The 68,689-nt window shown below is 46.3% G+C and overlaps 2 protein-coding genes across 5 annotated transcripts; both read right to left on the bottom strand.

The window, feature by feature from the left end:
- Positions 1-5,174: 5,174 nt before the first annotated feature.
- Positions 5,175-38,571, bottom strand: LLGL2 (LLGL scribble cell polarity complex component 2). 2 transcript variants are annotated; one of them, XM_068413067.1, is made up of 26 exons: positions 38,487-38,571; positions 30,940-31,047; positions 24,419-24,516; positions 23,351-23,432; positions 21,973-22,088; positions 21,206-21,364; positions 20,248-20,410; positions 19,940-20,072; positions 19,086-19,140; positions 18,738-18,892; positions 15,254-15,471; positions 14,688-14,755; positions 13,556-13,709; positions 13,343-13,447; positions 12,756-13,048; positions 12,364-12,517; positions 11,876-12,026; positions 11,066-11,182; positions 10,376-10,542; positions 9,339-9,603; positions 8,496-8,646; positions 7,843-7,880; positions 7,313-7,360; positions 6,731-6,773; positions 5,942-6,003; positions 5,175-5,545 (listed from the first exon to the last, which is right to left on the bottom strand). In XM_068413067.1, exons 2-26 carry the CDS (start codon positions 31,012-31,014, stop codon positions 5,541-5,543), a joined length of 3,075 nt encoding a protein of 1,024 aa, XP_068269168.1. In that variant the 5' UTR covers positions 31,015-31,047; positions 38,487-38,571; the 3' UTR covers positions 5,175-5,540. The 2 variants fall into 2 exon arrangements, with proteins under 2 accessions (XP_068269168.1, XP_068269166.1); XM_068413065.1 differs by having other exon boundaries at positions 5,175-5,548.
- Positions 38,572-40,433: 1,862 nt separating this feature from the next.
- TSEN54 (tRNA splicing endonuclease subunit 54) lies at positions 40,434-50,948 on the bottom strand. Of its 3 annotated transcripts, XM_068413069.1 has the most exons (12): positions 50,917-50,948; positions 50,653-50,799; positions 48,893-48,956; positions 48,665-48,748; positions 46,589-46,687; positions 46,234-46,286; positions 45,778-45,876; positions 44,029-44,663; positions 43,416-43,476; positions 42,564-42,680; positions 41,326-41,499; positions 40,434-41,203 (listed from the first exon to the last, which is right to left on the bottom strand). In XM_068413069.1, the coding sequence occupies exons 1-11, from the start codon at positions 50,943-50,945 to the stop codon at positions 41,349-41,351; spliced, it is 1,539 nt and encodes a 512-aa protein (XP_068269170.1). In that variant the 5' UTR covers positions 50,946-50,948; the 3' UTR covers positions 40,434-41,203; positions 41,326-41,348. The 3 variants fall into 3 exon arrangements, with proteins under 3 accessions (XP_068269170.1, XP_068269169.1, XP_068269171.1); XM_068413068.1 differs by having other exon boundaries at positions 40,434-41,499; XM_068413070.1 differs by lacking the exon at positions 46,589-46,687 and having other exon boundaries at positions 40,434-41,499.
- Between the last annotated feature and the right edge of the window lie 17,741 nt (positions 50,949-68,689).

Genomic DNA, 68,689 nt, shown 5'->3' on the forward strand with positions numbered 1-68,689 from the left:
GCTGTCAGCATGTGTTCAGGACCACCCATTTTAGAGAGAGGCCCCTCACCAAAAAGCCTTTTTAAAATACAACTTAGCTCTAGCCACAAAAGCTACACCATGAAGAGGTGGAGAGCAGCACTCTCTACACATTTAGCTGGGGACGAGGTGTGCAGTGGTAACAGCCACACATCAAAGTACCTTTTTAGCTACTTTCCTCTCTACTGAAACAGGCCACAAGTGCAAGGAGCCTTTTAGCTCTCCTGTCTTCATTGTGTTCCCGGCAACTCTCCTCCTACCATCCCCACAGTTCAGTCAACACTTATAAAAAGCACATCTTCATGAGATACAAGGGGAAAATTATAAGTTTGTTTACACAATGGTGTTTCATTACAAGAAAATCAGTCCCTCGAGTCCCTGGCAGAACTGACTGACCTTTCAGGGTATGACTTCCCCCAGCACCAGGGCGGTCTCCTTTTCTCCTCAGAGCTGATGGTGGAAGAGGCCACTTGCTTGAATTTCTCATCTCCACCTTTGCTGCTTCCTAGCTTTCACAGTCCACTTCTAGGCAGCAAAAGCAGAGGCTGCTACAAAGGCAGTAAAAGCAACAGCATTGCTGACCCTCTGCTGAGCAGGGGATGGACACTGGGGCCCAGCTTGAGGGTAAAGTAAAGTATCAGGAAGATGAGGTATTTTATGCATTTACACTGTGCTCAGAAGGCATTCAACAATGCCAGCAATGAAGAGCATCTGGACCTCACCCAAGACACTTCAGCACGTATCTAGGGGACAAAGGTGCTTCCTGGGACTGCCATGAATTCCTGTAGCCCAAAGAGAAACTTTTTAGCGGTATATCTCTAGAGAGGCGGCAGCGGCAGGGCTCGCACGCACGGGGAAGCTGCCCTAAGGCACCGCCTGGGCCCTGCGCGGAGCCGCCTGACAGGAGCGGCCATGGCAGCGGCGCCCTCTGCCGCCTCCGCGAGACGGGCGAAGGGGCGGGAAAAAGCCCGCGCGCCGCTCTGAGGGGAGGGCGGGCCCGCCGCGGCGGGCGGCCGGGAGCGGGCGGGCGGCGCTCGAGGCGAAGTGTTTCCTCTAAGCACCGCCAGAGCCCCCTCCTCATGGCTGGTTTTAGCACCTTGAGAGAGCTGAGACCCTGGAACAGCTGTGGGAGGGCAGGTTCAGCCCTCCCGCTCTGGAACACGTGTCTGAACGTGAGGGGAAGCATAAAAAGCAGCGAACTCACCTCTCAGGAGGCTGTGGAGCACCCAGCCAAGAAGGGAAGAAACTGACCCCTCTCTGCTGACACCCAGCCACGGCCTCAGCCCTCTTTCCTGCCACATAAGCCTATGCAGTCGTGCAGCTACACACAGCCAGTCAGTGGAAGATGACCACTCGCACTGAGAAGAGCATCTACTTCAGTCATTTACTTCCCATACCATGGGGAAGACTAAAAGATAAACTAGTTGAGTGGAGAAAACAATTCTGTTTCCCTGCAACCATCTACTGTTATCATTGGAGAGCTTGCAAGTGCCACCAGAGAAAGCCAGGCCACCTCTGCCTACCCATCTCCACAGGCGCAGCACGAAGAACAGGAAGGCCCTTCCTCAATCAGAAACCACTACCCAGATGCATTTGGCAAGGGGCTCTGCTTGAGAGGGACCATTTCTACCCAAGCAACACTTGGAACAAATTAATCAACAGGAGGATGTTCTCAAGGGCCGTCCTACTGCTACAGCAGCCTTTTCATATAGGGTTTTGCTGGTCCTCTTATAAGTTGCACCTAATCTGGAAAGCTTGTCAAACACCCCATCATCATCATGTTGGAGGAAGAGGTCAATGTGCTGCGTGGAAATAATCCAAGTACTTGGAGCTTGCAGCTGTTAGTGAGTTTTCTGTGATCAAGGGCTTATGACAGCTATTGAAGGAATCTGTCTTCTCCACCTGGCTTACCTCAGGGAATCAGCTACAGTTGCAACACCACCTTTGCTTGAGAGAGATCACTAAGTCAAATAATGTGGTTAGCAAGGACTGTTGGGCTTTAGAAGAAAACTTCCAATGAAATAGAAAAGTCTGTCCCATTCTTCAGCCATGCCAATTCAACATCAGATCCCCGTGCTGCTCTTATTAAAGACATACCAATTCATGAAGCCACATACATAGGCAGTGACGTGCTTTGCAGGCTGAATTGAGGACTACAGTCCAGGCATGCATTTATTCTAGCTGCAGTAGATACAAACCATATTCTAAGGAGCAGACCAATTAAGCTGTAAAAAAATTTCATTCTCTCAGTAACCAGACATGCCTCAGGCCTTATGAAAAGTACTTTTCCTTCCAACATTATGTTCTTCTAATAGAATTGTTAGACAAATTCAGCAAATATTGAGCTGCTAAACATCTGAGGAAAGCTTGCATTACTATTATAAAAAAAAAAAAAACAACAAAAAACCCCAAACAAAAAAGAAGAGCCTCAGGCCAAGTTTTTCTAGAACTAGAGAATTTTGGCAGCAACTATACAATCCTATAAAAGAGATCATGTTACAGGAAAGCATTTGACCTAAAACTCAGGCCACTATAAAACAGCATCCCATATTAGGTACCCAGTATGTGCATTCAAACGTGGAAAATTTAGGCTGTTCTTTAGTTGTGATCCAAGACTTTCTCCTCTGCAAAGAAACAGGTCTGCAAGGGTTAGGGAACATGCTGCCAGCATAGCTATAAGAAAGGATTTTTTCAAGTACTGGCTGCCAGTGTTAACAGCAGCTCAGCTCCTGCAGCGAAGGGGCACTTTATGGTGCCAGACCCCAATGAGACTGCATAAAGCAGAACTGGGAGAGCACTGCCAAAGCCTGACTGGCAATAACGTTAATAAGGGCCAATGAGCCCTCAGAGTGCTTCCAAGCATTAAGCATTAGCCCTTGGATACAGCAAGCTTCCATCAGATCCCAGACAAGGGGAGTTCAAGTGAAAAGTAGAGGTAGGCACAAAACTCAAGGAGTTTGGCAACAGCTGAATCCTCTGATCAGAAACAGACTATTATTATTACTGTCAGCTGATGGGCAGACTAAGGGTAACAGCAAGACTCAAAAGGCAGTTCCTGAAAGGGAGAGATGCAGAGGGATTTTTTTCCCCACTACATTCAAAAGCTGCTTACAGACATTCACTGAAGACTCCATCCTTCATGAACATCTCATCCCATCACTGCTGTTACTTGCTAGCAGTTTTCTGACAGCACAAAAAGTACACCCTAGTTCTCAATGTCATGAACCTTTCCAACCTCTCCTGCTCAGCTCAGAATACATTTGAAAGCACAATACGTGAGTTCCAGCCTTCCCCTGATTTGCCCCTTCGCTATTTCTCCTGTATTTTAGGCATGGCAGCTCTAAAAGGATTCCTAATGCCTCTGCTCACAACAATAAGCCAAGCAGCTTACTCCACTGAATACTTCAGCTGCAGCTTTCAAACAAACACTGCTAGGAAAAATCTGCCATATATCAGCACACATCCTAAACTACTCAATCCCATTACTAGTCTGGCTTGTGCTTTCAGGAAAATAAGAAGCCTGGATAAAGCTTTTTTTGTTTTGTTTCTCAATCTAAATGCACTTGAAGGTGTATGAATTATTACAGCCTTTTTGTGACTTGCCTAACTCTTCCAGTAGATCTACTGGATTTTTCAAGTTATGTGGGTGAAAATGGGGAGAAGTTATGAACTGCTTCTGCCCTTTCTGAGCAGGACTGCCAAGTCACTTACCCCAAGCCTGCCAGCAAATTAAATACTCAGAAAAGGTATTAGAATCAGTCCATCTGTGAGCAGCAGGAAGAAGCAGCTGGGTGCGCCAGGATGATGCACATGCACAGGATCACACCAGCTCAGAAGCTGCTGATTAAACCATCACTTCCTGTGATTTTGCAGCACCAGTGCCTGGCACAAGAGGTGGAAAACAGCAGGCCACCTTTCTGTTAGCCTCAATCCTGCAGCAATAGAAACAAGGAAATAATGAAGCTAGTAGAAATAAGGAAATGGAAACTAGTTTGTCAGACCACGCTGAGTAGGAGAGAAGGCTCTCTAAAACCTCATTAGCAATAAATTAGGTCTCTAAGGAGATACTAATACTTCTAGAAGGAAGGGTGCCTGAAACACCACCAACAGCAACTCTGCAACCATATTCTCCTGCAGAATAGAAAAGTGCCACCCTAGTACTCTAGGAAAGAAAGGATCCCTCCGCCTTGCTCAGGAAGATAAAGACAGAGCCCAAAGCAAGAGGGCTCCCATGGAGAGGTTTCCAAAGCATGCCAAGGACAACAGCTCAGCACCCAGCATGGGAGGATTTAGCTCTTTCTCACTGACTCTCATAGTGCTACAAGCAAGTTACAGGAGAGAAACTGGAGAAGACTCTGTTCTTTTTCTTAGCTGGAAAAGAAGAAAGTGGTGTTAGGTCAGGGACAAAGGAACCAAAAAGTTTAAAGAGTAACAAACTGCCCTATGCAGAGTTTCACCAGTTTAAATTCAAGATCCGTTGGCTGACTAGCACAGCAGCATTGCCAGATCAACTGTTTCTCCCTTCAGGGCGTTATCACCCCAGCTATTTCAGGACAAGCTAGCAGATGACCTTCCAGGGACTATAATCTGAACCAGTGCCCTTTTCTGGCAACACGATGCATGGATTGCAGGACAGTGATACAATCAGTTTGCTTGCCACATGCTGCTTCTCCAAACCACCACCTTGCTTAACAAGGCCACTTAATCTCCAGGAGTGCTCTTTGCCTCTACAGCTCAGAGAGGGACAGCTCCATCTTCTTCAAGGGGTAAGTAGACATGAGCCTGTTGCCAATGTGAAAGCAGCTGCTGATGGAAAAAACAGATATGAGAGCAGACAAGGATCACAAAAGGGAATTCAGAGTTTTATTTCCAAAAAAGATCAATGTAGTGTTGAAACAAAAATCAAGTTCAATTAGTTTTCCTCTGATTTGAATGACTACAAAAATAGATTCTACCCAAATCCATAAAGCCAGTTAACAGTACCATAACAAACAAAAACCAAAATTACTCATTCAGATACCACATACAGCAGTCACAGGAATCTAGCATATATTATTTAACTTTTTTCTTAAAAAGTAAATTTCTAAAATGTTTCCGTTAAAACTGAAATACCCATACGATTTTAAAAAAATGTACAAAAAATAATTTTAAACCAGTTGGAGGTAACAGTGTGCGTTTATTAAAATCCTGCACCAAGGCAGTAACATTTATAATTTAAAACCCAGCCCAGTAGAAAAGAGAAATGTGCAAACATTTAGAACTTAGATGTACTCAGAGGCTTGTGGTGCATCAGACCTGGCGATCCACTTCTGTCCTAATGCAAGGCGGGCTCCAAGAGGAGAGGTCTCTAATGAGGCACTAAAAGGGGAGGCAGAGGCAGGCATGCATATGCATGCAAATTGCAGCTCGCTAGCCTGCGCTCCAGGGAGCAGTGGTGTCTTCTCCCCAGGGACGGTTGGTTTGCCCAATCAGTAGTGTTATGGCACTCGATCCAATGCCAGAAAGTCCGTGGTGAATTCTGGTCAATCTGCTTTGGGATAAAAGAATGCAAAAGCCATTTTAGAAAACAGAAGTTGAAAGCTAATGAGAGCTAATGAGTTGATATACTCAACAGATTACTGCTATGAGCTCTGGCTACCTCTCCAGCTTGCTTTATGGTAAGGTTAAGAGTTAGGCAGGAGCCTTCAAAGGATTTTTAGCTCTTCCTTTAAAGCCGATGCAGCATATTTACTCATGTGGCACAAGGTGCTGAACAGTGCTACTACATCACTCAGCCAGCAGATTCCTATCCTGAAAATTCAGACCAGAGTTCTGCACTATCTCAAAGCATTTAAACAAGCTGAATTTTATAAAGAAACTTCATTCTACTTTCTGCTTCCTTTGGCTACTTCGCTGGGCCTGAAATATCCTTAGCATCACCTACCTCCTCCATTACTTAGTCCACGTCCTAATGGACTTCTTGCCAAATTTCTTTCTGCATAGCTCCTGCAATGACACAAGAAGAGATTCATTATTGCAATGCAGTATCATCCCATCCACTCCCAGCTGCTGACAGAAGACCAGGATTAGGTAGTGTCCAGAGGAAGTGCGCAGAGCAGAGCGTGTCAGGCAGTCACTTATCCTTACACACCAGCAGTTACCAATCCCACCAAGCTTCCTGCATCCGTTGCAAACAGTAGTCCTTTGTCTACACTTCCTTAGCCCCTGTCACCTGAACATCAGTTTTCTAGGGAGACAAGATAAAGCCCCGCACCCATGGTGGTAGCTTAGCTCTACTGTATAGACAGAATGGGAGCAGAGATACTGAACATGTCCAAGTAACAGTGTCAAGCCAGGATTAAAACTCCAGAGTCCCATCCTCGACCAACTAAGCCCATGTGGCCTGCCCTTAGATCAGTATGGGTTGACACGAATAGAAACCTGTATGCGAATACTCAGAGTCCTGTTCCTTTGGGATGTGGGAATGTGATCTCTCCTGCTTTTCGGAGAGAAAGAGACAAAGCATTATTCATAAAAAACGTCAAGGGACAACATGTGAAAGAGAACCTGCCTCTCTCTTACTATTTCCCTTTGATAGTTTGTGGGACACATACAAGACCAGATTCCAGCTCATGGATCCCTGACATCATGATGGGCATCCCCCTGCTTTCAACTAGAAATGCCCTCCCTTGTCAGCCCCACCCATGAGGAACAGAAGTTGGTTGATACTCACCCTCTGCCCCCCTCCAGAGTACTCTGGATCTCCTTCAGGACTTCTGGAAAGCAGAGGGTTAAAGCAGTGAGCCAAACCAGTGGAGATCTGCTTTCAGGCAGCAGCCTAGCTGCATTCCACCTCCCCGCTGAACAGCCTTTAAAACCTGCCTCCCACAGCACAGAGGTCAGACCTTATATCATTGCCTCTTCAACAGTACCAGGCTTTTACTGAACAGGTTGGCATAAAGGACTGACACAGTCATTTGCCAGGGGAAATGTTGCCAGTCTGAGAGTACCAGAGTCCCAAAGGAACAGTCTGTTCCAGCTGCCATTTTACACCAGTCCTATTGGAAAGTAAAGATCCTTCTCTTATCTCAGCAGTGAATACACCTAGGCGGAACAACCCCTGCCTGAGGGCATGACTATGTGTCCAACCCCTCACTTCTACTGATTCATGAAAACCCAGTATTTCTACCAGTCTTGTGTAATTGCAGATCCCTTGGAACTCAGTACTGGAACCTACAAAATTCCCAGCAGCTTTCTTCTTTTCCCACCCAGAAGGGCACCTGCCCTGCCAGTAGCAAGACTTCATCTCACTCACTTTCGTCATTGAGTAAGGCATGTTCCATCAGCCTCCCAGACTTCCTTTCTAGAAAAAAAAAAAAAAAAGTAGGAAAAAAGCTTTTACCTAACAGTATTTTCCCCTTTCCATGAAATATGTGCAGTTGTGGAAACCCACAATAGAACTGGATTTTTTTTTTCCCCTGTTAAGTACCTTTTGACTTTACTGAACGCTTCACAACTAATCCTTAAAGCCTCTCACATACTGAACTGTATTTTCCAGCAATACTAGTTTGGCTAACAGAAGATCTCATCTGTAATTTCAGACCTTATCTTCCCACAGCCTCTGCCTTCCAGCAGAAACTAGTCTATCCTTTCAAGGCAACCTTGCCACATGTAAGTTACTTTAGAGCTAGCAACTACCGTGTCCTGGTAGGTCACAATGTTTCCCTCATGTCCCTTCTTACTTTCCCCTTTCTTAGGTAGAAAATATCAACAGTAGCAATAAGAAAGATGTTTCAGGGCTTACACGTCACCATGCTACATTTGGTATAATTACTTTTTGCTTACCATCTTCTCCATAGTCACCCAAGCTCCTTCCTGATCCCCTAGAAAAGGAAAGGAGGCAGAAAACAATCACTGACTCTGAGGCATAAGGGTGCAGAGAATTCATGTATACTCTTGGCAGCTACAAGAAGCTCCAGTGCATGTTGACTAAATGGTTTGTTGAGCAAGAATGTAGGAAGGGCTTCATCACACGTTGGTGATGCATAAGTCTGCAGGCACCAGAGAACATTTCTAAACTTTTGGAATAAAATTCCTATAGGATCTCCATGAGTGTCAGATCTACTGTTATTTACTGATGTTCCAAGAGGAGAGGAGGAACACTGGATTCCCCTTCACAGAGAACAGTTCAGCCTCGTCAGTAACACACAGCCCCTGCAGTGTGCAAGAGTAAGGTGTCAGTCAGACACATCATTAGGGAACAAGTAACGCAAGCCAGAGCTTACAGTTTATGACTCTAGCTTAGGGATAACAGTTCCAGTGCTTCACTGCTTTGTTGCATGCCATATCCATCTAGGAATGTCATTAACAAAGACTTCAAAGTCTTTTTTTTTTTTGAAATACAACATTTTGTATGAAATACGAAACTTTGTTGGAAACAGTCGAGTAGATCTCGCTACTCAGACACAGTCAGTGTGCAAGAGTTCTACAGACCTTACCTGGATTTTCTTGCAGCATTCTCCATGCCAGACTTGTGCACGTGATTGTTGCTTGTAACTTCTGGCGTGTCCACAACGCACCGGGGCTCCACTAACCATTTAGTAGAAAGGGAAAACCTCTCAAACTCCGATGGTGAGATCAGATAGAAACCTACAGATGATTGGGAATTTATAAGCAATTCTCAGGTCCAAGAATACAGTTCCAGAACTAGAGGTGATTCGAGAAAGAACAGATCTAAATCTAAGATTCATCCTATCGAAATGAGGAGGAACATTGAGGAAGCTATTACCCCAGTTTCCCAAGGATTGGTTAGCCTACAGATTGGGGCATTTAAGATTATGCTGAGAGATAATTGTATTGTCCTGTGCTGACACTTATGAAAAGCAACATAGAAGGATGTAAAAACCGAACTGCAAAGCAGCGATACACCTTCTGCAGCCATAGGATGTTGGATCCCAGTTTTGCAATTTGAGTGTTGAGCCATAGGTGTGTAAAGGGGGCACAACACAGCCATTTCCACAGTGCCTGCTGCTTAGAGAGCCATTCTCTTGGCTCCAGACAAGAGGAGGGTGGCCAGATGTAAGCTACCTATGGGGCACATCCAACCTGTTGGCTGAAAACCACTGCATGCATGAACAATACTGGAACAAACTCACTTCTGCTTCTGCTAATTCACGTGTCAGTACCTGTTGGCAACTGGTGCTGGCCAGAAACATATAATGGACATAATTACATAATATTCACTTATATACGCAGCCAGTTCTAAACCTTAAGTCCTATAATCCCTTTTCCATTGTCTCGAACACACAACAGAGGTAGATGATTTGGGAGAAGCACCTTACCTTGGCCATATTTGGTGAAGACGCAGGATGCAATGCCGCTCACATCCTCTTTGCGGATGCAAGGGTAGCGGATCTGTAACTTGAGGAAGGGCAGTGAGATGATCTGAATGTCTCCCAGGTTAGTCAGGACAGCCAGGTCATTTTCGCTGTAATCATCAGTCTTGCAGCTGCCAAAGTTGGCAACTGTCACCTTTCGTACCCTGCAGCCTTCCAGCGCCGTCAGCTTGAGCTTCAGTTTGGAGCTAACCTTGGGTAATGTGAATACCTGTCAACAGAAACGAGACACTGACATCTCTTTTCTGCACAATGGCAGCAGCCACACCTCAGGACATCTGCTGCTCCCTCCTTTAACAATGTTTTCATTCATAGTGAAACCACACAGGTGTAACCTGAGTCAGCTGGCCCCCTGCTCATGGGACAAGTAGTAATCAGACACGGTCAGTGTTAGAATCTCTTTCTGTTCTGACATCAAGCAGTTTTACCCTTCAGGCTGCAAACTGCATTTCTCCCCTAGTTCTTTCAAAACCCCTCCATATTTGGCTAAAAATTATTACAGAAAGAGAACAGGGTTTACACTAACTGTGTGCTCTTCCGCATTAAAAAGCCAGGGCCAGCCTACATCAAGCTACTTCAAATCTTCTCTACTGACTGGTTACTGTGCAAAACAAGAAACTTTTTAGTTGCTTCGTAGAAATGCCTACCAGTTCCTGCTTCTGTCCTAACCACAGCAAAAGCTCTCTCCCAAAAGCAAGAGCGGCCTTGTTCAAAGAGTATAATGTAATATAGGAATAAAATTACTATGTTCAGTATGTGCATCACTACGCTCTACTATTTGCTGACACTATACTATATATGCTGACACTATTTGTCAGCACACACCTGATTTACAGACTGCACCAAACAGAAATGCTGTCCCAGGGGTGTTATTCAGGTAGAGAAGAATAAGCATTCCCAAGAGTTACCTTTCCACTGAGCAGTGCTCAGTGCTTTAGCAGATTTTATGTGCAGTCCATACGCACCTCCTGGGTGATACTTACCTTAAATTGCTCTTCAGACACCACCAGCAGTTGATGGCTGCCTTGCATATCAGGACTCTTAGAAAGGTCATGTGCTACTTCTAGAGGTTCTGGGAGGGGAATGCCACGTCCATCCAAGACAAGTATACCCACAACAGGAGCTCTATGCATCAGCTGAATCTCTTTGGCTAGACAAGCAAGATAAGGAGGAAAATAAACAAACAGAAAAAACAAACAGGACTCTAGTCAGAGACGCTGTGTTAGAACCTCACTCACATCCTCTCAGAGCTGGAGACCTATACAACGCAGCTATAGAAACACTGCCTAAAAAGATTTAGTAGTTAGAAGGTAGCTGGACTGAACCGGTTCATGTTAAACTAACTATTATGATATAAAGATAGCAGGTCCAGCTGTCAGAATAAGGTTCATGTGCACTGACGCTTGATGGCAAACTTCAATGACAGTTGACACAAATTTACATTTCTGAAGTCGGTGGGAAATGAGGCTAAGGCATGTCAGGCAGTGCTGAAGCTCACTCTTCAGTTGAGTTGCTGCAGCGAGCATTGCTCAGCTCAGACACTGCTACATTTAGCTCCACTCTCACTGATAACCAGCAGTAATTGAGCTATCTTGCTTTTCTGTATGTAACTCTTGGTTACACGAGTGATGGCTGAGACCCATTAGGACCTTGCTTTCACAAGGCATACTTACCCTGCTCTGCCCTGACAGGTTCATCCATCCTCCTCTCTGCTGGAGGAACACGTAAACAGAAGGCGTAGACTGTACCTCCGTTGGTGCCTGCCCACAAGGACGGGCAGTGGCGGGAGCCTGGAGCAACAAGAAGGCTCATGAGCCAGGCACCATCTGTGACATCCTTAGATAACTGCTTTCCACTAGCTATATACACCCTCCCTCTGTTTACATCCTAAATATCTTTACAGTAGGGCAGACTTGCCAGGGAAACTACAGGTTCTTAGCACTTCTTTTCCCAATACGTGTCCATCAGCAGCCCTGATAAAGGACATGGCATGTGAGTAAAGGGAACAGCACGCTGTTTCCATCAGACACCAAAATTGCTGCATCCAGTTTTCACGTATTTATATCACATATGAGCAGAGTCAACTTGTGCGTAGTATCAGTTCAGCCTCTGATGCACAGCCAGCCACCATCCACACCAAAATTAAAAGGCTCTGCTGGGAACAGGGGTGAACTTTAGAATAATGAGACAAGCAAAAGCTTATACTCAAAAGGTCAGATGTCATCCCAGCACATCTGAAAACCATACATAAAGGCTGCATCCAAAGATGAACTACTGCTTGCCTTGGATTAGCCAGCAGCCAGAATGGCTAAATAACAATTCTGCATGACAACATATGCTCTTGTTCTATATTAGTTTTTCAGCATAGCACAAAGTAGGACACAGGAGGTGCTGAATTTTCCTGGCAGTAAATCCTAATACATTCCTTGGCAGAAGGAGGAAAAACCCTGTCAGAAGAAAGGAGAGATGCTTTTTCTACTCACTGTCTCTCAAGAAGGTATCAGCAAAATACAAGGTGCGCACAAAGCCAGTGAAAGAGTCTTCTGCAGACCGGGCTTCAATCTTCCGCTGGACTGGAGCCAGTTCCATTTCCTGCAATGCGTCTTGGTCAAATTTGGCATTTGCTTCTTGCACCTGGAAGGATGAGGAGACATTTTGTCAGTCAGGCAAAGACATAGTGGGGGGAGAGAGAGAGATAGCAAGAGTGGCAGCAATAGAAAGGGAAAGCACCATCACACCCGTGAACAGGTAGATTCTGCATCATATGTTCAACTACAGACAGTACATTTTCTCTAAAAATGTGACTATTTTTCTCTAACAGGTAGCAGTAGTTGCCATATTTGCCCTTATACCCATAGCTGCTGATACCATAGCAGGACTGCAGACCACTTCGTGCTCTAGTCAGTCTAATCAGGACTCTGCATGCTCCAAGCTGTAAATAGACAGGACCCCAAAAAGGTGGACCCCTCACCTCTGAGGCATTTCCACTACCTCCTCGTCGCTTCCTACTGGACACCCGGCTTCTTCTGATCCGCCTGAATGATTGACGGAGGGACTTCTTCAAGGATTTCACCCGAGACAGTGGGCCTTCTAAGGCCAATTGGTCACTAGGATGCAGCGTGCATCTGAAAGAGGGAGACAGGAGGCACATGGTCACTTTCTGCTGGGTGACAATCACTCCCAAGAGTCCAACAGGACTTACACAAATGTCACAACATGTTTATATTCTTGAAGGTCTTCAAGGACAGAGTCCAATGAGGCACAGCTTCTTGAGAAATCTCTTATCATGACTTACCTAGCTAGCAATTCCAGGCCATCTTTAACAAGGGATTACCACAGACCTCCTGGAAAGAAAATACTTACTTGACAAAGACCAGTCGTTTCTGCTGGTGGTCAAAAAGCCCAAAACCATGACTGGTACCAAAGGCCACAAGCTTCCATTCAGAGTGAAGGGCCAATGAGGTGACCACAGCTGGTGGTTGACATTGGACGATGACAAATGGCTGGAAACCAGCTTCAAATCGAACAGGTCCATCTCGAGTCTTTAGTTTCTCATGACCTTTCCATCGATAGCCCTCTTGGTCCTGAAGAAGATCTGCTTCAGCATAGTCCACAACATGTTCTGCATCTTCATCATTCAGTTCCATCACCAGTACCTGCAAGGAATAGGACAAACTTTGCTACAGCTTTTACAATGCAATCAGTCCTCCAAACTGCAGGCCTTCTCAGCAGGTGCAAAACTACAGCATCTCCCAGGGCTGATAAATAGCATGAGATAAAGTCTAAAATACAGATCAGAGAAAGCAGAGAACAATGAAACAACATTTCCAGCAACTGGATCGATTCACCACTATAGAAATTAGTATTTCCAATTTTAACACATCTCCAAGTTGCACTGTGACAATCTGGACTAAAAGCAAGGTTTACGATGACTGTTTATATTTCAATACCTGTCCTGCTGTACCAGCTACAGTCAAGTATCCGCTGTATTTACACAGGTAGATCTTCTGGATCCCAAGCCTAGGATCATCACTGTAAGGGTCGAAGGTACCAACCTAGGCGAGAGAATACAGAGTGGCTGGTCTTCGCAGATGCATTAACTAGGACAAGACTCAAAATTCCTCAGGTTTTCAGAAAGCTTCTACAAGCAATAGCTATCTTACCTTGCGAAGTGGAGGCCATTCGTCCTCACCCAGGGTGTTCATATTGTCATTGGGATCACCATCTGTGAGAAATACTCTCACTGTGCTTAGCTTGTAAAGGAGATGTAAGCAGACACCAGATGCATCCCAAAACCGCACAGTGCCATCTTCATGCCTGTATGGGGGTGAAACACACATCATACAGGAGAACACCAAATCACTCGGATGAGGATGACAAAACAGAGGGGAAAAAACCACAACCAATGATTAAACCACACTGTTTACGAAGCCCTGAGCTGTGGCAACTTAGAGCTTCAAGAAAAAAGTTTTGGGGAGCTTTTTGTTGTTTTTTTGTGTTTTTTTTTTCTAAATCTAGTTTGTTCTTGATGCTCTGACACCAGTGTACAATTTAAGATTACTCTAAAAAGCACTGAAAAGGAAACAAGCTTAGCACATAGAAGGAACAACTCATCCTGACAAAAATGCTATTACTGGGGGTGTAAAAGGGGGAAGGGGGAGAAAGAAATCAGGCTTTAATCTTAGTTCTCCAGGTGAGAACTAGCCACATTCTTCCAACATAAGGGTAAGGACTTCTAACAACTTGTTGCATCAAGAATGAAGTCTGAAGAACAGCCCACAGAAATTCTTAAAAGTGCTTTGAAAAGAAAATAATACATTTTTATGTGATGAGACAATCTCTTGCTAGCTACTTCTACTGCTTAGCTAGATCTGTTCATTCCGATCAAAGGAGACAGGAGCCCAAGCTAACCTCCTTTTTGAGATTCAGAACAGTGTAAAGTAGGGGAAAAATGCTTCAAAACCTGCAAGATTAAGCTCCGCATTTACATTGCTCCCTTTGAACCAGTCTGGATTACTGCCTGCACTTGTACACTGATGTTTGTGGGGGCAATGGTAACACGTCGGAACTACAAATAAGCCAACTTTATAGGTTATCTGTGAACATCATGTTTGCTCAGAAGCAGCAGAATCAGTTAGCTTTACAAAACTAGCAGTCCAACTTTGAGAAGTTGTACTGTGAAGTTGCAGCCTTCTCTCAAGATGAGCAGACTGTAATCCCACGGGAAAGCCTCAGTTCAAAAGGAAGAACAGGAGCTGGAAAGGGCTTCTTGATTGTTATCAGTTAAGTACATACCCTGTTAGAAGCAAGTCCCTCTGTGGAGGATCTGGAGCTATGTTGGTGCCACCATCAATCGGCCACGGCTACAAATACATTAAGGGAAGACTGTGAATTCCTAGGCAGTGACAGTGTGAAGAGAATATGCAGTCAGCAGCAGAGCATGAACTTCAGTGCAAGTGGCAGTGAAACAGTCCATGCTGTTAGCTTTTGTTCGGATTAGATGTTCCTGTTCTGACACTAGCTGTGCTTTTTAGAAGATATTCTACACATTTCCTCAAGAAGCTGTGCCGAAAGCTTCATGCTTCTAAACGAGAAGTTTGTTACCACTGACAGCTGGGAACACTCAGCCTTTACTTCTAGCTTGTCAAAGCCTGAAAAAAATATCACATTTTAATTCCCCCTGTGAGTAACTATTGGTGGTGCTCTGGGAAAAAGCCTTTCTAGACCCTATTAAGAGGCAGGACAACGTCTGTTGGGACTCATCCCTCCACACGCAGTCAGCGGCACAGACCACCCACGTTCTCAGCAGTCATGCTGTTCTTGAATGCATGGGAACACATGTACATTGAAAGCTGCCATACCATATTCGAGTAGTGAATGTTCTGCTTGCTCCCAGCACTGATAATCCTCTCCCAGAGTTTCAGTGGGATGTTGGAGACGTGGTGCGAGCAGGTGATGGCTGAGCAATGGAGAGAAGCCAGGTATGGAGGATGGACTGCTGGCCAGCCTGCAGTTTTCAAGTCTATAACTACCAGTTCTTCTTCTGCCAGCACCACCATAGCAGAAGGGTCATCAAACTCTGCAGAAACAAGATTCATTGAGGCTGACAGAAATGACCATCCAAGGTTAATAGAAACAAGCTTCCTGTAAGGCTTATTTGAAAACTGTTATCACAGAGCTCTGCACAAACATTTTTTGTTGGCAAAACCTCTAAATGCTTCTGTGTTAACTGGGCCTATTGAGGCACTAACAGTAATAGATTCCAAGATACTAACAGATTTAACTGCAAATTCATCTCTCTTTACACCACTCCTGGGACTGTCAGAGTGACTTTTTACAGATTCCACTGCAGAATAAAAAATTTGTTAACAACATACATGGCTAAATAACACAAGTTCATGTTCACCACTGTAACAGCCAGAACTCAAAGGACTTTACCAACAGCTAATTAACAGCATGCGGTGGACAGACACGCGTACACCCCGGCAGTGACCCATTTAGTACTGTGTTAGGACCACAGTCCATCTAGGCTAAGCTGCTTAAACACAGTAATGCCTTAGGTTCTGCAGAATGCTTCTCTGCTTGAACTGACAAGTATTTACAATTCAGCTCTCTTACTTTTCATTTTCCCTCCTTCTCATATGCTGTGACACATCCTCTGGACTTTCTTTTTTAAAGAGTGTGCACATCATCTTATATTCATACATATATTAGACAAGATTACAAACAAAAGAAATCTATTAATGTAACTTCACACCTGACACAATCAAGAAGTTAAGATTTTTCATTGTAACTAGAATTAAAGCGAAAAAACATTTAGTCTACAAGGACAGTATCACAGCAACATTCACGAGACAGCCACAATAGCAACTGGTGGGGAAACCAAAACCACGGATCAGTTCACACCAATAACAACTAACACAGCTACAGGAATCTAAGTGAATACACACCTGTAATGTGTCATACGGCAGGGGGGATAAACAGCGAGGCGAAAGCAAACTAGCAGCTTTTCACTGACCTTCCCTGCTAACCTATACTTTTACTTCCCTTTTTTAGCTGTTTGATTACCTGGAACACACTTGCAAGAAGGCATGTCTATAAGCAAGTACATACCAAGGCTGTTTACTCAGCAAAATTAACTTCAAGTAATTAGTACTTGGCATCACTCTAGTTAGACACCCCAAGTTTCACCTCTGACTAGCCACAGCCATAACACACCACTAATCAGTTCAGTTTCTTCATGAAAAGGAACTTGCAGTTGCAACTTGCAGTTGCCTACAGGACTTCTGAATAGAACAAACAATATCATACCTGTACTACACTATGCAAGATCAGCCCTGCACTCTAACTGCTGCTGCCAACATTAACCAAATATACTCTCTTTTAACAATAATTTCTACCCTGCAAAGGCACACATCTGAGCTCACTGCATATGGCAAGAATCTATTTTAAGTTGCTGAAGTAGCAAGCATGCTAGAATTTGTCATGACTGCCATACACTCATCCACCTGCTAATTTGAAAAAAAGAAAACAGGAAGAGCCAGCCTTTTAAAAATTGTTTCCACAGCATATTCAGGGTAGTGGAAAGTCACCAGCTACCACCATGCCACAATGCATAAGCTTTGTGCTTATTAAATTAAGTGGCTTTGGTATACAATTAATACCCTCGTATTGCCATTGCAGGGAAGACTGCTTAAGGGCAAACAAGGCAAGCTACACAGATCCACTAAGCTTAGGCAATCAGCCACAAGGAAGCTTGTCAACCACAGAAACCTCATTTTATTGTAAAAAAACTTCCTCATCTAAGTGCAATAGCTTCAGCATCCTGTAGCAGCTCCTGTCTGTACCTACCAGAAGTCGTGTTAACTAGATAATTCAATCCTTGGGAAGTATACTTATAAAGCCCGTTAAGTTCAGTTACTTTATCCTAAAGGACTTCTAATCATATCCAGGAACTGAACTTTAAGTAGTCAAACTCTTACCTAGAAAACTCAGATTTCTTTCATCTTTTAAGACTTTTGTTCCATCATCTAGGATCTCAGCTCTGACAACTTCACAGAAAGTAAAAGGGTCTAGTTTCATTAATGATAAAAGCTAAACAGTATCTTAAGTTTAATGGCATTGTTAAGCTTGAAGGTTTAGACCTATAGGTTCTGCACATTTGGAAGATGTTTATAAAAGGCAGTGTTATGTAGGGAAAACCTATAACAACAAACATATACAGGCACTTCATCTCAGTTACTTTCTGCCTATTGCTTTACTGGTTTTTCAGTGACTTGAGAGGGTCTGTTGAGGTCCAGGGACAGAGGCAGGGGGGGAATCCAAAAGCTTTTTTATGCCTGCTTTCCCAAGACAGTCTTCCCCGGGATCTGTGGTCTGCTTTGTACAATAGGACAGAGAGTGCCAACCTGCATCCACATATTTGAATGCCCATGGCTGCACAGTGTATAACTGGGAGCTGTCACCAATACCACTGGCAGTACACAAGACAGATAGGTTTCTACTAAGCAAACCAGAAACTAGAAAGCCTGGGAAGATTCAGTAACAACTTCCAATATTGCACATTTGTGGAGCTTGAAATACCATTTTATCTCAGTTACTTCACGTTAACCAGAAGCAGGAACTACACCAGCATTATACAAACAGTTCTTGGGGAAAATCCTTCACAATTCCATGAAAAGAACGAGTATTACGGCTACTGTGGAAGTAAGGGCAACAAAGCTCTCCAACAGAAGCAAGAATCTGACAAGCTCTAAGCGAGCTGTGGAATGAGTGCTATTCAGTTTTAGAACTGTTTACATTCACGTAAATTATGTTCTCTACATACTGACCCTTGGTTCTATGTCACCTTTAGCTGATTCATTACCCAGAACCCTAGTCATAAATCCAGGTAAGTAATTAAAAGAAGCAGTGCCTCAGTGGGAGTAAATTGTGTTTTTAATTATTGCCTCCTTTGAAGTGCTATTTCCAAACAGCAATATTCAGATCCTCATTTCACGGCCTGGTTATGTCCAGTGTGCAGCTTACACAGACATGAGCCTAAGAGACCTTTTCTCATTAATGGAGTAGCTTCATTTTTTCAGGAATGCATGGCATTTGCAACCAGCCCATTCTTTATACCAGTATTTTACACTTCCCTTCTAAATGGCAAATCTCTTTTATGGTTGGACTCAATCTTGAGGGTCTTTTCCAACCTAAATGATTCTACAATTCTCTGTCAAAGTCTCAGAAAACCCTGAAACACCTGACCTCCTTATCACATTTCATATGCTATTTATACCAGGCAGATTTCCACATGCGTACACAGCCATTCTAATTCCTCAGTAATGCCCTTTCATCACATACCTGCAGTAGGCTCTGAACTGAAGATTATAAAGAAGTCTATCACCCGTGACGTGAAGTCAAAGGCTGTCTGCTGACTGCCACGGACAACAGAGATACTGTGCCGGTCACCATAGCTAGCCCGGGGCATCCCTCCTTGGAATATAATGTAAGGAAGCCTTAAGAGAAAGACAGAGTTAGGGTGGTGTACACTGAAGTGATAAGTAAGCAACATTTCAAAGGCATAAGGCAAGTCAAACTTTGACAAAAAATTCTTCTAACATTACTCTAAAGGGCTCTTATAGTATTGAGCACTGCACCCTTTAAATGCCTTTAAACAGGTGACAGCGAAGGGATACACCATGAACTTACCCATTTTTTGTTGTCTGCCAGTAGATCTTTGAGATGGCCTTGCAAGGAAAAGGACCTAAGAGAACAGTGTTATTTGCTGTAATTCAAGAAGTGCATCTTTACGTTAAGAAGTTCCTTATTTTGCTTCACGTAGGTCACCTCAGCCTCCAAGTCAAGGGGAGCCACCTGAATTAGTAGGCACAACCACTACCTCCCCAGACCAAGCCACATCAGACAAGTAGTCTTCTTGGACACACTGACCACAGCACTCCTCAGCAAAACAAGGCTTAGACTCAGGGGAAGTTTTGAACCATGTTGCTGATGGCTAACAGGGAGTGGAAGTGCTGTTGTAGAAGCTGATTAACTAGAAAGGATTGTTAAAAACACAGACATTCCTGAAACTAATATGAAGGTGATAGAGCTTTAGAAGCTTCTATATGCTTGAATGATGAGGTCATCCCCATTTGACGGGTTTCAGCAAATCAGAGGCATCATTTCATCACTGCTCAGGTCAACAAAAAATACACTTAGCTCACTATTAATTACAGAAGATCCAAGCAACTCCTGCTGAACAGGACACTTGAACTAACACAAAGAGCTGAATCACCAACACCCTTCTTCATAAGGGACACTAATTTCTTCAACACATTTGCTCTCCATGTTCAGGACAGACCTCAACATTGTAAAGGAGTTTAAAATCCAATAAAAAAAACATACTGAAATCCCTCAGTCCAGGCTCAGGACCCATTCAAAAGGCAGCTCTGCATTTTGCCATTAGGATTAAACACTGGGGAGAATGTGACAAATACCCCACACAAGTTCAAAATGAGTTTGTGTTTAGACGAATACACAACAATTAAACCTCACTTACTGACCATAAGGCACGAGGGTTTCCAGAGGCTCAGGCTGCCTGTTGTCACTGGATACTGGCCACTGGGTGTGACTTCCATCATAGTGACAACTAATGAATTTACTGCCATCCCTCTGCCAGTAGAGGTTCTCCAGTTGCTGAAGAGAAAGACACACAATGACAGCTCTCCAGAGAGCTGGTAACCCCCCCAAAACCAATGCATTCTTACTAAAAAAGCAGCTTTGTCAGGCTCTCCCTGCATGTACTTCAGAGTGCTCTGAGAGGAGAGAGCCCTTCCTCCCCTGCTCAACTGACTTTGGATTGAATTAATACCTGGCTGCCCAGGAAATGGTGTGTCACTTTGTTATTCTGCAGGTCCCAGAGGACAATCAAGCCCCTGCTGTATCCAATCAGGATGTGGTCAGGGTTCTTAGGATGCTCCCGAAGGGCTTCTACCAATTCACATGATCGCCTGTTACAGTAATCTTCTGGTACCCTACAGAAGCAGAAGAGAAAACCAAGAAAAGTGTATTCCAGGTACAACCCAATATGACTGTAATAACAGTTAAGGTATAAGAATGAGAAATAATTAAGCAACAAAAAGTTCAAACAGATGAGAATAAGTACAATCTTTTCACGAATCCTTCAAGCAGCAGAAAAGTCTTGTGTAAGACATCACACCAGGCCTGCCACATGAACATGCATCCAGTCCCATTTTCTTCAGAGAAAACCCAAGGTTTACAATGAATTCCAGGACTGGATCCCAGGAGTGTATAGACAGTCTGAATCACCCGCCCTATTCTCTTGTGACCCTTATAGAATAAAGGTAACACGGAAATGTCAGTAGGAAACAACAATGCCGTGAAGTAGGACAGTTTTCAGCAGCACTTGAATCTCCAGAGGATCAAAATCCTCATTTGGACAAAGCAGCATCAGAAGTTCTGCAATGGCCAAAAAATAAATGGGTAATTACAGCTAAGTGTAACATTTTTTTGCAAAAGTAAACACAAGGGACAGGGCACAACGTTTGCAGATTTACTCCAAGTGTCTCCTGTATAGTTCTGCACATATGCTGTACCTCCACTGTGACAGTTCGGGGTTGACCAGGACAGAAACTGTTACTTAACACATACCAGGACCCAAAGTTACTTTCACAGGAGTCATGCAGATTTGGACAATGCTTAACACAACAGTGAGGCCTCAGTACATAATCTAGGGTGACATTTTAACAAAGGATATGTCTGCTAATGGGATTCCACCCCTACACAGCAGTGCCTGTTTGCTCACTCACCGCTGCAGCACAGCCTCAGAGGTTATGGTCCTGTCCTCCAGCACTCTGAATGAGGGAAGCTCCACTACAAAGATGTTGCCACTCTCTGTGCCAAGATACAGGACTTCCCGTGAGGAATGGGGAAGGACAGCTGTTATCTGCGTGGCACTCGGTGGAGACCTGGGGATGCAAAGAGACTCTGATCAACTGCATGCAAGAAGACTATCATTACCAAACTTGAGCGAACTTAAAACTCAATAGGGATATTTACAAGTGTCATTTGTTTTATAGGCAGAGATTTTGAGCCAGGCATTATTTTTTTGAATGTGAAAAACACTAACTTTAAGACAAATTATGTCAAAAGACTTTTGACAAGCACGTGGACAAAGACCCAGATGCCTTTTTACAGAAGTCTTGCTTATTAAGTGTAGCCAACGGAGCTAACAGCTCACCCAAAACTGGCAAGATCAAGTGAAACTAAAAACATAGTAGTATTTTAAGCTATGACTTAAGGGATGCTTAGGTTTACTTAAGTTTTACAGCTCCTGTACACACAGAAGTGGATGCACAATTATTAAAAAAAGATTCACCCTTCACATTGGTACAACACTCTTAAAAGGTGGTCTCCCAGGCCCTAGCCATCTCCTGTTTGGTTTCCATGGATGCCCCTTTAATGGATTCACAGGAGTGAGAGTCTGTAAGAACAGGACAAGCTCTAGCTAGAACCATAGCAGAATTTTCTTGCTTGCTTATCCCCAAACTAGCTCAAAAGCACTCTCACGGATTACCCAGGTGGCCCTTTCAACGTGAAGCGGTGCTCCTCCCGCAGCTCAGATGCTCCACTGTGCTGCTTCAGGCTCCAGAGGTGCAAGCTGTTATCATCTAGCAATGTCACCAGCTGGCACTACAAAAACCGCACAACACGTTTTTTTCAGAATCACAATATTAAATATAACACAGTAAATCTAGCAATAAAGTTGCTGCTACATTTCTGCTAAAACAGGACTGAGAAGCCAGCCACAGTTTTTCATAGCGGTGGGTAAACACTGCAGCAATGCCGTTAGCTAACTGTGAGGGATTTCAGGGGAGACAAGAAGTAGCCCAAAGGCTGAAAACCCTCTCCCATAGGACAAAGGCCCAGCTTATCACTGAGGGGGATGACAAGGATTTAGGCTCTTGAAAAAGATCAGTTTATGCTGTAAAGCTCAGCCAGGCAGCTGCAGGCTGTGAGCTCACCACCTTCTCGCTCAGTGTGGTTTGCTGCAACACACCCCAGCTTTGGGTGGGGCTGATACAGTCTACTACACCACACTCCTTGCATTCTTCGTGTCCAACCTCATTCTGGAAGGTTGTGTCAGAGTCCTTTTATGAGCCCAGCCCTGCTGGCTCTGTGTTCAAATTGAAGCATTTTACCTGCTGAAAGCCACACCTGGTGCAACACTCCCCACGGGAGTTTCAGCTTATACCATGGGTTAAGCAAACAGACACCCAAAACTGCCTCAAGAATTAAATCCCTCTCATAAAGAGGCCACTTGTGCTACACTGGGGGCATCAGGCAACAAAACATGTGGCCAAGACACCAGTCTGCCAGTCAAGGGAAGGGAAAGTGGTTAGACAGCCACCAGATATTTGGAAAATTCTGCCTTTCTATTTTTAGTTTGTAGCAATAACTGTTCAGCAATCCCCAGGAGCAAGATTCAATACCCCAAAATACACAAAGGCAACAAGCTTAACAGCAGGCGAGGTTAGCAGGACTGTTTTGAACTCCTGAAAATAATTAAATCAGTTCAGCAGCAGCTACTGTTCTATCTGCTCTGCAGAAGAAAGACCACCCAGTCCTACTGAAAGAATAAGGGCTGCAAAATGAAAAGGAAGTTCTCACTTCTGCAGCAGATTGCCTGAACTATTCTGGCCTTATTACCATTCCTGATATGTTGCTTGAGATAAATGACTAACAGTTACGAACAATAAAGCTACTCTTAAGTTTTACCGAGCATCTCCACAGCAACAAGCACTGTTGAGAGCATAAAATACACTGGGATAAGCATTCCCGACCAAGCAGAATTTAAATATACTTGGTAATTGGAGACCAGTTGCCTGGAACAAATTCAACACTGGTTTAAGAGAGGTCTGTATAAGTTGCAGAGGTACTGAAAATACACTTACCTGATCAGGTATAAAGTGAATCTGCATTACAGTATTATTTTCTTCATGTAAACCCATGAACTCCACCCCAGGAGCACCATATCTGAAGAGTTCGTTGAGGATCTACAGTATTTAAGATGACCTACAGCTACAATTAATTGATAAGAAGCTTGCTAGCAAGTAAGATGAAAAGAGATTACTTTGAAACCACATTAGTGATCTGGACTGAAAAGAACCAATGCAAATCTACTTTGATTTTATATGCTTGTGGCAGGTTACGCACACTACAGGAGAACATGGAAGTTTACTTCATTCTTTGAGCATATGCAGAAGAGGTGCCCGGACCCTGTTTTTTCTCAGAGATGTTTAGTGGTTTCCCAGACACTACAATCCTGCTTAACTAATTTGTAACCAAGAGACAGATGGCTACCGCCAGCATGTGGAGTCCAGCCTCTGAACACAAACAACACCAGGAATGAATGATTAAGCAGGCAGAGAGAGCACCGACTTTTCCTTTCTGCACTGATATGCCTGTTTTACAGCTTGCCTAGCTGGTATCGTGCCATGGGAATCACCCCAGTGCCTCGCGTATACACAAAAATCGGACTGGACATCGTTAGGTAAAAAAAAGTCGCCACCTTCAATGTTTAGGTCTTTAATGTCTGGATGGTCAAAAACTTGGGAAGCTAAAAGCATTTCTGACTTCAGTTTTAACCTTTGAAATAGAATTGCTTTAAAAAAACAAAAAGAAAAAGGAACCCTGCTCCAAATATTTAAACAACTCTGGAATTTACAACATGAAGGATTGCTAAACTTAGGCCAGATCTAGTCTGACCTTCTGCACAGCAAGAGCAGAGTCTTGTCAGATATCTGCATCAGCTCAGCTTCTGTGTGAGCTATAGTTCAGCCCTCGGCAAGATAATCTCATTCTGATCAGACAAAAATGACTTCAAACCTAGGCAAACTGTTCCAATGTTCCAGTAACCCTTGCCTGCAAATTTATACTTAGTCTAACTTTTTACAGTGTCTTCAAAGTTGCACATTCTGATGTGGTCAGAAAAGTCCAGCCAAAGTTGTTCAAAAGGATACAGTTTGATGGCTCCCGATCGCGTTCCAATGGCCATAAGGCGGAGAAAGGGGCTGTAGCCCAGTGCACTGGGTTGATGGGGAAATCCATGTTCCACAGTCTGATAGAGAGAAAGAAAAATCATGATCAACAGCATGTTTCATGGGCATTGTTGTATACAGATAAAAACCAGAAGTTAAATATGGCATGGCAGTCTGAAATACAGCACTTAATGGCAGCTTTTTCTGTTGAAAAGTGTTCAAACACAGGTTAGATTTGCTGAACAACAGCCTAAGGATGAACCTATTCCAAGAACCCCTGGCTCCGCAGCCAGGATGTGCAGAAGTGTAACAGAAACGAAAGAAATATTCTGAAAACAGTAACCCAAGCAGCTCTTTATGTTGATTATAAATAATTCTGCATAAGCACAGCTTACCCAGTCACCACAATACACTCCATCACTCCACATCAACTTTACTTCTGTAAACCAACTGCTCAGCACAATTTCAAAGTCTGACACAATTACTGCGTATCGGAAGGTCAGCTACGTCTGCCAAATTCCACACAGGTCAGCCTTTGTGACCTCCTCTTGTTGGCTGACATCAAGAAATGGTGCAAAGCTATGAAGAACTACTGAGTGAACGTCAGTGCTCACCAAGAAAACTAAACACATTTCCTATGGGGCAGTCAGGAAAACTCATGTAACTGATACCCATTTTCCAGAGGCAGCACAGGAGCACTGGAATTTAATGAGAGCAGGAGCCTGCGAGGCCCCCTCAGACTAATTCAAAGCCATTTGGTAATAAAAAGGTGTCAGTCACTATCATGGGTATTGTCACTATCAGTCACTATCATGTGTTGCTTGGCCTTAGTGGCTTCCTTAAAGTACAATTTACACTGCACCATGAGGAAGATATAGAGCATGTTGTACACACCACACTTAGCATGGCTGATGCATTTACACACTATGGAATAATATTCTGCCATACTTACAGGATGAAACGAAGCTGCTTGTAAAATAGCTCAGTCAAGTTTTTAGAAGAGTTAATGTTCAGCTATTATCATTGTTTAGACAAAACAAGTATGCATGAGTGTTCAACAACATACAGCCATGCAAGGATACAGCCATGCAAGGAGGGATCTGTGTGCCCAAAGATTAACAGGGCTACTTCCTGGAAAACGTTATCCTTACAGTCCCAGCTTCTGGAAAATCTCTTCTTCTAAGGCAAGCTGGTCAGCTACAGAATAGGAATTTGTTACAAAACAGTCTAAGGACCACTCACACAGGAAAAAAAATTAGAAGAATAAGCAGAGAACCCTCCATCTGAAGTAAGCACTTGCACCTCACTCCCATCCTCATTTCCATCATGTCTTTGAGACAGAGCTACCACATCACTTGGCTTTATGGTTTATTCAGCCTAAAAGTAACACCTGGACTTTATTTCCTGCATAGTGATTTCCCAACTTAATCCCTTGCAGTAGAATCAAATAAAGCCAGTTTCATTTCTGTGGTCTTGCCATTAGCCTGAGGTGCTTCCAGCTGCTACAAAGTAGTTTAATGCCCTTTTACTGTTCCTGCTCACAGACACTGGCATAAGAGGATAAGGCTGACTCCATAGTCTGCCAGATTGCTTCAGTTTTAGCCATTTGATCACAATTCATAAATTGTAAAAACAGACCTCCTTCCTCTAAATCACCCCAGCCTCAGGTCCTATTAGGGAAGATGAGCCATTTTAGAAGATATACAATCAGAAATATTGGAACATTTCCCCATTTTCTGCTTGCCAACTCATAAGACTGGGCAAAGGAGTAGTTATTAATTTTTAACCTTTTATATGTAGTAAATTAAGATTAGTACTACTGGCTCCAAGACCACTGAGTTTATTTGCCTTTATGATAATCTCCAGCCTTACATATTTATATTCTAAGAAAGTCATTTAAGTGTTGTTTGTAGTATTAATAACAAATTTTGAGAAGTCAATCTTTTTCATATCACCCTTGAAGTTGTTGCTAGCCAACCTTTGCTTAGCTACACATACAAAACTTCCTAGAGGAGACTGTACGAAATTAGGAATTTATCTATGGACTCAGAATTGAAACAGGGCAGTTTTCTAACCCAGCACAGGCAAAGAGGAATTTCACTATACCATGATAGCTACTGAGACAACCTAGTTGTCAAAGTTGTGGGAGTATGAAGCTATGATGTACAATTCTGGGAAGAAGATTCAAAGGTAACATGTTATCTTAACAACAAATCAGACACTTAGTTGAATCAGGTGTAGCATGGGCAGTAGACACCATTCCACTCTCCCCCAAAACATAGTGAGGAACTTCTTAGGGAGACACCAGTGTAATTCCACTGTTAGTTTTAGTGTCAACTTGTTCACAGTCACTGCACTGTCATGTCATCAGCACAACTAGGTGCCGTTTTCAATGAAACATCAATTAGAATCTGTGTTTATTCTGCGATTTCTTCCAGCTCAGAAGATAAGGCTTTAGCCATAATTCTCATAATAGAAAACTATGACTTATACAATACTGTACTGCCTGTTAGGAAGCTGTCAACACTAGCCTTAATATTGGCCTAATTATATCTTGTTTTGATGTGCTAATTTGTAAACACATTAGACAAGTCAATAAAAGCTCTAATTTTCAAGTATGAGATCTATGAACTGCATAACCAAGTGTGTACCATTCAGTAACAATAATAGGAGGGTAAGTTTTTCTCCAGGTTTTCCTTCAATAGAAAATGTAAAGTACCCCCCATCCCACAGACAAATTTGCAAAAGCTACAGTAACTACTACATCCAGGAGTAAACTGTTAGTAATAGAAGGCCACTGCAGAAAATAGTACCACATGTAGAAGCACAAGAAGAGAGTATCGATAACAACCACAGTGTATTACACAACTGCTTATGCAGTAAAGTAAATGTACTAATGGTTTCTGATAGCTCTGAATCGTCAACCAAGATGCCCATAAGGTGTAACGAAGGTAACTCCTATGTCATTAATTTGTTTCTACAGCCAGGCAAGAAGGGCATCAGGGTGGCTGTTTAGCTGTATTTGACACCACCAGGGCCAGCCATTCACATCCACTCTACTGACTACCCAGATCTTTTTCTTCTGCTTATTTACACCCAGTTGTTAAATCACATCAAGTCAGCTTTTCGGCTGGCCTCCTTTCCTCCCTGCTCTTGGGCAGCTTTCATCAGCCAATCCTTTCACCTGCTCAGCAGGTAAACCCAGCAAGGGGGAGCAAGGGGGGCAGAAGGCAGGAGAGGTTACAATGGGGCCTTTCAGCAGAGCTGAAATAAGAAACTAGAGTGCCCACAATGCGCCCTCCTTCTCAAAAGGACCTTTGTTTCTTTGAGAAAAGGTAGGAGCTTTCGTTTCATTTTCCTCAGACCACAGATTTGTCAGACTCAGTAAAAGTAAGCCTGATGTCAGCAGCATTAATTAACAGAAATGCTTCATGTCAGTCATGTTCACTGCAGGAAAAACGTGGCCAAACTTAACAGTTGTTCCCAGCCCACACTAAAGCTGTGCAGATGAAATTCAGTGCTGTCTTCCTGCTTTCATTTCTCTCCGCTTCTCCTCTCAGATTGTTTTATGACAAAGCAGAGACAAACCCAACCACAGGCAATACAAACCCTGTACGTTTCTTAATACATCTTTTGAAGAAACAATGAAGCCTGTATGTTTTAAATCTACTTTGCATAGACACTAATTCAGATTTAAGGTAAGCTATCCATCACACCCATTAGCAAAGGGTTAGGAAGACTGAAAAGATGGGAAAAAACACAAAGCCGTAAATTAAATGCAATGTTCCCAGTTTGGTAACATTCAGCTGTAAGACAGGCTGGTTCACCTGTGTGTTACCCATCATCTTGTCTGACAATGCCAGCCTGAACATGTTTGTTCTGCAGGGCTTGGACTGAGCCAAAGGCATCCAAATACTACTTCTAAAAGCAGGATAAACTTAAAGAAGGAGACTGCCAAGTCCACATACCTTATCCTTCATTCTATCCGCTGAGCTAAAAACAGATTCTTGCAACAGGTACACACAAGTATGGGAAGTTCTTACTCATACAGAGAAACAGATATGCAAAGCTAAGTGACTAGCAGAATTTAGGAAGGTGTTTTTTGAAACAAATATAAGTTTGAGGATACTTTGAAGAGCTAGTCCGGTGGTTAACCTGTCCTTTAAAACCATCTGGACCACCTCTTATCTGAAACAGAAATGCAAGAGGGAAACAGTAAAATAATCACAACCTATTTATACTTGAGGGAGTAAACAAAAAAAAAAATCCACCACCACCAATTAAAAAGACTTCTTAAATTGAAGTCCATTACTAGGTCATCAGGGCCAAATACATTCCACTACGTTAACACTAAACTTGTGTGGCATCATGCATTCATACCCAACTTCAGCGTAAACAATAAAATGAGGGCAGGAATCCCCAGCACTTTCAAGGTACAGACCTTCCATTTAGTCACTACCAGCATCACACACCGAAGAGGTGCAAATACAGCATGCAATTTCTCTGATCAGCAGCTTCATATTCCCACAAAATATTTCCCAAGCAGGTTCTTAACCAGAAGTGTTTCAAAGACCTCAAATAACAAGTGTCAAAGACCTCAAATAACAAGTGTTTAAAAACTTGCTTACCAGCACTTATGTGCTTGCTTTACTAGTACGTTAGACAAGGATAGTCTTGGCACAGAAAGTACTATGTTTCTTGGTTCCTTGAAGCCACAACCTTTAACAGGTCAGAATTAAGGTCTGACTTTCCCAGATCTTCTCAGTCTACCTAGCTATGAGAAGATGTTTATTGTATCAAAGGGTAGAGGCTTTCAAATGATCCATTATCTCTGGAAATACTGGAATGAGACACACAAGACTTGGAAAAAAAACAAACTTCAAGAAAGAAAAAAGTATAATATAAAAGATTCTGGTATAATGTAATGGTATAATGTTCATTCCCTTTCCGATTCTTGTTAGAAAAGAACAAGTTACTGTGGCTTAAAAGTGCAAATGCATTTTGCAAGGCCTTTAATTACAAAGTTGTTAATAAGAGTAAACCATTAGGAAGTGTCCGAAGTAGTCGCCTCCCTAGAAACAAATGCAATATTTACCTTCAGGATTGAATCAAATGGAGTCACAAATCCTGATGCCAACTTCTAATATATTTGGAAGTTTCCCTCTGCTGCAAAAGCTAGTTCTTTCTACCCTGTTTTGCATCATCCAAATTAGTCTGTCTCTGGCAGGTAAAGTTTAGCCAAACATTCTCATATGGCTCATAAAAGAAAGGTACATTCAAGGAAGAGACATCCCTGAAATACCAAAGGTTTTTCCAAGGTATATACAATTTTATACACTTATAAGCAATTCTGACCCATCCCTGAGATGTCTTTTCTGAAGCTGACATTGCATTCAGCTAAAGGCACGTAACTCAATCCTGGTCTTCATTTACTGAAATTTTTACTGCACCTGCACAAGCATTTCCTCATAGTAGCAAGGAGAAAATAGGCCTGAAGCACTTTTGAGTTCCTTCTGTCTCCCCACTGGGAGGGAGGTATGCATGGAGATGGTGTGGTTTAGTACCAAATTACATTAAATCATTCATCTCAAATATCCAAAGTTCCACTTTAAGTATATATCTACACTAGAATTTTAATGAATCAAGGAGGTTATTTCCTAGGCTGACTTCATTTATCCATTATACTTTTCAGAAAAATTTCATTTAAACCTTGGAAATACAAAACCTACAAATATATTTCTGATATCTAATGAAGGTATAAGTAGCCATTAGCCTAACAATGAATTAATACTAGGCATTTACAAAGATGAAAGCACTATGTTCCTGGCCAGAGCTCAAAAGAAAAATGCCCAGAGTGCTGGATAGATAGCATAGCCATTGCAGTTTCCTCTTCACAGAGGAAAGGAAAAAAAGTAGATACAGATTCAGACTAAGATAATAGCAAATTCATTATTAATGGCCATTGTGCTGCCTAGGTGCTGCCACATTTCTACCACATACTTTTAAATTCACCTTTAAAACCAGAGGTATACTTATAAACCCAAAGTATAATCACAGATGAAGAACTCTGGCTTCAGCTGCATCACAAGCTGTGGCTTATGCATATCTTTAGAAAAATGTTTACTTTCATAGCAGTACTGCAAAGACTACCTATAACACAAGTAGTCACAGCATGTAGCAGAACAAACTACAGAACACTCGGAGTATATAAAATCTGCTGCAAAGATCTCTTCTTTCAGCAAGTGCCACTCATCATCGTGACAATATCCTTTTTCTTAAAAATGAAAGCCAGAATTGAGAACATGCTCGTGAGCTTGAAGAAAACTAGGCAGGCACATTGGGGAAAAAAAGGACAGAATTGAAAAAGAGAACAAACCACCTCTCCTAAATTTAACTTTTCCACCCACACTCGAGTAGTTTATCCTTCCCTTTACACCGTGCAGTGGCTCAGGACAGACTTGCCTTGCACACACATGCCTTCAAGTTTGAGGAAAGCACAGTACCTTGTTAAACTGGAAAAGGTCGCGTTTAAGCCTCTCTCTCACTGGATCATGTCCGGGTCTTAAGAACCTTCTCATCTTCCTCGCTGTAGTATCTTGGCACCAAAAATCCTAACAAAAAAAAAAAAGCAAAGCCACATAAACAAAAGCAGCCTGAGAAGCAAGAAGTAGGTTATTGATTTTGGTTTAGCAGGTAACACAAATCAGCCAGAGCAGAATGAGACAACATCGCTATCGAGTAACTACAACCTGATACCACCACAGAGCAGCATCTCTGGTGCAGGACTTAAACAATACCATTTTCACATTGCTAAAGCAAACCAGTACAGATAAGCCAAGATGATTTTAAAAGAGTTTTTACACTTGGCCATTTTGTGATCACTTCATTAGACCTTACCCAAAGAAGAGGCAAGCAAAACTGCAGCATTTGCATAAACATTTATTTAGACAAACCCAATCTAAAGGCTAACCCCCAGGCTCACAGGCATTATTGACTAGTATCAGTTTTCACCCCAGGTAACCCTCCAGCTATTGAGCTAAAAAGAGAAAGAATCACATTTTCAGCTCTCTCCATGGGTACGGCAGAAAGGGCACTGTGCTGCCTGCAGGGCAGCTGCATTAATTATTAACTTGCTTTTGTAAAATATCAAGCCTAACTCCCTGCTCAAGGTGGGGGTAGGGGAAGGAAATCTTGCACCTGCAGTTCAATGTGCAGCTAGAAGCACAAGCCTTTCAGTACATCTCACTGCCCTGTCTCTCACAGCACCAGGAGGATCCAAGCAGGACTAATTAGATCTGACTTGCAACCTAGCAATCACACTGGGGATACGAGGTTACAGCCTCATATTCTGTACAGCTCAAGAGATTCTTTGTCACATCTCCCCTCTGCAGAGGTGCTAAGTGGCAAGTAAAACTCTGCCAACTCAAGAGCAAAGGTTTGAATCACATCCTGAGAACTTACCTTGGTATAAGTGCTCCTGCCTGCCCTGGCCATCTTTCACAAGCTCATTTCCAGTGTACAGACAGCTCAGCTGTTCATGAAGCAGCTACTGGCCACTCCAGTCAGTATTTTGTTTTAATTTGTTGGACAGGAAATTATAGAAATACACCAGTTACTCTGTACACAACATAAGTGCATAGTGAGGACCAGAACTTCTGAGGTGTAGTGAAGAATCAGTATAGATATTCTATAGCAACCCATCATCAGAAGAGGCACATACACACATACAGCAAGGTGGGGAGCAGTGGGGAGAAGGCTAGTGTCGCAAGGGAAAGAGAGGGACCAGGAACACCAAAGGGACTGTCAAGTGAACAGAGGGCCTTGGGCCCTTGTTCAAACTGTGCAGCTGGAGGGTGATTGAAGGAAGAGCTTTCACAGCCTATCTGTATAGATGGGAGTAGAAGAGCTGGCAAACAAGGTGGTTGTCTGTGTGTTCCTGCCAATAACGATGGTCTTTGGCTAATGACTTAAATCAACCAGCCATTCCCAAGGCACTTAAATTGTTTTTCAAATGGTTTCTAGCAAGGTCTTACCAGCTGTGAAGGACCAAAAAAAGGGAAAATGGTATTATAAACAGCATGCTCCATAGCCATATTTTAAGAAGTCCCTTCAGAAACTCCCTGAGCTAGAACTTGTACCTCTTTGTTGCATTATTCCCCTTTTACCTTTCCTGCTCACACTCCAAAATCTCCAGCCACCCACACAGTCCTGTCCGGAGCTCCCCAAGAGGACTGAATGCAGTCCTCGTTCAGAGGACCAGAGATCACATCAGCACCACGAGCCTGAGTCACTTAGTCCCTACCTAGAATCACTAGCATCTCCACTCACCACTGTGAAAAGTGGCTCTGCGCAGGCAGCCACAGGCATCTGTGCTCATGAACCACGCCATCAGCACATGCAGGGGTGAAGAATATGCCCAGAAACACATAGAGCAGGGGACGCCAAAAAAGAGAGGAAGAATAAAAGTGTAGTTTACTTGGAAAGTATATCCTTCTACAATGATTTAGGTACCTCAACTAAAATTTCAAAAACTGTATCAGATCATAAGTCTTCTTTCACCAGACATTCCTGAGAAAAAGAGGGACAGAGTTACACAAGGTTATATTTACTCTAAGTTAGCAAAAGCTACAGAGCAGTGACAAGCTGCTGTGCTATGCAAGGAGAGCATATCACACCCATGTATAACACAGTTTGCCCTTAGCCAGACAAGGAAAGGAAAGTGCCAAAGAGACGCACCCTTTCCCACTGTCAATCAATATCCTGGACCTGTTAAACTAGGCAAACCCACAGAGAAACTCTGCTAATTATCCTCCCCACTTTAGAGAAGAGACCTCCTCAGCTGTGACAGCAGAGACAAACTCACAAGGAAAGTAAGGAGAATAGTGGGCTTGATTTGAAAGAGACACAACTTTATATTTAACACCCTGTTATAATCTTTTATCCTGAAATATTAATTGCATCTAGAAACATGCTGTTTTAACCTGCTTATGCAAGAGATCTAACATTCACACTCCAGCCCACAACAACTTGCTCAACTGGCTAAGGAGCATAGTCGTTCAGAATCAAGCAGTAACTCACTTGAAGAAACGTCATCCTGGCAAGCTGATGTGTCCATTACAATCAGAGAAAGCACGCTACAAAAGTCATCTCTCATTGACTTGTAACAGGGTTCCATGCCTAACCAAAGACTTCCCGAGTGTCACAGTATGGGAAGAGATGAGAGGAAAACAGGTTTTGAGCAAAGGCAAGGAAGGAACGGTGAAGAGAATGGCATCCACTGTAGCACAGGTTATCCAAGCGAAATTATTATTACAAGTTTACAATGCTCTTCTCAATTAGAAGAATTTTCAGTACAATAAGCAAGTGCCTTTTCCAATTCTAGAAAAACAAAGATTCCACAATATGTATAATCTTACCTTCCAGATGCACATTTACATATTAGCAGGCCAGTTTCTCTCCCACCCACCTTCAGTGTCTTACATAAAACTCCAGTCCCATGTGCTCTGCAGTTATCTGCCAGTCAGCATTTGCAACCATATGGTAACAGTTGTGGCTACCAGTAGCCGGAGAGGAATTCTCCAGTAGCCTCTGAAGCCATGCCAGGTCTGCATGTATCTAATGTTCTTATTTCCAGGGAAACAATTCTTCAGGCTTTCAAAGATGAGCCTTTTACCAGAAACTATGTGCAACAGTCTCTTTTTCTAAGATGCATTGAGGTCAGTTGTTTATAGGCAACAACAGCCCAAGGCTGACTCAATCCCATTTTTGCCCAATTACATAGACACCTGACAGCAAAGCTCAGAGTGCCCTGTACATTGAGCTCCTGCCACTTCGTTAGCTGAATGCTTAGCTAAATATGATGAGGTACCTTTTTTCACCTCATTTGATTAGATCCAGCCACAAAACAAAAGCTCTTCGTTATTCATATAGAAAGGCAATGAAAGCATGAGTTGTAAGATGCTCCTGTTTTCAATCACAGACTAAGGAGCAGTTAACATCAAAACCAGATTTCCTTCTGGCTTCCTTGCTCAGTTCCGTTCATTTTAGATGTTGAGATTTATGGCAAGTACACATGCCACGTCTCATGACAGACCCATACTCAATAGAAGACCAAATGCTTCTTTCCAAGAGAAGCATTAATTATTCCTCACTGCTGTGTATTAGCAATCCCATCAGAGCTCCATGTTTTGCTTTGTCTTCATTGCTTTTGGAGGCAGCAATGTGTTTTGATGCCCATGCCCAGCTTCCTGGGACACTCCGGATTTTCTCCATCAACTTGGCATGGGCTGGAGGGGAATCACCCTTTGCAGAAATTTGTTGCAATTTTTGCTTATGTCCTCCCACAGCAGCAAAATTTCCAGCCAAAACTATAAGAGAACCAATGTTGTAAGTCCCAATTACACAAGTTAATCCAGTCTTACAAAATGAGGAAGCCCAGGTCAGAAATTTTTACTACGTAGACATATTAAGTGTGGATATGGTCCCAAGTTAACCCCACAACAAAAACATACCCATAATGAGTTTATTTTGCTCACGTAGGAGAGTTGCAAGGTACCATCTGTGTGCTTCCCTTCCTCGGCAACCTTGACTCAACTTGAACAGGTTTTCAATGGGATAAGGTCCAACAGCTTGCTTTTTCAAATGCCATCACGTATCTCAAGAACTCTTAAATCTTGCCTTGCTTTAGGTCTCCTTTTCATTCCTTCCTCATCACCCCTTCCTGCTTACAGGTCCTTAAAGGGAGAACTTCTGCCTATGCATCTGATAATACTTTATCAACCCCGCTAAAATAAAAGAGGCCTTATCAACAAGCTTTGTTTGAACTACAAGCAGTTAGTGCTCCTATAACAAACAGTTACCGCCATGGCTTGTCTGAACTAGGTTTCCTCCTGCACCCAGAAGTTTGCCTTGTTCCTGTTTCCAACAGTCAGCAGCAACAGAACAGAGGCTGGATCGATTGCACAGGAAAAAGCTATACATTAGCACCAATGAGCTCTCGACAAGAAAAATGATCAAAGCATCATTTCAATACTAGCCTTACCAAGTGTATCGATTACAGGATCCATCAGACTCATCAGACATGACTCACTGTGAAATTACAAGTTTAAGAACACTTTTAGCTTGAAATCACTGAAACAACCCCTAACTAATCTTTAACTGGGCTGTCACTGTAAAGTTCATCTCTACAGCCATGCTCAGCTGTAACACACTGTCAAGACAGATACTCAAGAAGAAAGCACAAGCCAAGCAGAACAGCTAGAGGAAGGGACAGAACAGTTGCAGTATGTGGAAAGCTCAGAAGTGTAAGATACCACCCCCTTTTCCCAGGAGAAGGCTTCACCAGGAAGATGCTCTAACAACATTAATCTCAGTTTAATGAGGCCATGCAGAGATCTCCCTTACACAACACAACTGCTGCTCAACTGCTCGCCCTCCAGCACTCGCAGTTTTATAAACAGGAAAGTGCCCAGATGCACCTCGCATACAGTAGTCAGGCGCTAGCAGAGAGGTAAACCAAACGACCTCCCTGTAAAAAGGATTTATTTTTGTGAACCTGGAGAGATAGACAGCAAAATGAACAACTGTACATACTGTGTTAACGCTACGTGCGGGTGGCTGCCCTCCCAAACCACAGAAAATATTAAATAAAAGATCAGAGAGAGATTCCCCAAGAACTCTTGGAAAATAATTGAGAACCAATCATACAAATCGGGCAGGTTCATGTACTTTCACAGCTTTGTGCTTGGAGTTACCAGGGACTGCCCACTTGCAATGAATTTACTAATTGTGCAAACCTTGTGTGTCATTATGACTTCTATTGTGTTTTCCTTGTCATGGGAGCATGACAACATGAAGTTTCCAAATGCCACAGCAGAACAAAGTCTTTGCACTGAACAACATTATTGCACATGATGCAAAACTCTTTGTACACTTCTATTAAGAAGCACGATTCAAACGGGAGAGTGGCTTGTAACTTTGGAACAGCGTTTTACACCAAGCACAGTGGGTCAACGGAGTAAACCACAAAAGCATTTGCTTCCTAAAGCAACACAAAGAGATCTAGCTAGAAGAAGCTTTAGATGAGAATTGGAGTTTCCATAGAATTTCTGCACAAAAATCAAACTTTTTAGCTACCACCAGTCCCTCCTTTGATAAACTATTTTAAAGAAAGATCAGGCTACTAGCAGTATCACATACTTTTATCGACATGTACTAACTGCATTACATTATATATGTTTAAAACCTCTTACTCTTTGACATCTCTCAAGCCTCTATGTCAGCCAAGAAGAAACCACACCTCTTCCATAAGCAATTCCCAGTAATAATCACATTACTGTACCAAAAAGCCCCTAGAAGATATAGGACTCTCAACTTAACTCCAATAATTTTATTCGGTTAGTAGTTACAGCAGACGTAATTTGTTCAAAACCAAATAAAAGATGTCCTTCAGCACCATCCTGTGAAGATGTTGGAGAACTCTTCTCCCTTTTCAATACTGTAAACTAAATGGAGCCCCTCAAGTGGCTACAAGCAGCACTGAGCAGGATTAGGAACTGCTTACTACTTGCACAGATCACCCATGTCCCCTCCGTGGGCCAGGCTGGCTGTACAAGGAACGTGCCAGGATGCACGGAGAAGCCTTGGGACGTACCACCGCTTTGCATTCCGCTTGCCAGAAGCACCAGCTCCCCGACTCAAAGGTAAAATCACCAGCCAGCTGCTTTGTGCATACAGCTTCACCTGGGACTTGGTAAAGCAAGATATTCCAGTTGACAGAAGCACTCTCAGGTGACTACAAAGAGCAGCATTCCCCATCAAGTAACACGTTACAACGGACAACTTTTATTACCTCAGTGAAGCTGTCCTCTTACCTTGTCACTATCCTCACATGAGCATAAAGCTTTGTGCCACCACACTGCAGAAACCCAGACCCAGAAGTCTACTTCAACGGCTCTACGCCATTAACAACGCTAAATATAAATACCCAAAACTTCCTTCAAAGCCAAGGTTAAGCCTCACCTCCGGCAGAGATGTCAGTAACCAGACTGTTACCATGCCACAGCTGCACAGAAACCTGAGACAAAGGCTAAACAACTCGTTTCACCTGCTTGCCGCCTGTTAGAAGTAAGGTGCTTACAACTTTGGGGAGGAAAAAAAAAACCAGTAACATGATATATTTAATATGGGCAGGGATTTGAAGGGAAAAAGAAAATGTTAACAGAGTGTCACCAAGGAGACATTGCCATTCTTACTGATCACATCTGCTTCGAGCCAGGCGTGGCAGACGGAGCCCTACAAGGCCAGGTTGCAGCAGGGACATCGCCCACGGCAGGACGAGGCTGAAGCCGTGCGAGGGGCCACTCCGGGCCGGCTCCCGAGCGGCCGCGGCTCTCGCAGGAGCTTCCGCGCCGGGGCCGTTCCCAGCAGCCCCCCGAGGGGGCTCAGCGCCCCGGCCCGCACCCGCCCGCCCGCCCCGAGAGCCAAACCAGGAAGTTCTGGAGCCGGCGGCCACGGCCGCGACCTCCGCCAGCAAATCCCAGGATGTGAAGCTGCCCCGCGGTGCCCCTCGGCTGCGCGCCGCGGCCAGAACAAACACAGAGCGTCAAACTTGATAAGCAAAAAGGCAAACGAAACCCCAAACAAACCCAACCCCTCAACGCCGGTGCTTGAAGTTTGATGGGCGAGCCAAGGCCGGTGTCCCGGGGAGCGCTGGGGCACGGGGGCTTCAGGTGTGGGCAGCCCCGATGAGTCCGGGCCGGCGCCGGCAGCCGGAGGGCGCGGGCACCCGGCGAAACGGACCCCCCCGGGGGCGGAGGAACCGGCCAGCACCTGCCGGCCCCGCCGGAGGGATCCCGGGAGCAACCCCGGGGGGCGCCGCAAAGCCCGGGGCGGGGGGGGGGGGTGCCGCCCCGGCCCGCCGCAGCGAGCCCTGCCGGGGCCGCGCTGGCCGGACGCCCCCCGTGAGGACCCCCCGCCCTCCGCGGAGCCTGTCCCGCCGGGCCGCCCCCGGTCCTGCACCCCCCGCGGAGCCCCAGCGAGCCGCGCTCACCTGCGGGGCCTGGAGCCGGGCCGCCCCGGCCTCGCTCCGCTCCGCGCCCGCTCCCCGCTCGCCTGCGCGGCGGCGGCGGCCTCCCTCCCTGGGCACCTCCGGGAGGGGTGCGGCGGGGCGGGGCCGCGCCTACAAACCGCCCCCACGGGGCGGGGCCGCACCGATACAAACCGTCCTCCTGGGGCGGGGCCTCGCATGCAAATTAAGCTGAGCCACGGCCTCTCCTCCCTTTCATGAATAATTCAGCACGCCGCTCGCTCGGAGCCAATCAGAAAGCGGCCGCGCTGCCGAGCACACCCCGGCCCCGGCGGGCCCAGACACCGCGCACCGGCCGAGGGCAGCGGTAGCGGGCCGGGAAAGCCCGCTCCCATGCCGTGTCGGGCCCCCTCCTCCCGGCCCTGTTCGTCCGCCAGCCCCGCGAGGAGCAGGGACTCCTCACAAAGCCGAGGGAAGGGGCCAACCTGCCTGCAAAAAAAGAGAGTGGGGAAAGGCTTAACGGAAAGCAGAAGCCTGAGCTGAAAAGAGCCGCACAACTGCCCCTGTCCTGCCACAGAGCCTGGCTGCAGCCAGTCCGTGTCCTCCTGCAGGGAACAGCAGCTAAACAAGGCATCAGTAGTTACATGGAGTGCAATGGCAGTGCAAGGTCTCTCGACCTTTCTGCACCCACGCAAAAGCTGGCAATTACCTCTGACAAGGGGCCAGCAGCGGTCAATGTTTCAGCCAAGCTTCCAAAAGTGATGTTTTTCAATTAAAATATTCATTTCTGTCATCTTCTTGCAACATCCAGCCGATCTGCATCGCAGGCCAAAATGAAGCAGCGGTATCAGTCTGCATCATAATCCCATCCTGGTAAAGGCACCATCAGATGTTGTGGTGCTGAGCAAGGCAGCCACAGTTTCTCAATCCTCCCTGCAGTGGTTATTAAAGTGTAATTGTTTTGTGCTGAATCAGGGAGTCTCTGCCCCAGCGAAAATCACTGGGTGGCTCTTGTGGAGTTCATCGATACAATTCCACCTTGGCATAAGCAGATGAGACTGAACAGGAGTGAGTTTGACCTAATTCCAGGACAAACGTGAGCCCTGTAGGTCAGGCTGGAGCTCTTCTGGCTACGCCTGTTCTTAGAAACTCTCTTCCCACTGTCTTTAATCTGCAAAACAGTCTGGGAGAATGCTGAGGGCACAGACTGGAGCTGCCAACGACCCCAGCGTTTGAAGAGTACTATGAGAGCAAAGGAAGAAAAGCAAGGAGAGGGTGTGCGGGAGGAGCTGTGAGACCCTCACCTCAGCAGAGCCCCACTGATTTCCAGCACCTCATAACAGGGGTGTGTGCGTGAACCAGGACCAGGCACAGCACCTGCAGCAGAACCCTGCCACCTTGGGCTACGATACCTCTGACCATACAGGACGAAGACAGGGAGGTGTCATGCACCAACAGGAACCGCACGTGGACGTAGGGACTCCTCCGGGCTCTGTCACGCTGCCCTCCCAGGGAATAGGGCAGCGGCTGGATCCAAACAGACCGGCACTGGAGCGGGGCTACCCAGCCACAGGGTTGTGTGACCATGAGCAGGCACTCACCAGCTGGTGCTACTGGGGTCCCAGTAACCTCCCCAAGAGTGTCTCCCTCTGCATAACTTATTAACATTTCTGCAGGAATTAAGAACCACACCGAGGAGCTCTCACTGTTAGAAATGGCTTTTTTATTGCTTAGCCTTCTCCCCATCTCCAAAAGGAACCCCAAAATTATCAAATAAAATATATCTAAACCAGTTGCTATTACAGTTCTGAAGAACCTCGATATCGAACACAGCCGTGCTCAGCGCATTTCTATCCACTGAGCAGACCTTCTGGCACCCGTCACTGGCACTTTTGCATAGAGGCTAAAGCAAATTTGGTACCTGGATATCCCGGTGGAAAGCTCCCACAGTAGGGCCTGGAAAGCAATGACGTCCTCAGTTTGGAGCACAACTGCCACAGGACTGGAAGGCTATTGAGGAATATGTAGCTTCTTTCTTTACTCAGGGATCTCTCACTTGCAAAAGAAAAGACAAGGATCCACAGCCAGGAAAAATGTCAGGCTGAAACAGAGGGGGCTGCAGTGCAGCCCTGGTGAGACTATCAGACACAGTGTGCTGATATTGGTGGCCAAACTTCAATATGGCATAATGCTATGTGGCCAAAACACACCTCAGCACAGCCCCTACAGCATGAGGCAGGGGTGCCATCTGCAATGCTCAGGGGCTGTGACCTCCAGCTGATCAAAGAGCATTCAAGGCAGAGTTTCCTGCTCTCAAGTGCCTGGAAACTTTAGTCCAGGTGGCCCAGTTTTATGGCTGTGCCTTTTTCAGATCAGAATCTGATCTGACGGGTGTTGGCGTAGCTGAATGACAGAGGCTGAGGACACCACCACTGATCCGATCGGCTTATTCTGTCCCTGATTGACCCCAATGACTCTCCAACCATTCGACTGGTGTAGAACAGCAGTTCTTAATGTGTGACAAGAGGATCAACAGCAAAGTGTTTTCTAATGGTCCACAGGTCAGCCAAAGATGACACCGAAAAGGCAGACTAGTGGTCCAGGAGATGAGAAAGCTGGAGAACCAGGAGCTTCAAGAACAAAGTCGTGTGTATTCCAGTCCAGAAATGCCCAGCTAAGCCATACACACTTGACTGCTGTAAATTTTGCTATTATGCATGAGCCATCTGGTTGGGTGATGTCTGTAACAGCAAATAAGGTGGTCAACTACACAAGGTTCCAGTTATCACAGGCTCTATTTTCTGTAATATTTCATTAATCAAGAAAACAAATCCTGAGTAAAGCTCTTCCGTTCATGCCATACCATTTCTGCAAGTGACAGCAACTTCAGTGATTAACATCAACTGGCAGCTTGAATTCCTTTAGCGAATAAAAGGCGATTTCTCCGTGATCCACCAGTGCAAAGACCACCGGGACGTCCCCACTCTGATACGTAACCTGCTTCAAAGCCCGAAGGGATGGAATCTGCTCGTCAAAGCTGCAGAGAGAAAAACATCCCGTTGTTCTCAAAGCAAGAACACACAGACAAAGCTGTCCTGGCCAATGATCACAACAGCTCACTTTGGTCTTAGGAGTTGGTAGTGATGCTCCCCACCCCTTTCAGTCAAAGCAGGAGGCTGCCAGCCCTGAGAGAATACACTGCATGCCGGGAACTGGGAGCTGTCAAATCCTTTGCCAAAAAACAAGGGCAACTGCACACTGCTCCATGCTGTGCTGATTAGATGCAGCTCACAGGGCTATTGGCAAATTGCCAATCCAGTGCAATCTTAATACCTTTGTGCCAGGAAGATCTTTAGGTTGCTGGGATCAACATCTCACCTGCTTTTCCCTCCTTCTAATTCTGCAGTCTGTTTGCTCATAAATGAAAGTATTTATAAAGCAAGGATCATCCTACTTGCTCATGACAGAACTTTGTAAAACTGCATTACCACCTTCCTTGCTCTGGCTACGGCAGAGAGGGGAGGAGGGACAGTTTCAGTATATATCAAAATTAGAAAAGGCAGAGTCTATGGAGTTTAAATATCAGGTCTGGATCCAGCAAGAAAGGATATACCTATATCCTCTGTCTGTACTGATCTTAAAGTTATATATGACAAAGATCAAAATACTAAACCCACAGCCCTGAGCCTGTAGCGAGCTCTGGGGAGGTATAACTGCAGAAATCCATAGGGATCTGCCCTGGCTGAGGATTCAGGTACTATATGGCTCCCTGCAAAACTGAGCTCTACATGATTTCACAAGCATTGCGTAAATACAGCCGTGGCTTCTCATTCCTGACTCCAGTAATACTCAGTCATGAGCAGCAACCAGATGACCAAATAGTGTGGGCTGAGCACAAGGGCTGGGGGAATTGTCAGCCACAGCCTCCAACAAAGGAGGAACAGAAAGAAAAAAAAAAATGTGGGTAGGATCACCCTCAAGGGAGGCACTCTGATGATCTGTAAAGCTCACAAGATGCTGGGTCATTTACAGATCATTAGGGCTTCATTTCCACAACAGCAACCGCTATGTTTCAGAACACAGCATAAGACCCATGGATACCTCCGAACACACATCCTGACATATGGCTTCCCAGGGTTTGTCTTCTTAAACTTGGCCACAGCATCTGCTTGATACACATTGAAGTCTATCTTCATGCCCTCTGGGTCCTCCTGCAGCCTACAGGAGAGAGAACACATCTACATGCGTATGGAATTGAAACATTGTAGGGTATAGATACAGCAGAGGAAAGAGGGAGGAAACGCTCTTGAAGCCGGGCTAGTTTGGGCCCTTTGAAAGGCTTCACTCAAAGTACTGACCCTGCAACTGTTCTAATTACTTTCCAGACCTTTCCTGTAGTCAGACCAGAGCAAGCTCCCACCCCACATCTGCCACACTCCCTTCTCTGCAGACCCCCTTGCAAGAAGCACCACTAACAGATAGAGAAGCAAAGCACTGCTCTGCCCTACAGGGACTGCACACAAACGCCACACAGACTCTTCGAGGCAGGAGCAGAACCAGAAGTCCCAAAGCCAAGGTTTTATAATCACTGCAGCAGGGATGGCAGCACATTCCAGGGATGAGGCACAGGTGAAACCCAACCAAACCTCTGGGGGAGATTACCTGGCTGGGGTGCAGAGAGGGAATGGCAGGAGAAGAGAGCAACCCTGATGTTTTAATTGGCCTGGAAAGCCCTAGCTCTGTTGCTGCAGGACCTGGTACTTCACAGAAATGTCAGCCTCTCACTACAGATGCAACGGGGTCCTGGAGCAGAGCACTGGATTCTCTCAGCATCCTGGATGCCAGGCAGCTCCCAAACTGCTGCTGTGAGCATCTCGCAGACCTCACAAGCAGGGAGCGTCACAAGACATCCCCACTCCCTAACAGCTACAAGCTGGCTGGCTGGATACTAACCGGGAGGCTCCATCCAGGATGTGGCAAGGCTGCAGCACGCTGATCTGCTGGAGGAGCGCAGCTGGAGGGAGAAGGAACAGGAAAGGATCAGACCAGCTATTTCTCTCCCAGGGCACTCCCAGCACTCCACCGCCACCCACGAGACTTCCTCCTCCGACAATGGCTGGCAGCACCACAGTCACCACTGGCTACTTCAAAGACCTCAACTTCCTCATCTCCTCCCAGCGCACAGCCCAGAACACCCTGCAATTGCTTTGCATCTTGCTGGCCCTGATTTCACATGCCTAACAGCCTAGCAGGAAGGACTGCAATACAGTAGGACATGGGGAATAGATTACAAGACCTCCCAAGGCCCTGTTTATCCTGGCACTTGAGAGGGCTATAGAAAGAGATGGAAAGGCAGACGACAAGCTTTCTTCTCTCTCCCCATGTCCATGGCTGGGCTCCTCTGGGCCTGCTCTGACTAGGTCTTCTAGTGAGATTCCCCTCAAGGTACTGTTCCCTAAACTTATGTTCAGCTTCCCCATGTCATCCCTTTCACTGTTGCATACCAGGCAATGTTTCAGAGTCGGGGGGTTGAAGGGGGTCCCTGTCAAGTTCCCAGAGCCAGTACCTGATGAGGTAGCTTCATCTGGCCGCAAAAGCGGTGTGACAGCTTGGTCCCAGAGATGTGGTGGTCGTCTCCAAACCCTCTGCCGGCTCCTCCGCTCCAAAAGGGCTTTGTACTCCTGCCAGTTGGAGCAGCACCTCACCTCCTGGTCAGCATTGACGCTGCTCTTGTACCTGCTCTCCCTCTCTCGCTGCTCCCTTTCCTTCCGTGACAGCTTCTCCCGTTTCTGATTGATGCGTGCACACCAACAAGTTACATCAACCTCCTTCCCTGGCACGTTCTCTGGCAGAAGCCCCTTGTCAGGTGAGGGCAGATGCGTGCATGGCTGGTCTGGGGCTACATTTGGCAAGATGATGGTGGTAAAATCCCAGCAGGGCGCATGGGTGCCAGTGCTGCTCTCCTTGTGGCCTCCAGACCGGCTCCTGGAGGGGCTCAGGAAGTCCTTTTGTCCTGTATCACAAGGAACTGGGTTTGACTCCCCCTCTCCAGTGCCAGCAGCTGATTCCTTTGGCTGCTCTGACAAGGGCTTTTCATCCATGGGAAGGCAGCTGGAGTCTCCACAGTCATCTCCAGCTATTTCAGAGGTCCCTTCAGCCTCTGGAAGGTCCTCAGATACCTTATGTTTCTTCTCATGCAACCTAAAGACAGAAGCAGCAGCATAAAAGAGGGAGAGTGTGTGGTGGAACTTTATTCCCTTTGAATCCTGCCTCCTCCCTGCTAACAGGAAGAATGCAGTCTGCCAAGCCTAAAGAAAGGACAGCAAAGTTGGCAGGAACCCCCAGACAGGTCTGCAAACCCTTGACAACAACCTCTTGGCTGGAAGGAGGGTGTTTGCTTGTGTGACATACTGAGAAGGGAAAAAAGCAGGCCAAAAACAAGCGGTGAAGGACAAAGGCAGAATAAACTTCTCATCAGATCTGCATGAGGTTTGACTTCAACACCCAGGAGAATCCCAGTCTTGATTTGTATAGACACATGTTCCCAACCTGCCATGCAGCCTCCACACTTCCCATATACTGACTCAAACACCTCCACACAAACATGGTGGACTTCAGCCAAACCAGCACGGGCCAGACACCTTCCTGCCAGCACCTCTTACTGGTACAACAGTCAGTCCCTGGTCCCAGAGAAGATGGGGCAGTTTCTAAACCAGCAGTTTAATCTCCCAATTCCTAAAATTTCATAACTCCTCAGGCACTGAATTACTTGTTAACAGAAGAGGACTTGCAGACCAGTCTGGTCCTCCCTGTTTCTTAAAGGATGACGCCACCTACTGGAAGCTGTCATAGTTATTAGCAAAATTACTAATTATATCAGCTGCCTTTTGCATTTTGGCAACTTCTAGAGGCCACGTGCAAGGACCAGGATGCAACTATACTCTCTGCTGTACAGTCCTAGCATGTAAGCTGCCCTGAGGGGGTGGATCAATGCAAGATGTGCACTACAATGTCTGCCCTCCCTCTAAAACAGAGCAAGAGGAGACATCTGCCACATTTCTTCTGCACTGACCTCTCTACCCAACTATTTTGGCATCTCACCACTGCAGCTGGCAGTTTGCCCCATTAGCCCTGCATGAAGTACAGATGTGACAAAAGGACACACTGCAAAGAGTTCAGGAAAAGCACTGCACTGCTTGGGGACAGCCAAGAGCAGCTGTGCCAGACAGGTCACCCACAGCACAAAGGGCTGAGGATGCTGTTCCCACGCTGCAGAGCCCAGAAGATGGAAGGCGGCTTTGGGCCACATCCTTACCGGGGGCTGGAACTCCTCCTCCTTTTGCGATGGTGTTTCCCAGAGCTCTGGCAGTGACTTTCCAGGTTCAGTTGCCTCTCGTAGGGAGACGGGACAGTGCTGTAAGGAGACACCAACACAGAGGCTGACAGCAGGGTGGGGCAGTGAAGGGCACTACCCTTCTGCTCAGCCCCCAGAATACAGCAACAAAAACCTTTTCTTCCAGGCACAGAAAAATCCACAAGCAGGACCAGGATGGCCCTCAGTTCATGCCCCATTTCATGTTCCCAATCACCTCCTCAAGAGGGAGGAGCAAGGAAAGGTAGAGTGCCACTTTTAGCCTTTAATCCTTCCAAGAGATGGAATGCAGGGTCAAAGTCCTCTTCTCTGCCGTTCCACTGAGGCCATGCAGCAGGCACAGAGCTGCTCAGGGTCTTCAGAAAGGAGAAAGCAGCACAGAAAGGAAAAGCTGGTTACCTGGGGTCGAATCTCAGTACAATATAACCCAGTTGCTTCAAGTGGCTGAACACCTTAGAGCAAAGGAAAGCAAGAGGGTTAAATGACTACCCTAAAACCAAACAATTTACTTCAGTTCTGCTACAACTGGGTAAACTGGCACTGGCAGAGGGGAACACACCAGGGATAAGACCCAAAGCAAAGTGGGGAAACAGGAACTAATCATCTGGAAGAAGGTGAGTGGGAGAAACTGAGAATGACTCTCCTTCCCTCCCTAACTGTTCTACTCTGTTCTCAGCCACTGGAAGAGGTTGCGTGGCAGAGGCTGGGATCTCTGCCTTCATCCTCCTTGCAATAGCTGGAGGTCCCAACACACCTGGTAATGCGGCAGGCTCATTGCCTCCTGGGACAGCAGGATCTCGTAGGCTTCCTGGACTGACAAGGGCAGATCTCTGTAAAAAAGCTGAACATAGCCCTGCAGGGCAAAAGCTTGGTGTTGAGAGAATCACAGGGAACACATCTAGGCAAGCTCACATCAGTCTCTTCCCACTGGTCTCAGCCCCCTCCTTCACATGACATCCACGCCTCCCCACGTGCCACCTGCATTACTTACAGTCCGTCTCCCATGCTCACTTCCCCCATGCCAGGTTTTCACAGCCAGGTAAGAAGTTCCCACCCACAGCTGTCAGCTTCTGCCCAAGTGCTGCATCTGTTTGGAGGATGCAGCTGGGAGCATGATGCTCAACTGTTAAAATAATCATTGCTTTGGGAGATAATTTTCTTCAACTTTGATGATCTCAGTGATTCAGGACACAGCGCAACTACAAAAACATTTAGGACCAGCACAACAGAGAGCTGGAGCAGAGAAATTGATGGCATCCTCAGACACCATCAATTGGTGGGTCCTCAGAAGCATTTACTGCAGCCCCAGTGATCCATAGGTAGCTTCCCAGGCAACAGCAACGAACCTCCGTGAGGCACTTTCAGGCTGCGCCTCTTTTTGCTCCTTTTTTATTTTTTAGAATGTGTTTACTCATAGATAAAGAAAACAGAACACTAGGAACCACAGCTCTCCCATGGGATGGGCTGAAGGCATCTAACTGGTATTTTCTGCTTCCAGGGAGAGATATTGTACTCAGCAACTGACTAAATTTTATTTTCAGCGATTTGTTTAGGATCTATTGTTTGTCAAAATGACAGAGGTAAAAAAGCTCTACCTTTGCAGTTAGGATTTAAGGGATGGCATCAGATGACCATAATCTGATTAAGTTTTGCTAAGGTAAAAAAGTTCCCCTTTAGATCGGTGCACCTATTCTACTGATAACAGGCGTCCATGGAGAAACAAAAAAAAAACTCTCTACAGCAAAGAAATCCAACTGAGCCCTAACCAGCATTTCTGCAAGCAGAGTAGCACTGAAAACAACCTGGTCTCACTCCCCTGTCTGCCACATTTAAATCTCTTTCTGCCGTATATACTGAGAGGAGATGCCAAGAAGCAACACCAAAGATCTCTGCTTAAGTGTAAAGCATGTACAGCACTGGCTGCTATATAACTGCCTCCCATGCCAGCCACCTTCCCGTGGAAAGATCTGATTTAGTGCCTAAATGTGGCCCTACCAAGCTGAACAGAGTTTCACTAATTCCTATCAGCTTCTTAGAGAATCACAGAAAAACTGTGCTAATGACCTTATGAACCCTGTCATTGCAAAATATGTAAGATACACTGGACAAGGGAGGAAGTCAACTTATGACAGAGAAGGCACTGACCAGTCTCAGATGTCCTCATTAACTGTACACGAGCTCTGAGGAAAAGGATTTCTCAGTATCAAACCTTTTATTCCAATTAACTCCTGCAAGGAACAGAAGATAATGGTTTGACCTCATTTCCAGAAATTCCCAGAACAGTGAGTTTTCCTGGACTGTGGAAGTTCAAGTCCCTATACCTACAGATTTCGGTAAAGAAATAATTGATATATAAATGTGTGTTTCATGGCCCCCAGAGCAAGAAAGTAGACAGAGATCTCAGCCAAAAACTTCGTAACACGCTCCTCATGCTTCTCATTCTGGTAAGAGAGCTGACTTACTAGCAGTACTAACAGAAATTCAGATCAGCTACAACTCTCCTAGTCTCTACTGTCATATTTGACAGACGAGTGGGTTAAACATGATACCAGCTGGATAAACTGGACACTGATCCAACTAACATGCGCTGCCAACGACACAGAGGCTGCTTTGGAGTACAACATACGAACCCATGGCCTGGAGACAAACAGCTCCATCAGCAAACAGGCTAAAAGAGACAATTCCTTGAGAACCGGGTGTTTATCAGCTGCTCAAACTGCAGCAGTGGCCAACACAAGTGACTTCATACTTCAGTCTAAAGCTGCTACAGCTCCTCCAATCATTCGCGAAGAACCCAATGCCCCCATCCACGCGTGGGTATCCTACTTACACACTCCAGCAAGTACAGCGCTTCCTCGGGCAGCAGGCACTGTTTACCACGCTCTGTGAACCCCATGGTGTGCCAGAACTTCCCCTGGAACAGAAGCACAAATCCATAATGGGCTCTGGCTGTTCCCTGCTGACAACCAGGCTCTCTCCCATTTCAAGCAGCAAATTAAGGAATCTGCAATGGCCAGCAGGAGATGATCACACCGAGCACACTCTGCAGCAGACTTACCGCAGGGGACTTCAGCTCTACGATGCCCTGTCCTGGCTTCCACTCAGCTTTCACCAGACTGCCTCTGAGAAGGTCAAAGATCAGTTTGTTATTACTAGCATGGCCTACAATCAACTCCTATTGTAGCAACACAAGCAGCTCAGGAAGGTATCAAAAGGAGCAAACTTCCAGGTGGCATTTTTACAGGAAAAGGCCTTAGAAAGACATCATCCTCTGGATCTAGCAGCTGAAGATTCCATTACCACCTAGTTAAGAGTGTATTTGGTCAGCACCAGAGACATCTGGCCATAGGCTACAGCAGCCTGCTGGAGACGTGTGGCCCTGATATATCATATGATTGTTCAGATGCTGCCAAGACTCTCAAATCACTGTACCCCACCCACATGGTCTCACAGGAAAAATTTAACAGCTGAGAAAAAGTGGAGGGTGACTTTGCAAGAATGCAAACATGCATTTTTAACAGCTGGCTCAAGGAAACGGAAGACCTGTAGGTTCTGACATGGACTTGCTCTACATCTTTAGTCAGTACTGCAATTTCCCATCTGAAAAGAAACCTAAACCTTCCCAGTCACCCTCCCATCCTGAGTCTCCACTGCTGCCCCAGACACACATCTATAGAGGTACTTGAACAAACCCGACTGTGACAATAGTGGAAGATAACGGTCTACCCTGTCTGACCTGCCTGTCTGCTGGAGGTCGCCATTCTCTCTCTAAAGTCCCCAGTGGTGTTATTTAATAGCAATAGTTTCTGCTGCTACTGATCTGTGCAGACAGAGAAACTGTTACCAAAAAACAGCAGGTCAAACAGGGAAAGCGTGTGCTGAGAGGCAGCATGTGAAAATCTCCCAAGAAGTGATAAGCTCCAGAGACTGGTAGTACTGTTGAAACCACCAAAACTGATAAATCAAGGACGCAGAGTCATCTGAATCTGCACAAGGTCACACATGAGCATCAAATCTAAGAAAATGCATTAAAATTAGAGTAAAGACTTGGCCCCCAGAAGAGACTAGTGTTTTCATTAGCTGCAAAATACAGATAAGATTTTATGACTGTTTCCTATTTACATTTTGAGAGCCAGAGTTGCTGGATATTCCCTTCCACCAGGAGCTCTGGAGTGTTTCACACCCTACTTGTTTCCTGTGATTTCTGCACTAATCACTTCTCTTCTAGAAAATTCAATTCAAGCTCATGTCTGCCTGTAATGTAGGGAAGCTTCAAGAATCTGAGAGATATATATAGTGTGTGTATATATATAGTGTTAGGTTAACAGTTGAACTCTATGATCTTAAAGGTGCTTTCCAACCAAAACGGTTCTATCAGCAAGGGACTGTGTAACTCTGACCACGCCAAAGAAGCCAGTGGCTGCTGCTTGCAAAGGCTACAGGATTATGCACACACCTGAGAAAAGTCAGGGCCCTCGGAGGGACTTTCTGAACACCCACATCGAAGCCACTGGTATGCCAGTATGACCTTCTGCTCCCGAGGGACAGCCGGGGTGTTGCTCCGACCAGGGAGCTGTGAGCAGATGGACTGAGGGAACGGGCAAGGAGACTTACTGTGCTAACAGCCACCTGCTACTAACGGCTCGGTTCTACTCATAATAACACCTGAACGGACGGCAGCGGTGCTCTGACCCCCGACACGATCCCTCCCAGGGAAAAAGGAGTTCACAACCCCGCGCTCGGTGGCTTAAGCACGGCCCCGCCACCCCCGGCCGCTCCCGCGAGGCAGCCGGGCCGCCCCCCGCCCCGCGGACTTACAGCCGCTCCACGCGTTGCTCGGAGAGGAGCTGCCACTGCTGCTCCCGGCACAGCCGCAGCTTCTCCGCCTGCTCGGCCGAGCCGTCGGGGATGAAATCCTTCTGGCCGTGCGGGCGCTGACGGGCCTTGCGGCCGCGGGCCGCCGCGCTGCGGGGCGAGAGGGGCGGCACGGTGAGGGGAGAGCGCCCCGACACCCACCCTGCGGCCGCAGCCGCCCAGCCCGGGCACCGACCCCCGAGGCCTCCCCGCCCGGGCGGGCCCTACCTCGGCCGGCGCGACCCGCCGGGCTCCATGGGCGCGGCGCGGGGAGCCGCTTCCTTCCGCCGCCGGGGCCTGGCGCGGGCAGAGCGAGGCGGCTGCTAGCGCGCCCCCTGGCGGCTCGGAGGGCTGCGAGCAGCGGGGACGGGGCACCGGGGCCGAGCACCGAGGCACCGTCAGGCTACACCGGGCCGTGCACAGGGGTACGTGCCAGGGCCGCACACCGAGCTTCACCCCCGGGCTGTGTCCCAGGGCCCTGGGGTGAGCTGACTTTTGGCCACTGCTAGAGCCCACCCAGCCGCTCTCGCTCCCCCTCTCAGCAGGACTAGGGAGAAAGTAAGGTGAAACAGCTGGTGGATGGAGATAACGACAGGGAGATGACTCACCAATTACCATCATGAGTAAAACAGACTCCACTTGGGGAAAATTAATTTATTGCCAATTAATATTAGTCCCAGGTGTGGGTATCCACTCTGGCAGGGCCTCCTCCAGGTGCTGCAGCACCTGAACCACCTCTTCTTCTCCTCCTTCCTGACCGTGCTGCTAACAGAGCCCTTTCTTACACTTTTCCTCCTCTCCTCTCACTGCTGTGCAGTGTTTTTCCCTTTCTTAAATACATTTACCCAAAACCACCACCAGCATCACTGATGGGCTCAGCCGTGCCCTGCAGTGGGGCTGTTGGAGCCATCTGGAAACAGCCAGAACCATCTGGAAGTGTCTGCATCTGGCACGGGGCAGCCTCATCCTCTCCTTGCAGAGCTCCCCACAGCCCCCACAGCTGGTGCTGTGCACACTCAGGCATGTGTGGCAGCCCCCAGAGCAGAAGCAGAGGTGCTGGGGAAGGAGGTTTCTCCCTTTGGTGGGTGTCAGTATTTCTCCTGGCTCAGGCTTCACCAGTGGCCGGCGTGGTGCCGGTGCTGGGGCCGCCGGGCTGTGCGGAGCGTGCAGTGGTCCGGCTGGGCTGGAAAACGAGAAACCTTCCTGCACTGCGGCCTCGCGTCTCTGCTGACGCAGCTGGATTTGCCGCCCGGGGAGGCGTGAACGGACCTGACGGGGAAATGCTCCGAAAGTTCAAGTTTCACCTCAAGCCCGTCTCCTGTTGCTGCGGGAGAGCTCGCAGGAGTCACTGAGCCTCAAGTAGGAAAATACAGCTTTCCCTCGACCTGAGTCTCTGATTCCCCCGGCGGTTTCCCAATAATAGTCCTTTGACAAGATGCCAGCATAGGCAGATGAATGCAAAAACCATTCTCCTCCATTTTCCACTGAATGGTTTAATTTTTGCTTCTTGCCTGATTATTTCCTCCTCCTAAATTGAGCCTTCATCCTGCAAGGGGGTCAAGTGATTTTGGTCAGCCTCTCTGTGGCACGCGGGGGGATGAGGGCTCGTGGATGGTGCAAGGGGCAGCGGGCTGTGTGGTGACAGAGCTTTTTCTCCCTGTTCTCTAAAAAATATGTCTTTAGGAGGCTATTCAGACTGCCTGATTTTAACATAATCCCAGGACACCACATCCTCCAGCTTTCAACTTACGGCCTGTCACCCCTTTGTTTAACTCAGTCTCCTCTTAAAATAGATGTGTTTAAATTGCTCCAGGAAAGGCTCTGGTCCAGAATTTGCTTTTGTCACCCACTGTGATTACAAGACCCAGAAATGTCAAGACTAATCTCAGTTCATATTTTCTTTTCAATACTGGGATTTTAGCTGTTGCAGGGGAGGGGGTCCTGTTCCTCACAGGGGCACCAGCAGCGCCTTGCTCCCGGTGGGACTCACAGTTCTCCCCAGCTGAAGCCTCTTAATCAGCCCTAATGAACTGAGTCTCATCAGCTGGGTGTGGGTGGTCCTGGGGAGCTGCACTTTCTTTTCCCAGCTTACAAATGGAGGATGAGGTGGGTTTGTTTTTTCTCTTTAGATATTTTTCTGGGCTTAAGTTAGGGTTTTTAATATTAAGTTTCTGTGTAGCTGCCTTGAAACCATGGTTGTGTTGCTTATGGGGGGAGCTGTGGAAGAAGTTGATGGTAGAGGCCACGGCTGCTCCTCACTCTCTTGTGGGATACTGCCCTCTCCCCAAGGCAAAATGGGCTTGATTTGACTGGAGAGACACAGCACTGAATGCATCAGCACTGGGACCGTGGGCTCTCAGAGCAGGTAAGTGGGGTGGTTTTGCCCACTTCTCTTTTTTTTTTTTTTTTTTCTTGTCTTGGGTATGGAAAAAAATGTCAATAAAGTATAAAGATAGTCTGAGGACTGAAAATATGGGCTAGCTGCCTCTCCTGAATGGGGCAGCCTCCTCCTGTCTCTCCTTCCTGTTGCTTATCTGACACTCTGGGGGGAGCAGAGCAGGGCTGCGTTGTGAGGGGATGGGTTTGAGCCCTTTCAGTCCTTTTCTGTTGTGTCTAAGTCATGTTTGTGCAGTCCCTATAATCACAAGTTCCTTCTGGTTAACTCCTGGATGTACTTGGTGTAAACAGACTCATAGTGTTTTTTGAGAAAACAGGAGAAAGTGTGGCCTTGGGATTGTTTTTCTAGTTTTGTGTAGCGTGCAAGGCACAGCCAGGTGAGAATTGCGTGCTCTGTGCTTGAGCTAAGCAGCTTTGCCAGGTACAGCTACCTGCTTTAATCTCTGTGTTAACAACTCCTGCAGTTCCTGGCATGGTATTTGGAAATATTTTAGTAGCTCTGCAGAAACCAGCTGTGCCTCAGCTGTTTGTGGCTCAGACTTTATCTATTTGCTAACAAACGGTACCACTCGGAAAACAATGTCTGAGACAGGTAACGTGGCGCATCTACTTCGACTTCTTTACAATCTATGGAGCATGTCCTGAATCCAAGAGGTTTTTTGTGTAGATGCTCTATGTATTTGGGGACAGAAAAGGATACTACAAACTCCCTAAAACTGGCAAGTGCTTAAATTCTTGTGTGTGTTGCAATACATGTGATGTTATCTCTGAGCTGTGCTCATATCATCACTGTTCAACAACCCTGTTATCACAGGTTAGCAGTAGTTCAGCATACAATTGTCTAATTATTATTATACTTCATTATGTTCTAGTGGAAAATATCTCAACTCTGAGCTTCTAGAGCATCATATAGACGAATTCTTATAGTAGAACATAAGAAGGGAGTATTTGGCAATCAATTTCAACAGGATTTGGCAGACCTTAAATATGCACTGAAGTGCTTGGTTTTGGATGAAAAGGAGATAATGGTGTCAGGTGTTACAGCTTGTCTGGGAGGTGTGGGACCAGCCTGTTTTCTAGCCTCACCTGGGAGTTTTCGGCAAATTCCTTGCTGCTGTAGAATGCTTGTGATGCCTGTGATTGTTCCTGCAGCCTGTTACAGCTGGGAGTGTGGGCAGGGCAGTGGAAAGAGACTTCTGCCCAAAAAGGAGATTACTGAGGAAGGTTTCTGGGCTAAACCTTTATTGTCACTTGTCAGAGCTGGGATTGGGAGGTGTAAGGACAAGGTTTTTAAGGAAAAAAACCTGTCTTCAAGAACAGGATTTTGGAGATTAAGCAGTTAATACTGCTACATAACCAGTCTGTGTGCTGTGATTCACTGGCATCTTCTGCTGCCTTTTGATAACTGAGAAATGGAGGAGCTTAAGTCTTGCCTTCTCTCTTCTGATAAGTTTGTTGTAGAAATTGCCTTGGTGTGACCATCTGCAGACTACAGCACAATTCTTGGGGCTCTGCTCTGCAGCAGGAAAACCGATATAGTATCGCTGTGCGTGCTTGTGGTACACAATGAGCGAGCTAAGGCCCCAAGTAATGATCTGAATCTAGGCTTACCATCACCACTGTGAATTTCTAGAGCTGCTGTCTGTTAGTCATCTAAGGATTTATTTGAAATCATTTACTGGAACCTGCACATTGTTAATTACATGTGAAAAGCCAAGGAGCCACGGACCAAATCCAGCAAGAATGATTTAAATAGTCAGGAGTCTTTCTTACCTCAGTGATGCACTGTACTAGGCTGGGAGAAATGCTGAATTATTTCCGTCTGGAGAGAATGGCTGAAGCTTTTCTCATTTCCCCAGTTTGCCTTGGCATCCTGCTCGCGGTTCACTTGAGCAGATTGAAGGTTTACACTGGGATGCCTGGCTTGGGGTGAAGGAGCCTCACTGTTTAGAGTTCAAGGCTGTAGATCATGCTCCTTGCTCAAGTTTCATAACTTCTCCCGCAATGTGTTTGTACTCACCAGGTACTTTGAAATGTCTTCCCTGGGCTTTGGTCTGGAGAAGCATTCAAAAACCTGCTGCTTGTTGCTGGGCTTTCCATGAAAGGAGATGCCTGGTAGAGACATGCCTTTGGGTCAGAGACAAATGACTGAGGACTCCCAGAGTGTCTTTTGCTTGTGCTGGGGACTGGAAAGGAGGAAACATTATTTAAGGCAAGGAACTGGGAGATCAAGGGTCTGCTCTGCAGTGTCTCATTAGCTTGTGAAGCTCCAGGCTGTTCCTTACCTGTTCTGGGCACTCCAGGCTTTGAACCATATGGGATGAACAATTTGTGCTGTGCTGCTTGTAAGGCTGAGTCCACAACCATGGTGAGGCGAGGAGCACTGGGCGATTAAGGTGCTAAGGAAGGGTGAAGAGCTGCTCAGGGTCTGCACCAGCAACCAGAGACCACTAAACTCTTCTGTGTTGCTGCTTGCATTTTGAAGGTCTTTGCATTGATTAGTTGGAGCACTAATAACGTGTGCTCCTCTGGGCTCTTAAGTTTAATTCAAATGACAGCAAGAGATTAGAATAATTAAGATATTTTAACAGCTCCACAAACAAATCAGCCCTGTGAACACTAAGTCCCAACTACAGCATCTTGATGGTGACAGGTTGAGATGATTTCAGTTACAGCACTACAGTATGTTGATTTGTTCTCTGTATGCAAGGCTTAAAAGGATGTTGCTTTCTCCTTTGCTTGTTGGAAGCAAATTGCTGACAGTTACTGTATGGGGTGGGAAGGGATGAGTCTCCAGCCAACAGCTGGCACAAAGCAGGCACTGAGGAGGAGTGGGAAGTAAGGTTGGTTGTGATTATGCTTTGGGCTATTTGAAAACTGGGCTGCTGCTTGAAAGCTGGTCGCTGGCAGCTGGCAAAGCACTTGTGGGGTGGGTTGGAGGGGCTGGCATGCTCTCCTCTGAGGAGGAAGGTGCTAGGAGGTTTCATGTGACAGTCTTCAAATGAATAGCATCCTCTTTGCATTGTTGGCTACTCTGATGCCTCTCCTCTTGCCAGCCCCTGTGTTTGTGCACTGCTGCCTGCTGCTGGGTACCCAGCTCTCACTCCTGAGCATCTCTTGAATGTTGGGAGGAGGTTTGCAGCAGTGTGACGCTTGCAGTCCCTCTTAATACCCGTCCCCTTTAGGCTCCCTCCCTCCTGGATATGTGGCTTCAGGAGCCAAGCTGGGAGCCTAGTTGGGTTAATGGGATGCCCAGAGGGATCCAGATGTCCCACTACTTGCGTGATCCTGCAAGGTGAGCCCTGTCCCTTGGGGACCTTCAATAGATGTTAAAGCCTCTGGCTGACTTCTTGCCACCCTTGCACAGGACTGACCTTGACTTAAGGCTGTTTCTCAGCCGAGTGGTGGTTCTCACATTTGAAGTCATACACAACTTTCAGAGCCCACATCAAGGCTGTAACTCTTTTTTGTTTCAAACTTACAAGCTGAGAACTTTCTCTCAAATGCGTACATGGTATTTTGTGTGATTGGATTCCATTTGGACTAAAAAGGCAGGTTTGTAGAAGTGGAACATTGCTGCACTGAAAGGGCTGGGTAAGTGGAAAAAACACTCAATGCCTGAGGGCTGTTATCTTTCTGCCAGCCACATACGGGTCTGGGACCAGCCTGTAAAGCCAGTTACCTGCTTGTTGCTCTTCAACAAGGCTTTATGCTGAAGGATAGAGTAATTTTCACCTTACCCAGCAAAGGTGTTTTTTAGTTACCTAAAACCACCTTGGCAGCAGATGAGTTAGGTGGAGCACTTGGGGGAGGTGTGGAGTCCACCTGTATGTGTGCAGTAGCCCTGGGGCATCCAGGTGAGTATTGCATGTGGCAGCTCCTGCCACGCGTGCAGGGACTGCCCCATAAATCTTTTCAAATAACCAAGCTGCTTTCCCCTCCTCTTCTACCACAAAGTTGTTGCTAAAAATTGAAATAAGTTGATTGCCAACTCCCATACTGGGCCCTGCTGCCTATGTTTGCCTGGGAGCAGGGGGCAGCTGGGGGAGCTCCTGGCTGCTTTAGGGGGAGTAGTTTATGTCCTGATAGCTGCTGCTGTTGGTCATCCTTGGGGCACTGAGCTTCACAATAGAGTTGGCTGGTGCCTCTGATTTGGAGCTGCAAGAGCAGTGCTTTTTCCCCAGTGGTTATTGCAGCCCACCAAACCTCTTGTAAGAGGTGCTTCAGCTTCCCTCAGACATCAGAACTGAGACTTCAGCATGAAAGGTGTAGCCGTAAGGTGTCTTACATGCGGAAATGGTATCTATATATTTGTCTTTAATCAGAGCAAAGAGTTCAGTGTGTATCTACAATGGGGAATAGAGGGCATGATGGAAATGGACCCTCTGCAGCCTTGTTTGATCCTGGAGTGGCTTCTGGGCTCCTATGCCAGCTGCTCCCTTGCTTGTGTGCTGCTGTGCATCAGGAAGCACAATTTAGTGCAAGGGCTGTGCCCCTTGATGCAAACCTCCAGACACCTGGGCTGTGCTCTCCCTCAGGTGTGGCTTGGGTAGTTCCCATTAGTGTGCAACTACATCAACAGCTTTTATTTCCTTTATTTTAGTTGGGAGCACTGAGGACTGGCATTATAAATCTTTCTCCATCCATCTATGAGGCTTTAAAAGCTACAAGATGTGCTTGGGCTGAACTTGGGGGACAGGTGGGGATGTAATCTTTGTACATAGTGTGCTGAACAAGATACTTGGAAAAGTGGGGGCAATGCCCCTGAAGTGAACAGAAAAGTTTCTTTCTCCTGAAAGCCTCATTTTCCTTCTTTCAGGTGTTCCAGCTGTTGCTGAGAGCTGTCAGTATCTGTAGGGATGGGTAGATGTAAGCAAGAAGCTGTTCCAGCAGAAATGACGGTACAGTGTCAACTTGAGCCAGGGGTAACTTTATCCTAATGCATCCAGACAGACTACTTTTTTTTTCCTTAGTGGATTCCTAAAATGAGATTGAATTTATTTCTTCCTGAGATGACTCTGAAATACCTGTGAGCAAGCTGCCCTGCGTACACGGGATGGCATTAGGAGGGAATGAGTTTTGTTGGAAACCATCTGCAATGTGGGTTAGCAATAATCCCGCCAGCCTACTGGGATCTGGGGTGGGAACAGGCAAGGTTAAGCCCTTTGATTATACCTCCACATCCAAAGGTAACCCTGGATACAGAAACCCTTCTGTTATCAGCATGCAATTCTGTAACAGGATGCCTGCAGCCAGCTGATATTACTGGTGTGCAGCACTGGCTATCAAACGGGTGAAATATAGGAACCTCCAAGGGGGTGGAGGATGGGGAAGGTTGTTTCCAACCCAGCAGCAAGAGGAACGGTTACAGGGTGGGGTGCAAGGCAGGGAGGTGATCTCTTCCCCCTTTGGGCAGTGGCAAGGTCAGAGATGCTAAAATCACCCATACAGCTTTGGTATCAGGGTTTTTAAAAGGACATCGAAAGCTTGGAAGGCATGTAGAAGGATATACCTTGGAGGGAGGGAGTTCGAGAACTCAATCTGCTTAGTCGCTATCAAATGAAGGACTGGGTGACTTAATTATGCTTTAAGTACTTTCCCAGATAGCAAAGAGCACTTTAATCTTATAAAAAAAGGCACAACGAGAGCCTGTGTCTGAAGGATCAAATCAGACCAATTGAAGCTAGAAATACTGTGCAATCTGCTAATGGCTTCCACCCTGAGGGGGAAATTCTGTCTCTTGATGGGATGGCATGAATTGGCCAGACTTTTCTTGCATCTTGACTAAACCAAGCACCTTGTTTGGCTGACAAGGTTATAGTCATTAGAGTGGTCAGATGGGACAAGGAGGTGTTTCCCACCCTGGCATGTGGGGAATGGGCTCCCTTGTCAGCACTGTGAGGTTACAGGGTCCAAGTTCTGGGGCTCCTGGTCACCCTCGAACATCTGGCCAACCTCTTTGTACTGGCTGTGACAAGCCAGCTGTGTGGTTAGGTGGGCTGATGGTCCTGCCTTGGCCCCAGCCTCCACAAATGCTGGTGTCCAGAGCGGCAGACGTGGACTTCCCCAGTGCCAAGCTTGCCAGAGGCGGCGGGTGGAAAGCAGGCTGTGCTCATACGTGAGAGGAAAAATTACTTCTCCTGGCTCTGTTCTTGTACTTTTATCACTGCTGTTGGCATCAAAAGGGCATTGTGTCTGGATTATTCATGCACTGCTAATAACTCCAGAGTGCTGTATGCTAGATCCTGCTTTCAGCGGCACCCAGCACTTCAGTTGTGCTGAAGCCAAGGGAGCTGTACTGACAGATCTGAGGAAAATCAGAATTTTATATTAAATAAGTTTGCATCCATTTCCAAAGCATGGCTACCGAACAGGAACAGCATGATCCCTGCTACTGGCATAATTCCATTTAAATGACATATCTGCAGATGGAAAAGCTGTCAGTGGGTCTGTCTGGTGGTGTAGGGAGAAATGGAGCACAAGGCTTAGAATACCTGATAAAATAAGGGGGGTTTGTCTTCTCTATTATGAACTGGAAATGAAAAGTGTGTGAGTCAAGCAGATCTGTTGCAAGCTGCAAGGAGTCAACAGGTCTTTGAAGGAGGATACAGGAGCATGGAAATGTCCACCTAAAATGCTGTTCCCTCTGTACTTGCCGTAATGCTGGAGGGACACCAGGTCTGAGCCCTGTGTGTAGGGTTGCAAGTGGGATGGTGCAGCATTGGGCTATGGCACCACTCAGGGATGGGAAACCTTCAGGGAAGCCTTGCTCTTATGAGCTCTATTTGCAAGAAAATGGAGTGGTTTTCTCTGGCATTGGAAATGTGACCTGCGAACACAGCCCTGGGCGCTGCAGGCAGCTCGGTTCTTCTCTCAGCTCTCCCATGGCTCCATAAATCTGATGGTGCCTTTGAGGAAGAATCCTTGTTTGATTAAGTTATATGTGTTGGGAGGTGACTTTGAGTGATTTCCTTTGTTAGCTGCTGTCTTGCTTGGGAAATGGTTGGCCTTGTTCTTAATGAGATGTCTCCTTTCTGCTGTGGATGGAAAACTGTCTGGAAACTAATGAGGACCCAGACCTTCCAGACATGCCCTTGCTTCTTAGGGACACCTAAGATGCATGTGCATTTTGTGGGGAACTAGCTATCTACCAGCAAGATAACCAGCTCCCAGGCAAGCAAGTAAATAAACTGGGTGTGTCAGCCCAAAGGGTAAATATTTCCCAGGGGCTAATGGAAACAGCTCCAAGAGGTGTTGGGCGCCCAAGGGCAGGATTGCAGGACTGGGATCTTGTCATGTGTTCAGCATTGAACGTTGCTGTGTACAAGTTTAGCTGAGCTGCACCTTTGCCATTGCACAGAATAACGTGTGTGACCAATCGTCTCAATCCTACCTGTCAAAACTTGCACACAGCTGAAAACCAAAACATACTTATGTGCATGTAGTGTTAAAGAACAAGGGAGCTCAGCCACAGGTGGGAGAGGCAAAGGCTCTGCTGTTGCAAGATGAGGCTGAAACTGCCCACAGCAGGATGGAGAGCCAGGCTTGAGCCCTGGGCTGTCACTGTGATCCCTAGGGTGATGGGCCAATGGCTCCAGCTGTGCAACCAGATGTTGATAAGGATTAGATACTACAGACACTTGCGTTGACTTTGGGTTTAGAGCATGGAAAGCTCCTCTCTTGTGTTGCTAATAATTCTCCAACCTAATTTCTTTCTCCATTCAAATCAACATGTTTCCCAGCAGCTGTCTGCTAAATCCCAGGCAGGTTTTGTAATTGGCCCCATTTCCCTGGGAGCTCTGCAACAGCAAAGCAGCTTTTGTCGTCTTTTCGTTGCTCATGAAACTTTTCTTTCCTGGTGAAGAATGAAATTTTTATGCTGCCTTCAGTCCTTCCAGGCATGGCTCATAGGGCTTTCCAGGGGCTGGAGGAACAGTGTATCTCAGCTCCCCCTGACAGCATTGCTAATTTCCTGATAATGCAGGTAATCAGGAGTCAAATATTAACTTGGGCATTCTATATTTCCTTTTTGGTGGTTTTTTTTCTGTTGTGAAGTAGGTAGGGGCTACAGCTGGGGCTCTTGCTGGTTTGCTGGGCAAGACCTCTTTGGGTTAAGGAGAAGTTGAGATCTCTGGGTGCTGTCAGGCACTGCCATGGGGCTTTGCACAAGTACTGATGCTCCAGTGGAGGGGCCGTGTACACAGCAAACCCTCTTCTAGGAGTGCTCTGTGCATCAAGGAGCCTGCTGCTGCTAAAAAGCTGCATTGGGAGTTAAAGGGAACGGAGCACAGGGGAAATCCTGCAGTTGTGGGCTGTAACAGTTGCAGGACTTCAGTGGTGGCCTGTTTTCATCCTGGAGAAGGCTCCTGCTGCATTTCTGTGCCTGTGAACCTGCAGGCAGAGACAGGTCCAGGTCTGGGCTTCCTCTGCTTGCCTGCAAGGTCTGCCTCATGTCAGGAGCTTACCGGGAAATGACAGAGCATCAATGTTGGGTGGATCTAACCCTATTGCAACTTTCAGTTTGGACAACTGGAGCTGGTGCCAGGATCCTGTTTGCTGGGATGGGATGTGTAAATGGGGGGCTGTAGGCAGCTGTGCCATGTAAACGTGCTGCTTTTTATTCAGTGCATCCAGTGCAGCAGGGTCACAGCCCTTTGAGCGATGGGGGTGCTGAGGGCTCCTGGTTTTCCACAGCAGCTCACCATGGCTGGGTGCAAATGCAACTTGCACACAGTGTCAAGTAAGAACATATTCTTTTGGGAGCTGGAGGGCTTGCTCCAGCTAAACTGGCAGTATCAGCCCTTGTGTTGCTGAGCAACCCTGTGGGCAGCCTGAGGTGAGGGAGGCTGCTGTGAATTAGTGAAGGATCCACATCTCCTGCTGGGTCTAATCAAGGTCCTGGCCCTGGATGCAGATTGCAGCCTGGTTTGGCTGCTTCTCTTAACTTGAGTCCTGGATGAGGGTTTGTAATCCTGTAGTGTTCACAACTTCCATCTGACAGTGTTTGCATTTGTTCCTAGTGCTTTGATCACTGTAATAAATCCCAGCTCCTCTGGCAGATTGGATCTCACCTAGGAGGCTACAAGTGTTGTTAGTGTTGATGGACTGAGGTGCTTTATTACCTCCTGGCTTCCTCCGTCTCTACAGGACTGTACCACCTTCCTTCTGCAATGCTACTTGCCCATTTTGAGATCACCTCCAGGGAGGTGAGAGGGTTTTCCTCTGCCTCTTGGACTGCCTGACCCAGCAGTGCTGGTGCTGTGCTGGCAGCAAGTGCTTGGGCTGCCAAGGCAGCACATTGTGGGGTGAGAGTGCTGGTGCTGTGGAGGGGAAGAAGTTACCTGGACATCCCACAGGTGGGCCTGAGGGTGACAAACTGCCCTCCAAGGCTTAAAACCTGCTACAGTGAAAAATGGCTTCTAAACTAGCCTTGTTTTTAGCTCGCCCTGGCTTAGAGAACAGAACATACTTGAGCCTGCTATTCTAAAGCAGTTTCTAGTCTTGGGTCCCCCATGGCCCTGGGCTGAGACTCTTTAAAAATGAAGCTGAAAATATGGTTCCTTGAAAACAGAGTCCCAAACAGAACTGGAGCCAGCACCTGGCACAGCTGAGCGGTGAGCCTGCAGCCAGCCAAAAGCAGGTAAAGAGAAGTTTCTGCATGGGCTGTGTCACACTGGGGACAGATGTGTGCCTGTCACTGCTCTGGCTCTGCTATCAGAAAGGTGCCACCTGGGGCAGGTGGAAATGGGTTGGTTCAGACCTCCCCTGGTGAGGGTGAGAGATGCACTGGGTGTTAGCATTCCTGAGAAAACCCAGCTGTCCCCTGGCCAGGGGTGGGACTCAGCTGAGGAGTCTCTTGCTTGTGTGCTCCAAGGTCCCAGGGGAATGTATTCTGCCCCAGGCCCAGGATCAGCAGCTCGGTGGGGTCTGCTCCATCCAAAGGATGCTGCAAGGGAATAGCTGTTGTAAGGGGATACCTTTGCAGGGCTGGGCTGGTCATGGTGAAAACTGATGCTCCTGAAATCCAGGCTTGTGGCACCCAGAAAGCTGCGTCATTTGCTGCAACCTCACTGTTGGTTGAAGGTTAATCCCCTTGAGATCTGTCTTCTCATATATTGCTTCTCCCTAAGCTAATGAGACTGGGGGTATCCTGAGCAGTAGCTCATCTCTCAAATCCACTGTCCTGGCTCTGCCTGTGAGGAATTCCAGCAGCTTCCATCATAATCTGCTGGTCCGTGAAAACCCTGCATTGGTTTTGCATGTTGCTCCTGAAGGCTGATCTGAATGGTGCTAAATGTTTTGATCTCTGTTCTTGTTTGCCACCTACTCCCCTGACCTGCTTTGCACTGTGGCTTTCTTCTGCTGGCTGTAGCCTACAGTTCCCCAACAGCAGTCTCCATTAGGTGACACCTCTTTACCAACACTTACCTGCTCAATGTACAATCAGGTAATTGCTGTGTGATTTCACGCCCAGGTGATTTATTGCAAGCTCATCCAGTCAGAGACTATAATAATTAATCTGCAAATTAAGCTTGCTTTTAAATTAACATGCATTAGAGTAGCATAATGAGTAACTGCTAACTCTTTAGATTTAGAGTGCGATGTCACTTGCTTCTCCTGCCCAAACTGTGATGGTTCTAATGTGACTTTCGTGTGTCCCATCATTCCCAAGCACTGGGGAGCCAAAGCAAAGATCTATCTTGGGGTATCGAGAGCAAAGGATGTGGTGATTCTGGAAGCCATCAGCACCAGGAACCGACTGCCATGTGAATCAGCAAGCTCACTCACCAGGCTGAAAACTAATCCTAATCCTGAACTTTGCCTCTAATCCCCTGATGTTGGACCTGACGTAAAATAGTTTGAGAATAAGGGAAAAAAGATTTAATTTTTGCTTGTTTTGCAGCTTCCACAGGGCTACATGTCCCTGATCCAGCCAGGTCAGAGTCAATAGGCCTTAAATGAGCAATGCTTGGTATAAATACCTCAGTAAATACCAAATGCCTTTTTGGTTTTCTGCAGCTTTTAAGACTTTAGGAGGAAACTAGCGTCACATGGGTCCATCTCCCAAGAAGGACAAAAGCTGCTGGGAACTGAGTGGTGTCAGCAGTCAGAAGTTCAGCATTTCTGCAAAACCAGCCCTTTCTATGCAATATGTGGTTGGTCTAAACTTTAAATCCTTCCTACCTTTCTCTTTGTTTGATTTCCCCTTACGTGAATCCTTTCAGAGGTGCTTGTTAATTCATCTCCATTTGAACTGGGGTCCCTGGGAGCCCTTGGTGTGTCTGTAATGCTAAACAGGAGCCATGCGGGTTATCTCACTCTGGCAGTCCCTTGCATTGTGGCTGGCTTCCCCCCTTCCTCCTGCAGCTGCGAGCCCAGGTCCCACTCATTCATTCATTAATCCCTTTCACTCCCTGCTCGTTTGTTCATATCCTCTGCAGCATGGGGAGAAAATTGCAATACCAAGAACAAATAGGAATTCTTCTCCTCTTTGGAAATAAAAGCCAGTCCATTTAAATCGTTTGTTCTCTTTGAGATTTGCCTGTGTGCAGATGAGAAGGAGGTCTCCTATAATGGAGTTGAAGCCTCGGTGCTGAGCAGGGACAATAAGTGGGAACCCATCCCTCTTCCTTTTGTATTGAGCCTCCCCCCGAAAGGGGATCAGATGAATTTTCCAGGGCAGATGGGTCAGTTTTAATGATGTACCTCTGGGCTGCCCTGGCCTCCAGCAAACATGATTAAAGCAGAGATTTGCCGTTTTGGTTTGTTTGTGGTTTGGTGTTTTTGTTTTTTTTTTTTTTTTGAAGATTGCAAAGCTACTGTGTGGCTCCTGCTGTGCAGCACGACCACTGCTGCCGCGCTTCTTTCAGCCTGTGCTCGGGGACGGTGCTGGGCTGTGGGTCTGTGGGATTGCAAATTTGCCTGCCAGGATATTGACCCTTTTTCTGGCTGTGTGTGCACGGAGAGCCCTGGCAGCTGTGGCAGGGATAGGGTCCAAACCCAGGAACCTGCTCCCCTCCCACAAGCGTGGGAAAGCGTGGGACCCATGGCCTCTTGGACCTCTGGGAGGAGAACATGGCAGTGGCATCTTTCCCAGTCTCCTGCCTCATTCCAGCTGATCCCTTCTCTTAAGCTTCTCTTATGCTGGGAAATCATGAGCCCTGCCTGTAACCTTGCTGGATGAGCAGTTTTAATTCCAGACAAAAAAAATACTGGAGCTTACCCTGCCTGGCTTCCCACCACAGCCAGGCTGGGGCCGAGCGTGTGTCTGTGGGGAATGGGGCTGTCCTGAGTCAGTGAGCTGCAGCGACCAGTGCAGGGTGAGTGTGAGCCCAAGCTCCAGGTCTGTGGTGGGGATAAGGCTACCTGGGGTCAAGGGACCTCCTGCAGAGCCTGAGCCAGGCTGCTGGTATGGGTGGTGGAAGGAGGTTTGGGGAACTTGCTTTGTTGTCTGTGGGTGAGGGGAGGCTGATCTTTTTTGCTCCTGCAAAAGTGGAATGGAAGAAGCCCTCACAGGATGGATCTGAACAAGCTATTTAGCTACTGCAGCCCATTAAGTGATCCTTAAATTGTAGGTTTCCCAATTTGCAGAGATGTTGAGCTGCTCAAGTGTTTGAGGTGCTCTGGAAGTGGCTGCTGCCTTCTCAAGTGTCTCTAAAGCTGTGCAGATCCTTTGAATGTCTTGTCCCTGTCTCATACAAGGGACCTCTTTTCCATCTTGAACAGTCACCAGCTACATTTACTGTCAGAAAAGCTTGTGAGAGTAATGAACTCTGGAAACTGCTTATTTTCTTTTGAAATAAAAAATGTTTTTGTTCTGGAAACCAAATGATATCTTTCACTTAGAAAAAGAACTAAAACATACTCCATCTCAAATGTCATCTGCTCACAAAACTGCTCTTGAACAACCTACAAAGCAGTAATTGTTTAATGTGTGACTGACAGGGTTTAGTTAGTATCACTTTCTGGAGGGTAATACAGTGAATTAATTCTTGCAAAGTGAGCTTAGGAGTCTTTGCTTTGGTTTTGCTTTGGATGAGCCCTTTCACCCCCATCCAAGTGAAGTAGTGCTTTACCTCTCCTGAAGGATGTAGCTTACCTTGTAGGATAAAGGACACTGTTACGCAGTGCTGGCAGTCCTTCTCTGCCTCTCTGCCATTGCCTTCATCCCCCAGTGTGCTTGGAAAACTGGGTAATTTTGCCCACCAGTCTGGGAAAGATTTGTCTACCACAGCGCCTGAGAGCAAAGACCTCCAGAAACCTGTTCTGTATCGCTGTCGGTGATGTGCTCGTGCTGGAGACACCCCTCCACGGAGGCAGAGCCTCTGTGATCCCCCCAAAGGGGTGTCTGCAATGTGTCGAGCCGCTGTCTGCCTGCACAGATGTTGGGAAAAGCACTGCTGACTTTTTCCTTGTTCAGAACATCTTGTTTTGCTTTTTACCACTTTAATTCTCCATAGGCAGAAGTGAGAGTCTCCAGCTTGATCTGAATGAGCGAAGTGAGCCATTGTGAGCAGCTGTCGCTCAGCTCGCAGCCGGAGCTGGGTCCTCCTGGAGGATGCAGCACGCAGACCTGGGCTAACCTCGGCTGCAAAGGGCATCTCTAAAGTTGTGCATCGCTCTGACAACTCAGAGGCTAAAACTCCCCTAAGCCTCGCTGCTCTGCATGATTAATCCGATCGGGCTTTGCATCTTGGAGGTCCTGCTCCTCGCCGCTGGTTAGAGGCGGCCTGGCAACCACACAGCCTCACGCTCCGCAACCACCGCCCGTAAATCAGACAGAAAAGTGCCATTTCCATTTCTTGTTTAAAAACACTGGCTGCACTAAAAATACCTCTGCCCCTGCAACCCAGATGGTGAATGGAGGAGTTGTTGGGGGCCGCAGGGGCCCAGCAGTCTGCTTAGCATGACAATAGGTCTCTCTAATTGTTCATAAGCAAGGTTTGGTGCTGGGTGGGTGGGATGAAGAGGCTGGTTGGTGATTCATAGCTGAATCACAGGTCCTTTGGCTGGAGGGATGTGTTGCCTCCCCAGTTGAAGCAAGGGAAGAGGACTGAACTGGGCTCTAAACTTTAAACCATGTGAGGTCAAGAGTGTCCTTCCACAAAGGTCTCGGCAGGTGCTTGCTGCTGAAAGATGTCCAGCTTCCTTCTTGTATGGCTGCTCAGCAAACTAGGTTGGGTTCAGTGAGTGCTAATTAATCCTTAGCTGTCAACCACTGCACAAATGCAGCTCTGTTGCCCCATCTTTAATGTAGGATGACCTGGCCCTGCTCAGATGTGAAGGATTTTCTGGTTTTGCAGCTCTTTAAGGATGAAGAACATAAAAGGTTGAGCCTTAATTGTGGCATTAAATTAATTTAAATCTCTTGAAAAATCTGCAGGTAGAAGTAGAGCTTTGGGAGGAGAAAAGTGCCTTGCTGCAGGGGCAGCTGGTTTGGCAGGCTGGAGTCCAGGGTTTGGGGTGTCTAAGGAGAAGCCAGAGCTTGGCTGCCTTCTTGTGGGGTTGAAATTGGATGAGGAGCTGCAGCTGCCACTGGGCAGTGTCTTTATTTCAGCTGGAAGACTGAAATGTCCATTTCCCTCCTGTGTCGATCTGCAACAGTGCTGCCTGGTTGCTTCTCCTCCACCACTTTAACTCATAAGAGAAATGAGTTTCTGGAGCTGTTGCTTGATGTTTCTTTTGAAGAGAAGTAAGTGGTGAAATGCTAATGGGAAAATACAACACTTTCCCCTCACCAGTCCTCTTAGTTTTGAGTTAAAATGCATTCAGGCTCCTGAGAGGAAGAGGAGTGCCTCTGGTGTGGTAGTCTCAGTCTTGGGTTTTAATTTAATTTAATGTAATTTAATGGCCTGTCTCGAAAGGCGTTATTACCAAGGTAGGGTGTGAATTCAGAGTGAAGGCACCAGGAGCAGCACTGCCTACAGCAGCAACATGTGTGGCAATGTGGTTGTAGTCCTGGTCTAGCTGTCTGGTTTGATTTTTTTAACTGCTGCTGCCCTTTCCTTCAGAGGCAACTTCCCTCTTGAGCTGGAGGAAATTACATGTGATCCTGGGGAGAGATTTGTCACACCCAGCGCATACTCCACTGATGCTGACCCTGTTGTGGCAGAGTGGAAATGCCAGAGGGTTACAGACCTGTCACACCAAGCAAGAACCCAAAATGACTCATGGTTATAGGGTGGCAAGGGGGTGGGAGACACCTCCCAAACACATCTCAGGGGCACCCTCCAGGTATTTGGAGAGATGAGAAGTTGTTGCCATCTATCCTTGTAGCCCCTGAAAGGCTGGTTTCCTGCATTGTGGGGGAGAGCTTTGGAGGAGGAAGGATGCTGCCCATGCTGTTGGGTTACAGAAGGTGTCAAGTCTGTCTGATGTTCCCGAATTCTTGGGGGTTGCAGCACTGCAGGCATTAACTGGAGCAAGCCAGGTATTTATATTTCAATCATGCTCAAAAGGCCAGAACTGGAGATCCAGGATGGGAGTTGCTGTGTCAGATACACAATAAGACATAATGATCCTCTGGGCTTCCAGCCTTTGCTGCTTGGGGAAAGGAGAAGGAAAAAAACAAACCCCAGGTGTCTGTATTCAAACCAACAAATGT

Source organism: Nyctibius grandis, chromosome 15 (genome assembly GCF_013368605.1).
Source record: "Nyctibius grandis isolate bNycGra1 chromosome 15, bNycGra1.pri, whole genome shotgun sequence".
NCBI lineage: Eukaryota > Metazoa > Chordata > Aves > Nyctibiiformes > Nyctibiidae > Nyctibius > Nyctibius grandis.

Excerpts from the sequence above, each read along its gene's own strand:
- LLGL2 (XM_068413065.1), bottom strand. The coding sequence starts at position 31,014 with ATGAGAAGGTTCTTAAGACCCGGACATGATCCAGTGAGAGAGAGGCTT. Across the intron at positions 23,433-24,418 it reads CGATCGGGAGCCATCAAACT|ATATGGTGCTCCTGGGGTGG; the intron begins GTATCCTTTTGA and ends CGAACTCTTCAG. Across the intron at positions 21,365-21,972 it reads ACGTTGAAAGGGCCACCTGG|GTCTCCACCGAGTGCCACGC; the intron begins GTAATCCGTGAG and ends TTGCATCCCCAG.
- TSEN54 (XM_068413069.1), bottom strand. The coding sequence starts at position 50,945 with ATGGAGCCCGGCGGGTCGCGCCGGCCGAG. Across the intron at positions 46,688-48,664 it reads CGCTGTACTTGCTGGAGTGT|GGCTATGTTCAGCTTTTTTA; the intron begins GTAAGTAGGATA and ends TTTGCCCTGCAG. Across the intron at positions 46,287-46,588 it reads TGAGCCTGCCGCATTACCAG|GTGTTCAGCCACTTGAAGCA; the intron begins GTGTGTTGGGAC and ends CTTTGCTCTAAG.